The following is a 66742-nucleotide window of genomic DNA, read 5'->3' on the forward strand; positions in this document are numbered from 1 at the left end:
AGGACAGCCTCCAAAGCCACAGAGAAACCCTGTCTCGAAAAAACAAACAAACAAACAAACAAACAAAAAACCAGGGTCTTGGCTGTCCTGGAACTTGCTTTGTAGACTAGGCTGGCCTCAAACTCACAGAGATCCTAGTGCCTCTGCCTCCTGAGTGCTGGGATTAAAGTCATGCGCCACCACGTCTGGCATATGCCTGCCTCCTTGTATGTGCACCCTATGTGTTCCTGGTGCCCATGGAGGCCAGAAGAGGACTTTAGACGGGACTGAAGTTACAGGTGACTGTGAGCTGCCATGTGGATGTTAAAAACTGAACTTGGATCTTCTGCAAGAGGAGCAAGCACTCTTAACCACTGAAGCATTTTACCTAAAGGCAGACCCTTCCCCGCCCCACCACACAAACCATTCTGTCATACCATTGCCATTGCTATGGCAGAGAACTCATCTCTGTTCTCGGACAGTTGGGTTGTTTCAGGTTTTCTTTATTACAGTAAATAATACCACTATAAAGAGCTCAGTTTCTTCTTTTGCATTATTTCCTGGAGATAAATTCACTGACATATCACTAGGTGGAAGGTTACAGGATCAATGTGGCTCTAGCTATGCATTATCAACCCATCCTCTGAACAGACGGTACTGTGTCAGCTCATCTTGAAAGAGAGTGCTATCTTCTCTCACAGGCCCCTCGTGAGAGCTGTAAGGCAAGCCAGGGTGGAGTCCCCCTGCTGCATGGGTATGCCCTGGGGCTTTATCATGCTCCCTGAAGATGATGTGTGACACAAGTGTGTTTACTCCAGAATAAGATCTCACAGGGGATGGTGTGATCCCAGCTCCCACCAGAGGAGGATTCCTGGATTAAATTTGTCTTTTGTAAGTCAGAAGATCATCAGAAGTTACTCTTTTGTTGTTGTTGTTGTTGTTTTTCAAGAAACTGACATTTTCTTCTTGAACCAGATATCATCCCCCCACTCATATATCTGAAAGAAAGTGTGGCATCTAAAGGCTAGACTTTAATGCATGGTTTGCATTTCAAACTGGGTCCGGAGGGGTTGAGACAAACTCTACCAAATAAAGGAAGTCCTAGCAGAGCTAGATTTTCAGGATCTGTTAGGAAAGTATAAAAATGGAGGAAAGCAGATCCACAGCCAAGTACCAGGCTGAACTCTAGGAGTCCAGTCGAAGAGAGGGAGAAGAGATTATATAAATAAACAAGTGGAGTCAAGGTCATGATGGGGAAACCCACAGAAATAGCTGACCCGAGGTCGAGGTCGTAGAACCTCACAGACCCTAGACCCACAGCTGGGGAACCTGCATGGGACCTAACCAGGCCCTCTGCATGTGGGTGACAGTTGTGTAGCTTGGTCTGTTTGAGGGGCCCCAGGGCCGTGGGACCAGGATCTATCCCTGGTTCATGAGCTAACTTTTTGGAACCCATTCCCTATGTGGGATGCCTTGCTCAGCATTGATGCAGTGGGGAGGGGCTTGGTCCTGTCTCAACTTCGTTGACTCCCCATGGGAGGCCTTACCCTTTCTGAGGAGTGGAGGGAGGATGGGTTGGGGGAGAGGCGAGGGGAGAGGGAGGAGGAGAGGGAGAACTGTGGTTGTTATGTAAAATGAACAAAAAATTTAAATAAATTTTAAAAACATCAAAAATGGGGGAAGGCTCTTTTCAAATGTGTGGAAAGTTATTTGGAGATTGCATATTAATATCATACATGACAAACTTTCCATTTAAAGTTATGGAAAGGTTTAGATCTGAATCACACAGCACACAGTGGGACTCATATGACAGACATTATTATTGCCACAATGGCAACCATGTTTATCATATAGTCTAATGACTATATGGCATTGTGGGAAAGTCTGGACACTGAAAGTAAGCAGAACTGATTTGGCCATCTCCCCAGCTGAACAGGTGGCCTTGGACAAGATTTGATCCTGCCGCAGCTTCTATGAAAAAAAAAGTTACACTGCTCCCCGACAAAGTTTGCTTCACATATGAAATGACAGTGTGTACCAGGCATCCAGTCAGTGGTCATTTAATTCACAAATGAGTCGCCGAATGACCAACCAAGTCTTCCCCTACCCCAGAGCTTCTCAAACTTCAGTATGAATATCACCCTGGACTATGTCTCTAAACAGCAGATTTTCAGATCCCATCTCCAGAAATTCCAATTCTGTAGAACAAAAGAATGAAGCCTGGGAATCTACATATATAACTAAGTTCCAAAGTGTTTATGCTACTAGTGCATAGACCATACTTTGAGAAACACTATCTTGTAATCTCAGAGAATTAAAACAAAGAAAAAAGATTTCTATCACCAATAAGCTACAAAAATTTGATACTATGCAAGAGGCCCAAATAGTGAGTGATTTTATTTTCATGACACTGCAGGTGGTTCTTACCTAATGGAATTAGGATTGTCCTATGTAACATCTTTATCTTTTAGTCCTTGCGATGGATGACTGTGTCCTTAATCTGTCATAGCACTCTGCCCTTTTTTCTAGACTGCAGTATATCTCTCCCATTCAGCAAGCTGACAGACATTGCACTTAAACTGGTGTTACTGCACATTTGATTTGTGCCTCATTTCCCACAACTGGACTTTAAGTATCTTTTATTGTTTTATCCTCCACAAACAACATGGAAATCCTTTGCAGTGATAAGCATTTCAAATACATACTTTAATAAATGTAGATATATGGGGGCTGGAGAGATGACTCAGCCGTTAAGAGTGCATACTGCTCCAGGAGAGGACCCAAGTCTGGTTCCCAACACCCATGTTAGGCAGCTCACAACTGTCTGTAACTCCAGTTCCAGGGGACCTGACACCCTCACATAAATGCACATAAAATAAAATTAAATTAAAAATCAGAATAAATATAGATGTACATATTGAACTGTTGACCAATAATCATCGTCAAACCCTTTGTCACAAAAGTGGCTCAGACACAGTTGACTGGTTGAGGACTAGGCTTTGGAAAAGTTAAGTGTTTTAGCCCCACAAGCTGCTTCCTCCTATAGAGTAAGGAGAATTCTTACCTCCCAGGGCTGTTGGGAGGATTAAGTAAGAAACTATTCACAGCATTTATAGCAAAATGCCTAAAACTGTGGGTACATTTAAGTGACAGTTGCTGGCTCTGATTAATACACCTGAAAGGACGATGAACTCAAGCAGGCATCCTAACTGCAAAGAGCCAGCAGCAACCAGAGAGTGGGCTGACTTCACTCTAAGACAAAGATTTCCAGTGTGGATTTAAAAGTTCCCAGGATTGACTGGGACTGACAAGTAACAGCTCTCTCTCTCTCTCTCTCTCTCTCTCTCTCTCTCTCTCTCTCTCTCTCTCTCTCTCTGTGTGTGTGTGTGTGTGTGTGTGTGTGTGTGTGTGTTTGTGTGTGTGTGTGTGCACAAGTGCACTCAAGCATGCCTGCACCACACATGTGAAGGTCGGAGGATGATTTGCAGGAGTTGGTTCTCTCCTTCCACCATGTGAGTTCTGGGAATTGAACTCTGGTCGTTAGGCTTGGCACCAAGTGTCCTTACCCACTGAGCCATCTTGCTCATTCAGCTCGCTTCATTCAGGTTACCGGCATAAGCCATGAGACGGGCACAGGCATTGCACAGGCCCTGTTCACTGGACTCTTCACCTTGTTTTTTGGAACAGGGTCTCTCACTGAACCTGGAGCTCACTGATCTGTCAAGGCTGGCTGTCAAACAAGCTGCAGGTATCCTCTGGTCTTTGCCTCCTCAGCACATGCTATCAGATCTGGCTTTTTATGTGACAAGCACATGAACTGTCTCCTTAGCCCCTTTTTCTTTTGTTTTGAGGTCTAGAATTTTAAGCTTTAAGAAACTGGTTGTCTAGAAATGTGTGTGGATTCTCTATAGAGATGAGAGAGCCATTTTACCATCCTAGCTTTTTCACAGAGCTGTTCAGCCAATGTTTGTGCTTCACAGACCTTCTCTGGTCGTGTGATTATCATGACTTTTTTTTCCCATTACTGAGGAATATCCAGCTTTCAAAATAAAGACTATGAATCTCACCTGAAGCAAGACACATAGACTTTCAGCCTTCTGCTGAAACACTCCAGCTCTGAGAGTGAGACACACAATGGGATCTCCAGGCTATTGTGAGAGCAATGGGTTTGCCTTCTTTGGAATATACAGTCAGTTAACTATAAGAGGGTCTGTGCCCTGGAGAAAATTATATAATGTGCACACACACATATAGTTTATGTATACTTATAGGAATTTCAGCTAAAAGCAATAAACTGAAACAATTCTCAGTGTCTAAAAATAAACTGGCTAGTGATTGAACCATGAGAGATTTATTTGATAGGTTGTAAAGAAATTGTTCAAAATGGTTACAGTGACCTAGAGAATACAACTAAGCAATAACATGGAATAATGTGAGAAATGTAATAACATGTAAAAAGGCTCTGGGCACATTTTAAGAAAAACAGGAAAAAAAGGTAAAATTTAGTTTAAGCTCAGAGCTTTCAGCAATTGTGGAGTAATGTAGAACCTTCCCAGTGCTCCCGTCCTCTTAAAAAAGCCAGTAAGAACCGTAGGCTTAGGTGGTGGGATTGTGACATCACCAGCACTTCAGCCAATCTCTTCGATGGTTATTTGTATAGTTTACTCCTCCTAATGCAAAAGAAGTTGATTTCTTTGCATGACATCACTGAAGGGAAGTGTTAATCTACAACAGAAAAGGAAGAAGAAAACTACATTAACAAAGGAATATGTGCAATGACATTACTATCAAAATACAGTGATAAAAATTATAACTAGTCCTGAGTGTTCTACTCAGTATGCTAAATCTTAAAATAGCTTTCCAACAACTTGACAGTTCCTCATCCATTTGATGCTTAAATATTTTAAAATGGATGTCTAGGGAGGTGAAGACAAGAGGATCAGAAGTTCAAAGTATCTTTGGCTACAATAGTGAGTTAGAGACCAGCCTCAACTACCTGAGACTCTATCTACCAAAGGGGGAGAAAAACCTGAAGGTTTAAAACAGATTCCTAACTCCCAACAGAGTAAAAAATAATATTTAATAATTTTCTGGGACACTCTACAAGTCTCTCACTGTTAAGGAAAAGAGAAACCTCTTATTTCTCAGACCTGCTTTTATAGAGAGAAGGAAAACTCACCCACTCTAGACTTACCTGGGCATTTTCGCACTTTGTCCTCCACAGGAAAAAGCATCAGTTCACCAAACTGACCTGGGTGTTGACAAGGACACAGGATTCTGGAACACTCATATATATATTCAGGTTAGCAAATGTAGTGAGGGATGACTTTGTTTATTATTCTAATTGAGATTTCTATTCGAAGAACATGCTTAGTAGGTCAATCCTGCCCCTACAACCTAGGGGTGTGGGCCCATTACTTGCTTCATTGGGATTTACTGACATCAACCATGTGTTCAGCACAGGCATTTCATAAGAACTGTCCCCTTGGCTGGTCACAAAAGCAATGTGGGCAGACATGTCACAACCCTTTGATTCACAGTTGAGAAGAACTTGGGTTAAAGAGGTTCATTGATTTGGTTGTCCAAAACAGAACCAGAATTCTCCCATAAAATTTTTGACGTAAGACTAGCATTCTTCCCACTACATCATACTTATAATAATTAGATGTGTCAAAACAAAAGGGAAAATTCTATTCCTATATGCCAAATACAGACTCTTGCTTTGTGAGTCTGCAAATGTTTGTCATATCTTACATATAAACATATAGTTTGTGCTTGTATTTTCTCAAAGCGAGGGAGAACAATAGGATGATCGATTCAGTCCTTTAAGCAGAATTTCAATCAGCCAAAATACTTTTGAGTTGTATAAATCTCAAGTACTTATTTGTTTATTTGTTTACTCTGGCCAATGAAAATCTGCCACTGACTTCAAAACAGCCTTTGCCCATCATCCAGTCTCTCCAATGACGTCACTTCCAAATTTCCTTTGAAGTAGCAGAATTATTATGTAGTATGTTGTCTTGTGAAATTCAGAAATGGCTTGGACAGGTTTGAATTTTATGGAATCATCTAGAAACTGGATGACATCTGTGATAGAAGCCATGACCTTTAATCCTGTGTCAGGTGGTGTCTAAATGCTAGACAACACTCCAAAAGTTAGATAGCCATTATCCCAGTTTCCAAATAACTAGGAAAGTTAGACATGGTTTAGGGATGGAGGTGTAGTTTAGGGGAGAATTCAAGCTTGGTGGGTGTGAGTCTCTGGGTTTAATTTCCAATAGCACACCCCCAAAAGAAGGAAAACAAAGTGGATTTTATGAAAAACACCAAAGACTTTCCATTGATGAGTTTCACACCTTGGACATCATGTGTTAAGTACATGATAACATAATAATCAAACAAGCCAAATGCTTGTAGTCTTAACCTTTGGGAGGCTGAGCCAGGAGTTAGAGACTGATCACAAGTTAGAGGCTAGACTGAGCTGCCTCAAACAAATAAAACCAAACTTAAGGTGAACATTGATTTGGTAGTGAAATGAGATATAAGATGTTTTCAAATTTTAAGATGTTTTCTGTTTCCTGAAGGATCTTTTAAGTTTTTGTTATGTATTTATTTACTTTATTTTTGTATGTATGAGTGTTTTCCTGCACGTATGACTGTGTACCATGTCTGTACCTGGTGCCAGGTAGACTAGAAGAGGGTGGCCAGAGGGTGGATCCCTTGGGACTGGATTTACAGACCATTGTTAGCTGCTATGTGGGTGCTGGGAATCAAATCCAGGTTCTCTGTAGGAGCATCCAGCACTCTTAACTGCTGAGCCATCTCTCAGGCCTGAAGAACCGATTCTTCTTTTCTTCAACTTGGAGTCAGTTCATGAACATGGGTCAGGGGGCCCACTGTGTGCTCCACACTCTTGCCACCCCTTTCTCTGAGATGTGTATTTAAAACAGAGAAAGGGTTTGTGGGGCTTCTGCACTTCTCTCAGCTCAGGCAGAGAGCAGTATGTTCCTCTCCTTTGTACCAAGGGAACCTGCCCCCACCCGCTGCCTAGTCCTACCCACGATCTGCTCTGGCACTCTGCCATTCCTCACCATTGAAAATTCGAAAGGCTTATAGCTTTGCATTCCCAAATTGTGCCTGATACTGTGTAGTGGATATGGGGGGTGTTTTTGCATTCCCAGCCCATTCTAAATTCCAATTTTCTAAAAATGGAGCGGCTTAGTTTAGAAAGTGGCTCCCTGACTGTAGTAAATTCTTAACAACTAGGTCTCTTTTAGGATACACATCAAAATAAGGCATTGGAATGTGGGAAAGGCTTAACAGAGTCAGGAAACTCACAGACTAGTAGGACTGAAGTGAGGCCAGAATGGCCTAGTGAGTGTGAAAGAGATTGGTAAACTGTAAAATCCTGCAGGGAAAGCTCTGTGACTCACACAGGATCAGCCTTGCACAGCAGCCCGGGCCAGTGGTTCTCGGCTGTTAGCATGCCTCAGAATTACCCGGAGGGCTCGTGAGACATAGACCTCTGGGTCCATAACTTTAGGTTTAAAAATGCCCAGGAATTTGTATTTCCGTCTGGTCCTAAGTGATGCTGATGCTGCGAGGCCCCTGTTTAGGCTTTGAGAATTTCTGGCTGCTGAATAAGGGCAATCCATCACTGCCACAGTAGGCATACAGTTTGCAGGAAGAATAGTAATTATTAATACTAGTCTACTACTACTCTCCACTTCTTGGTAACACCAACATCCCCTGCTCTCATCTTCTATCAGTATAGGGCAAAAAATAGCATTCCTCTTCTAATCCGAAGTATGTATCATTAATACCTGCCAGCAGTGCCCATTCTTGTTTAAAAGCTGCTTTCAAGGGAGCAGGGGCCTCTTACAGGTTGTTGTGCTCTCGTTTCTGAATGTAAAGCCTAAGTTCTTATGAGATGTGTATTTAAAACAGAGAAAGGGACCATGTGGTAGAACACACCCTCTCCTTTGCATTTGTAGCTATGAATGCAGGCATAGGTTTGTGACTCAGACCACGTATCTTAGAAGGGACCAGCCTGTCCCTAACTGAAGGGACGGATATAACGTAAGGTGCAAAGTTAGGGGAGTAATGATAAACACCTTACTGTGCCCCCAACACAGAGAGTAGGAGGGGTGATTGCAAAGGCCTAGAGTGAGAGAGGTGGCTCCAGAGCCGGCCCTCCGCAGAGCTCCAACGCAGCCTCATGTCGCCCTCCAGACCCTCCTGGGGGACGCGCGGTGCAACCAAGCCTACAGCGGTGGCCGCGCGCCGCCGCGCAGCCCTCCGGCCTTCCCATTGGCGGGCGGCGCCATCTGCGCTCGCCTCGCCCTGGCGCCGGCGGGCGGAGGCCCGGGCGGGGTAGGCCGCGCTCGCGGCGGGCTGTGGCCGCAGCCTTGCGCTGCTGCTGCGCAGGAGGCGCGCGGCGGCAGGCCCATGCGGGGCGGCGGGCGGCGGGGCCGGGTGCCAGGGCGGCCCTACGGGACCCGCCCGGCCGGCTCCCGCGCTCCCTGCCTGGCCCAGCAGCCTGGCGTGCGGGCGGGGATGCGCCAAGTGGCCCGGCTTCCCGCCGCCCTGCGGGACCCTGAGGCAGAAAGTTTGGGGGTCGGGAGCGGCCCTCCTCCCCGCCAGTGACTGCCCAAGGACTCCTGCAGCCCGGCTTCGCCCGCCACCTGCCTCCGCTCCCCAGGTCGGAATGAACTATCCCAAGGCTCCCCCTCTTCGCCCCTCCCTCATCCTCCTTTAGAAAGATATTTTCTTAAATTCAAGAACTCGTGATCTGCCTACTCCTCTCGTCCATAATTTAAACCCCAGGTCTTTTGAGTGCAAGAGGGGGTGCGGTCTCCCCCAAGACAGCACGCTAGAAGGACAGATTCCCCTTGCCGACCCACTTACACCATGAAGAGGTGCAAATCGGACGAGCTGCAGCAACAGCAGGGCGAGGAGGATGGGGCTGGGATGGAAGATGTGGCTTGCCTTTTGCCGGGCGCGGACCTCCGGCCTGGGGAGGCCTCGGGTGCTAACTCCGCTGGCGGGCCAACTTCAGATGCTGGCGCTGCGGTGGCACCCAACCCGGGTCCCCGAAGCAAGCCTCCTGATTTAAAGGTGAGCGCAGACCGTCCCCAGGCAAGCCCAACCCGCCACGTAGCTTTCCCCACCCCACGCAGAAGTGTCTTTACCGGATAAAAGTGATGGGGACGCTCACAGAGGTCAGAAAGGATGAACGATGTTCCGCTAGGACCGGAGGGGGAAGTTAGGTACCATTTGTGCCTGTCTATCAGTTCCATTCCAGGCCTCTGTGTTCTTCATTATTCAGCAAACGGTTTAATGACTCACTCATCCGAGATTGTTTGAGGAACGCGTGTGAAATGCTATTTGCAGACAAAGGGCTGGCGAGATCTAAGATGCTAACTTAAAAAGTTCCCAGTACTCTTCCTTCTCTAGGAAGGCTGGGGAAGAAGGTTGCAGCATGGGATGCTAAATAGGTTAGCGCTACCTTCCTATGCCAATTAGCCCCTTCCGGGTGGGATTTTTGAGCACTTTCCTGAAGGAAGCTCAGTTTGTCCATCTATGAAAGGGGGGTGTAGATGTCTTGCCGTTAGGTGGAGCCAGAGGTTAATCTAGTGTTTGGAGATCCCTGTCTGCCTGCTGAACCAACCCCCAGGGTGGAGAACTGACAGGTGGCAGGGCAGAGCTTGGGCTGGTTGCGGCCTCGGTTCAAGTTGCACACATGCTGAGCCGGCAGCTAGAACCAGAATTGGAAAGGGCCGTTCACATGGAGCTGTTTATTTTCCAGCCCGAGGTCTTCTAGACAATTGGCGAGCTGTATTGAATATATCTCTGAGTCAATTACAGCAGCAGCCGGGATAAATAATGCGCCTTTGCTGGAGTTACCGCCAGGACTGCCTGCTCAGGCTCCTCAGGCCAGTTCACAAGTGGGCTGAGAGAGATGTCAGCCCCAGGAAGGGACTTAGATGCCTTGGGGATTGATGCCTTGGGAATTTTCTCCAGAGAGGGAGCAGGGTCTGGGATAGGGGAGCAGAAAGGACTCCCGTTAGGTTAAAGCCGGTGTCCCTATGACTGTGGGCACTGAGGAGCTCACCACAGTAAGCCAATGACATTCCTTCTTTGGCCTGAACAGCTCAGAGTCAGGAAGCCAGGTGAGTGCCTGTGCTCTTTTGTGTAGTGTGTGTGTGTGTGTGTGTGTGTGTGTGTGTGTGTGTGTGTGTGTGTGTGTTCATTTGTGTTCCTTGGGGGAAGAAAGCCCCCTCACTCCTTGTGTGGACTTTTAAAATTTTGTGGAAGTTTTGCAAATCTGACCTCTTGTTCACCAACCTTATGTCTAAAGATGGGCTCTGTTGGACACCTAGGCTCTCTTCCAAAAGCTTGTGATTTCAACAGACCCCAAGAAGTGTCATTCCCTCCCCCAAGTGACATGTTTTCTGTTTTAAGTGAGATGACAAGCACAAAGAAGTCCCTTTAATGCTGCAGAGAGGAATGGGGAGGGGACCCTTTGGCCTCACTCTGCTGGCTATGGAATGAAGGCTACAGTATCTCTTCGTAAAAAAAGGCTGAAAATTGTTGTTGTTTGTACCTTCCTGTATCATCTTAACATTGTTTTTTGTACCTTTCTGTATCATCTATTTTTTGTTGTTGTTGTTTTCACTCATTTTGGTCAGGAGCAGATAGAGCAACTGCTCTGACTTGAGTGCAACATATTAACTGCTGAATTGTCCTGAAGGAGAATTGAGCATTGAGGACCTCACCTCCACACATACCCTACCTTTCCGCAGCCCAGCGGTGTAGACCCAACCAAGGAGAACACAGTGACCGCAGCTCACGCTAGCACAGGGAGGCACGCAGAGCTCCTGCCTGTTTATCTCTGTCTGCTTCAACATAACTTGTTTACCACGCGACAGAGACTTCTCTATCACATGAGACATGAGAGCCACCACAGTTTAGCAGGTCACTTACCTTTTCTGAGGAAAGGGACAAGGGATATTGGAGTATGGTCAAACTTGTTTCCCATTGCTGGACAAGTTTTCCATGGCTGATAGCTTAGTGGAAAAATTTCATTGTTGTCTCTACAAGTGGATAGAAGTTGATGTATTCTAAATTAATAGTGGTACCAAAAGGGACATGTTTACTTTTTAATTTGCAATACCGTTTGCTTGTCCCTTACCAGTGTTTAGTTGATGCTGTTCGGCAGTTCTGGCTTGCTTTTGCTTTCATTTTGAACTTGGAGATAGGGACTTTCAGTCCCTTAGTCCCACTTCTATTTTTTGTGACAACTCCAGGGATTATGACTGATAGATTGCCATGGAGGAAATATCTCAAGCAAGGAGCAAAAGCATGTAAGGCTCTGTCTAAAGCACCTCTGTGGTACTAGAAGAAGAAGAAAATTCAGATTTTGCTAGAAACATCTGAATAATGCTCCACTGGTGATGGCCAGCAAAGCAGAGGCTTCTACTGTCCCTGGTCCTTTAAGGAACATTAAATTGTGTGTTGTACATCTCTCGGTTTATTTTGTGTGGGGGTGGGGATGGATATCATGAGATCATAGCTAGAGTCTTGAGCATGCTAACCTAGGATCTGTGATTATGGAGTGGGCCCCCCCCCCGGGAGAAAATAGCTACATAGTAGCAATTTTAAAACGGTAACTATAACAGAAAAGCAACCTGCAAATGGTCCTGGTCCCACAGGAGGCTTGTGTAAACACTTCTGAGGCTTGCCACAACTTCACATAAGCATGTATCCTCCAGGGGAGATCTCAGCAGACAGTATGTAAGGGGAGCAGGACAGTTTAGCATGGATTCCTGTCTAACCACCCAAGCTTACGTCTTCATTCATTTGTTCTCATGATCCCATCCTTTGCTGCTATCCGAGTCCCTGCTTGTTGAGGAGAGATGCTGGGGTGGCTTGCCACAGAGTCTGCTGGCTTACCAAAAGTGTAACAGAATTCTCCAGCAAGGAGACTGGCTGCAGTGAGAAGGGATGCCGGGAGGAGCTTAGGAGAAATATGCAGACAGAGACCCTGTTCAGAATACAGCATGTAGTTGGGGCCTGGGTGGACAGCTGTGCTCATTGTGTGTGTCTGCCCTGAGCACTGGAGAAGCCTGAGGTTGGGGGAAGCATTGCCCACCTCCCACCATTCCAACCCCACTGTTTAGCTCAGGGACACAGCCTTTCCTGAGAGGAAAAGCCTGGGGACGATGGCCAGGAAAGTTCCCAGAGGTGCTCTGTCTCCTTATACAAGCCAGATTTCCCCTGGGATTGCTGAGCAGTATCATGGTCATTCCCTGAAGAAAAGTGGGGAGTTCCACCATCCATTGCTCCCATCTGGTTGGAAGTGCTCTTGACTCAAAAGTCCTTTGGGATAGTTCAGAACATGTTCTTGTGTTCTCTGTTCCTACTGAGTGAGGGAGAGGAGAAGACGACAGGCCGCCAAGGGAAATTCACAGAGAAATCCTAGGTGGATCTTCTGTATGGGTGCTCGCAGGGGTTTCAGTACCCTGTGAATGGCTCATGGTCCTTCCTTGTTCATCAGTGCACTGGCAAGAGGGTATGTTTGTGCAGCCAACAGATACTGGACACTTTTAGAGGGAAAGGTATTATTATAAACAGTGAAATCCTGAGAGACATGTATAAAGTTTAACAAAAATTGACAGCTCATCTATTCACTACCTGAGTCAAAAAATATCATTAGAATTCCCAAGCCTCTGTGTCCATGTTCTTTTGTTTTATTTTACTTTTTTAAGAGCCAGGGGTTGGTTAAAATTTGTGCAATCGGTCTCTAAATGAAGGGGAAGACTAGCTACTTTTTGGGGTGTGGTATGAAGGCATGTGTGTATCCTGGGACTTTGGATGATATGGTGACTGTGGAGTATGGCTATCTGGGACCCTGCTGCATCCTGGAGTCCTACTGTCCTTTAGAAATGATGTTCTCAGGCTTGGAGATCCCTGCATTCTGTGGGACATGGACCCCTGAGGTAGACTTCATTGGGGAAGGTAGGCTTGAGGGAGACCTAACCCAAGAAATGGAAACTTATTTCTTCAGCAAGGCAATGCCTTCATTTTCAGGTGAGCCTCTAGGTCCCTCAGGATGAAACAAACATTTGCAAGAAAATCCCCAGGGCACCTAAGCTTTGTTGTGCTTGGAACACCATGCAGTGGAATCTGAAATATGGCTTAAGCAAGAAGGGTGCTTGAAGAGGAGATGGCTTTAGATCAGAATATTAAAGAAAGGACAGAAGTGTTAGTTAACAAACAAGAGAAGGAGTTCCCGCTAGGACAATAAGATGACAAGAACCAAGACCTCAATATAGTCTTTACCCATTCCCTTTCCCTGTCAGTGCCAGGGACCAGAGAGCTCTGAGAAAGCTGAAGTTGCTAGTTTTGACCCATCTATACCTTATGAGGACAGAGGGTCCTGAGGCCCAGAACTGCCCTCCAACCCCTCTAGCCTGCAGCAGTATCCAGAGCAGACCTATGTGTGGGCTCAGGAGGAACTGGAGCTGCTAGAAAAGCATGTGGCAAATGAAGCTCTCTGTTCTCCTGCCACATATTGGGTTCTAGATTCTCTCCCAGCTGCCCTAGTTGCAGTTCAGTTTACAAAATGTGCTTCTTTTTTGTGTATATCCAATTGTGGCTTAGCCACCAATCACATTTAAAAAAAAAAAAAGCCTTCTTGTATGAGGAGTTGAAACATTCAATAAGTTATGAATATGGAGGTGATATAAAATGATACTATGGATAGGGAGAGGCTTGATGGGTTCTCAGGATGTGGTGGGGTGGTCTTACTGCCAACCCAGAATCACCTGTGTTGACCTCTTCCATGAGACTTGGCATCTCTCATGGAAAACCCCATCAACTAGGATGGTGCACCTTTGGACTGAGGCCCTGGCTGAACAAGGATCCATAAAGAAGGGTCCACTTGTCTGCCAAATACAGGAGTCTCTCACCTCAATTAAGAAGTTAAAACAAAGCTGCTGGGGGTGGGGGAGCATATTTTGTATTTGACTTCTCAAACCAAACTACCAAAGGTTTCCTCATTCCAACCAAGTTAGCTAAGTGATATCCACTGCAGAAAGTGAAGCTGGTTTGCAAGGGCATGACTCCCCAGCAAACCCTCCCTGAGCCACTTGTGGGGACAGTAAGTTCATTCTCCTGCCAAGCCAACACATTCTTGGCAAATTACTAAGATGATAAATGGAGCCAGGGGTTCAAGCCATAGCAGGAGGGATCTGGGTTAGGCACAAGCAAAAACTGCTCAACTGAGCATTTTAAACTTTTGGAAAAGATTCAGCCCTTGGAAAGGTAGTTCTCTAAAGATTACATAACTTTTTACGATTGTTTTGTAGATTTGGGACAAATAAATATATTGCAATAGCCATGTTTGCATTGAGGTCTCTGCCAGGTAACAGGCGGGATAGCTGCTGCTTGGTCATTACTCATCTTGTCAAGGATTCTGCAAACTGGTGGGTGAAAAGTTGGAGAGCCCTTGGAGTGAGCACTAGAGACCAAGTGGCAAGACAGCACATAACTAATTGCAAAATGAGTGGTGCAGATAATGAGCCCTCATGGGTTCAGAGCAGAGGGAGGCCATGGATACTGGCTTCATAGAGTGGATTGATGGAAAGGGATGGCTACATGGGGGAAGAGAGAGGGGGACACATCTGCTGTGCTGAGGCACATGAAACCCCAGTGGATGAGGTGACCTTTCTCAGCTGACCTTCCTTAGTTTTAGCCAGACTGTTCTAAGTGAAAAATGCACAAGAATTCAAATGGGGGTTGTACTCAGATTCAATTGTTCCTGGGATAAGTGAGCTCTGCTTCCCCAACTGATCCAGGAAAAGAAGAATGAATCCAGAAACCTTCCATCACTGTGTTTCCAATAGAAACCCCAAACATTCTGGGAACCAGCAGCTGCTGCCTTCCATCACTCTGTGGTCAGTGGCAGGGAGCCTGGGGTGATAGACCTTCTCCTTTACCCTCTCTGCTGCCCACCTGTGCTGCTTCTCGGTGGCAGTGGAGATCACAATCCCCTCCAGAAAATCTGTAGTTTCTGTGGGTTTTCCCAGTGACTCGTTCTCTAGCGCTGGCCCTGTTTCCATAGAGACCCTATAAATAGAGGAAACGTTGGCGACCTAGGCTTATAAAGGCTCAGGGTGACCCAGGCACCCCCTGAGTCCTCACAGCCATATCTGTGATGGGGCAGAGAGAATTTCAGACCAGGTGGAGGAAGGCTAAACAGTTGCTACCTGGGGATCATTAGTTCCTGGTTAATGGTGCCTTCCCAAGACCCCTTCAGCGTTTCCAGGATTGATGAGAACGCAGGGACCTGTAGGTATTGGAAACTGCTTTAAGTCATGTTTTTTAGCCAAATGGTGCCATGGCCACTGCACCCTGCACCCTTTTCCTTTTGACTTCTTGAAGCTGTCTTTGCAGAATCTGGAGCAAATTCCCTTTGCTGGGCCACACCCAGGGAAGAGAACAGCTGAAGCCTGCTGTTCAGAAACCACAGGGTTCTCAGGAAAGAGCACCATGCTTCCTGAGAGCATGGTGCCACCCAGGGAGCTCTGGTCCTCCCTACTCTGGAAGACAGTTGCAGGGAAGGGACAGTACCACTCGCTCGATCACTGCCCTCCCCAGGTGCAGCGCCTCCTCCTGGAAGCTGCCTGTGGATAGAAAGAGCTTGCGTCCCACCCCTGACTCTTTGGCCTCACAACTCTCTCTTCCTGACACATGGTCTTGTCTGGCCATCACAGTGGCTTTGGCAGCTGGAGGAAAGCAAAAGTCAATGCGGAAGGACAAGTGGCATTTAGAAGCTGGAGCCTGTTAGTCAGAGCAGGTGGTGCTTTCTGCTGCGTTGGTGGCTAAGTTCCCTCGAGCTAGTCGCCATGGTTTTCCTCACTTCTGAAACTTGGGGCTGGGTATGTATATGCACTAAGGTTTTTTTTTTTTTTCCCCTCATCATGTTATGTCAAAACCCTTAACCGTCTTCCTGACACCCACAGGTAGGAGCAGCTGGCCTGCATGTCACCCTGCTTGCTATTCTTGCTTTTTACTCCCTCCACCTTCCTTTTTGTTCTTTCCCTTCATATCTACTGTGGACTTTAACAGAGTCCCAGGCATTGCTGGCAGAAAGATCCTTTACCTGCAGAGCACCTGGGGAGGGTAGAAATGAAGACCTGAAGATCTGTGGTTAGAGGCTTGCCCAAGTCCTGTGATGAGACCTGAGCATCTGCTCAGTGCAGTGAGGATACAGAGCCCCGGACAGTTCAGTGACCCTCCCCCAACCCTGAGATTTTTGCCTTAGGTATTGTCCCAGGAGACATACACCACCACAACTACTGTAGTCCCATGTCAGGTGTGGGCCAGTAAATTAGACTAGAAGTTGGAGGCTCATCTTTTAGGTTTTGATGAGATATCTATTATGTGCCTCAATTTTTTTTTTTTTATCAGCAAAATGGAATGTGGCTACTATGGTCTGTGAGATAGACCATTTTAGCTCCTGGAATAAGATTAGTGTCAGGTTAGACTGGCAGTGTAAGTTGAAAAGCACTTGGTATTGTTTTTAAAAGTAAATTAGACACGGATTGTTGGGGTCAAGACAATATGGCTAATGGGTGGTTGAGAGTCTCCAACCTACCCCCTGTGGCCCATAACCCATCAGTTCCCGAGGCTGTATACTCAGGACCTCAACTAAAGTCTTTTAGGGGAAACATTGTCTCCCTAAGTGGGTAGGAAAGGGGGCTTCTGTGTAGGAGAAGCAAGTTAGGAATGGGGTATGGAGGAAAGGCCTAGAATAGAATGTTAAGTTCAGAGGATGTAGTATACTTAACAAAAACAGTTTGGCAAAGACCAGGGCCAGGAGGCCCCTTCTGGGGTCCCTCATGGGAAGACTTGTGTCAGCTTGGGCCTGGCCATGTGAGGAAGAGGAAGAGGGTGGCTAACTCAGCTATAGTCAGGAGGCACCTGTACGCTACTATCCACTCTGCCTTGGACATCTTGGTTCTGACCCAGTATAGATTCAAGTGGGCTTGGGGTACTGCCTCTCTCATTCCTGCAGAGAGGGCAACTCTGGGAGCACCTATTATAGAAGACCTGTTTCTAGGGCTGCCCCAAATCTCAGTTCTTGAGAAGAATAATTTCCCTATCTGTGGGTGCAAGTGTGTTGCTTTTGTGGGTGTCTGAGGGAAACAATGAGATTATGCAGGAGAGAACATACCTCCAGAGCTCCAAACTCAAATATGGCTTGGGAAGTGGCAGGCATGGGGGGTCGACTGTAGGACTCCAGTGAGGATCCTTTTCGTTTTGTGCGAGTGCAGGTCTTGTAGTCACACGGAGTGTGGGTGCAGCTAGCATAGACATTGATGGTGAGCAGCACTGAGTGGGCAGCCACTCAACCACTGGAGGCTTGTGCTTTCCTGGTTTCTTCATGGCCTAACCTATGCTCTAGGAAGAAAACTAGTATGTTTAACTCTTTTGGACCGTTTAAATTGTTTTCTATTGATGGAGGTTGCTTTGTGAAGTTATAGGATGTTGGTACAGAGAAGACCCTGCTGTGGCCTCTGAGCCCCAGGTGACTTGTCTCTTTCCCTCTTAGAGGACAAAGCATAGTGTTTCCCTGGTCTTGAGTCCCACCCATCCTCTTACATCTCTAGAGCTTTACAGAGGACATGGCCCACACAGATAAGCCATCTTCTCATAAGGAAGCTGCCTGCCATTACATGACAGTTGCCCTGGCAGCCATCCTCCAGCCATTTATCCTGGGCAGTGCTGTGGGGAGCAAGTGGGGTCTCTCAGGGCTGCAGCAGGGCAGCACCAGGCCTCGGGGCTTCAGCTTGGTTCTAGTCTGAGCAGGATGAATCCCTTATCTGGACAGCTATTTCTGCTGTAGATACTCTAGGCTCAGAAAAGTAATGTTTGTTTCATTGTCAGCTATGGCAGAGCTTAACTGGATGCAACTGATGGAAGATAGAGGTAGAGTCACATAGACAGAGGTCGGTTTTGTAGACTGTTTTCTTGGATGTGCTGGTCCTCCATCATCAACTGTCAAGGCTGCTGCATCTCCAGATACTATTTTCACATTCCATATGGGAGAACTAGAAAGGACCAGTGCCTTTATCAAGAAAGCAAAGGTGTTTCAGAAACCATAGCTACAAGCAAATGTGCTGAAGCAGGAAGTTCTAGCAAAGTACATTAACACCTTGCAGTTTGGTTGGTGAGAAAGGGGGAGAGGTGCTGGACACACAATTCGCAGAGCCTGCTTCGATGGTATAGCCTGATTATATGGCCCTGCTTTTTCCAAGGAATGTCACAAAGACCTCCTTGGGAATGGATGTTTGTGGTCTCAATGCCCTGGTGCAGCTTGAAGGATGGTCTAATAGGAAAGAAGGGAGGTGATTGGCCTGGGGAGACCAATAGAGAAGGATACAGCCCCAGGAATGCCTTGGGTACTACTTGTATATTACTAAGCCCCAGGCTCCAGTCTGAGAACATCCTGTTTAGAAATCTGAACTTACTTTAGGAACCTTCGGGTAGATGACCCTGTAGGCATGGCAGGCCATCCATAGAGATCCTAGCATCCAGATATCTGTGCTGGCTGCTCCGGTTTCCTAAGAATAGACCCACCTTCAACCCTAACTGACAAGGCATCCAGGAGCTTTCCATTGACCAGGGCTTTTCATCTCTCCCCCCTTAAGAAAATCCAGCAGCTCTCAGAGGGCTCCATGTTTGGCCACGGCCTGAAGCACCTGTTTCACAGCCGACGCAGGTCACGGGAGAGGGAGCACCAAGCGTCTCAGGAGGCCCAACATCAGCAGCAACAGCAGGGCCTATCCGATCAGGACTCCCCAGATGAGAAGGAACGCTCCCCGGAGATGCACCGCGTCTCCTATGCTGTGTCCCTGCACGACCTGCCTGCCCGACCCACTGCTTTCAACCGGGTGTTACAGCAGATCCGTTCCAGGCCCTCCATCAAGCGGGGCGCCAGCCTGCACAGCAGTGGGGGGAGCAGTAGCCGCCGTGCCAAGAGCAGCTCCCTGGAGCCCCAGCGTGGCAGTCCTCACCTGCTTCGTAAGGCCCCCCAGGACAGCAGCCTGGCCGCCATCCTGCACCAGCACCAGGGCCGACCCCGCTCCTCCTCTACCACCGACACAGCCTTGCTCCTGGCTGATGGCAGCAATGCGTACCTCCTGGCTGAGGAGGCCGAGGGCATCGGGGACAAGGTAAGTCCCGGCAGAAGGAGGGCGGGGCGAGAACCTCTGAGGCCACACTGATGCTTTGCTTGGCACTGCTAAACCTTGCTACAACCGCATTACCTGTCCTGGCTGAGAAGTCAGGATATGACCAATCCAAACATAAGGGGTTAATTTTTTGTTTGTTTAGGGGATTGTTTTTCAAAAATGGTCGTTTGCTCAGATTGTTTGATAGTAATTTTGGTTAATTTCCCTTAAACATGCTTTGAAGAGGCAGGGACTGGTTATCCCTCTTATTAGCAGCATTAACTGGCTGTTTAATCTCTTTGCTCCTCTGAATCACCAATTGAAAATGGCAGGGGAGGGGGGGCGGTGAGAGGAATGAGTTAGCAAAGGCAACTTCCTGGACTGGAACCTGGCACAGTAGCTTTACTGTGATCTTTACCAACCAGAGAAGAAGGGGAGGAACCCATGAAGTGTTATCTGGTACTTCATGAATGTATCCAACTCATTTGTTTATTCATTTAACAAATACTTGGTGAGGGGATGTTACAAGAGCGAACAGACTAGTGTCGCTGTTCTCCTGCTGCCCAGTGTTCTAGAAACACTAGAGAATGAATGGAAAGGCTCTGATGAACACTTTGGGAGCTTGGAAACAGAGTAGGCAGGATGGCAAGGAGTTGGCCAAGTCTTTCTGGAAGAAACTGTTGAACTAACTCAAAGGAAGGAGGGAAGCTTGGTATACAGCAGAGCAAGGGAGCTGGTGGCAGGTGCTTCTGCTTTTGGAGACTCCGGGAAGCAGAGGCCGGACTACAGACGGTCATGCTGCATCCAGTCTGGGAGTCCAGTGAAGCTAAGGGAGGCAGAGTGCAGAGTGCATTAGGACAGCAGGCAGTAGATTAAGAAGGGGTGGGGGAGAGAAAAGGAGCCAAGGAAACTGTCTTTGATGTTATTGCAGCAGCTGCAGCCACAGGATGTAGAGGAGAGGAATTCAGAAAGTACGGGGGTGGGGGTGGGGTCAGAAGCAGTGACACTAGACCGGGAAGAGGCTATGGAAAGGAAGGAAGACAAGAACCTCTGGCTTAGCTTACTGGTGCTCTGTTTGGTTGAGTCAGGGGTCAGGTAAAGGGACTGTCCTGCTGAAGGTTCATTGGGAGCTGCCCACGTAGAGAGGACCCACTGGCTGGCGGGTGAAAACAGCATTGAGGTTGAAGTCACTGGTGCCGGTGAGATAGATCCTCAAGGGGGCATTTAGAGTGAGGAGAAGGCTAAAGCCAGATCCCACTGGCATAGAAGGGACCCGCTTTTGCCACATTGGTTTCTTCCTTCCTTGCCGCCTTTCTTTGCCTCAGTGGCGTCTCTCTGCAGGTTTGCTCCCACACACACCTGGGTGCCCTTCTGAGGCTCTGTGGCTGTGATTCGTTTCCCCTCTCTTGGTCTCTCTCCATCAGTGGAAGAAAAGTTAGAGCTGAAGGATTGATGGGAGGCAAGTTGAAAGGTCAAAGATGGCAGAGGGTTTGGGATTAGAGGACTAGTGTGACATCTCAGCTTGCAGAAAAGGAGGTGAGGAAAGCTGATGAGGTGGAGAAAAGGAAGCGGGGGCTGAGGGAGTTAAAGAGCCAGTGCCCTGAGAGAGCATGAGGAGGAGGTAGAGACAGAGATGCCTTTGGGTTTAAGAATTGGGAACTTGGTCGGATGTGATTGTACATACCTATATTCCCAGCACTATGGAGCTAACACAGGAGGGTCATAAGTTCAAGATCAATCTGAGTTACATAGTGAGACTCTCAATAAAACAAGGACTAAGGATATTCAGTGATAGAGTGTGTTAGCATGTTCAAGGCCCTAGGTTTGATCCTTCAAAGAAGAAAAAGGCCAGGCAGTAGTGGCATGCACCTTTGATCCCAACACTTGGGAGACAGAGACAGGAAGATCTTTGTGAATTTGAGGCCAGCCTGGCCTACAGAGCAAGTTCTAGGACAGCCATAGAGAAGCTACATAGAGAAGCCCTGTCTTGAAAAAAAAACAAAAGAAGGAGAAGAGGAGAAGAAGGAGAGAGATAGGGAGAGGAGAAGGAGGAGAAAGAGGAGGGAGGAGGAGGAGAAGGAGGAGAGGAGGAAGAGAGGACGGGGGGAGGAGGAGAAGGTGGGTGATGAGGAGGAGGAGGAGGAGGAGGAAGATTTGGTATCTTGGGAAATGGCTCAGACAAGGAAGGAATAGAGAAATTTCATTTTGATGTGTCAAGATCTGAGCGCTTAGGTAGTCCTCTTGGTAGAGGGAGCTAGACACATGGGCTTTGCTTGGGGACTGATGGCGGAGATCAGAGAGAGATAAAGGCAGCCTGATGAGTGGAGAGCAGAGGAAGGAAAATTGTTACAGCAGGGACCTCAAAGCTGAAGGCAGGCCTGACCATGAGAGCTTGAGAAAGTGGGTGACCCTCCTTCTAGAGCATGGGAGCTATGGGATAAAGGGACGCTGTAGGAAGAGGAGCTGCCGTGACAGCCTGCTGATGGACAAGTCCCTCCTATGGAGAATGGATGACAAAAGATGGGCACAGTGGAAAGGAGGGAGCGTTGGAGAAATGGTGGGTGACAGTGGAGTCCTGTTTGGGAGTAAGAGAGCTAGTGGGTTCTCTAGCATCAGGGTTCCAAGGACACTCTGCTGTAAAGGTGTTTCTACTATAGATTGTCACCAGCACAGATTCAACTTCCTACACAAGGTCCAGGGCTTTCTAACATTGACTGTGATTTCTGTGCATCTTGACTTTTGGAAGTATTTGGAAGGTAATGCACTCGGCCATACTACCCACCAGGCACTGGCTCAGATTGTGGCTGGATGCTCTTTCAGTGTAGACATCTTTTTGTAAACTCATTAAAATGGTCCACTATGCTCGGCAAGCCAGATTATAAGAGCTCAAGTTTGGGAGTAAAAAAATATACCCAAAGACTTGTTAAAACCACAGAGCTCAGACCTACTGTAGCAGGGTTGTGATAGATCCTGGGTTTTCTAACCTTAAGCCCGGTGCTCTTCCCACCATGCCAGGCTGCCCAGCATGAGTAACCGGCACGGGTAATCAATCAGTAATGAGACTCAGTCACCAACTCATCTGACCCAAGGATTTGCTTTGGCAGAATTATCACACCCAGGGGTGACTTTGAAACAGTTTCTGACCATGAGCTGCTGAGCCATTTCATATTTCTACATGTAATACTCGTACATTTCTTCACAAAGAAGGATTTTCCACAGATGGTTCTGGACCACCTGTCCATAGCCTCAGCTGGCAGCCATAAGTCAGCAGGTGCCCCTTCCCTTCCTGAGCACTTTCACTTACACCCCCCTGCTTTCCCCTTTATTTGACGACATTTATTGAGCATCTACTAAGTGCCAGCTGCTATTCTAGGAATTAAGGGATAATTCAGTGAATGAAAGAAAAGTTCCTACAGCAACACACCACCCATCCTAGTGGGAGGAGATAACCACCAAATGACTGTGCAGTGTATTTGGTAGTGAGAGTGCTGAGAAGCGAAACAGAAGTAGAACATGAAGGCAGAGAATGTGGGTGGGCATACTGTTTGGACAGGCTGGTCAGAAAAGCCTCTCTGACAATGTGACGGGTGAATATGGAGTGGAGACAGCAAAGTAGAGAACACAGAATCAAATCAGGGGCAGGCTGGGCTGGGGGCTGGGGAGGCACAGGGAACCCTGCAGACTGCATTGGGGCCAGGATGCCAGGAAAAGGACGTTTTGTTTTTTTCCTTAAGTGTTAGAGAGGGATAGTAGAGAATGATACAAGATTACTCTGTGAGGACTGACAGGGTTGAGCCAGGAGTCTGGTAGAGCTCTGATGCATACTCCAGAGGAGCTGATGGTTGGAGGGGGTTGGTTGTGGAGAGGATGCTGGCTGAACTCTCCATTTGCTTCAGGTGTTAAGGCCAAGGGTTTCTGATGGGTTGGATATGGGGCATGACAGAACAGAAGTCAAAGATGGCTCATGGTTTGGGGCCTGGATGCAGGACAAAAGACACTCCTGTGAGCTGAACAAAAAAGCAAGGAAGATGGCAAACTGAACAGCTATTCCTTTGGTGGGGGGCGGGTAGAGCTAGGTTTTGGCTGTGTTAAGTCTGAGGAGGCTATTAAACACCCCTGTAGAAATGCCAAATAAGCAGTAGAATGTACAAGTCTGGAGTCCTGGGGAGAGATCCAACCTGGAGGCATAAATTTGGGAGGCGTCAGCATATATGATAGCATTTAAAATGATGGGACTGCATTTGCAAGCCTGGCTTCTGTTGGGAGAAGTGTGCGGTAAGAGGGGGCACTGGATGCACTTGGCTGAAAGGGTGTAGCCTCTTGAACCTGAGAGCTGGTGGGACCCAGCAGCTGCAACCAGGTTGTTCAGGCCTTAATGAGAAAGCTCTGTATGTACGGTAACAGCCGGGCCCACCTCTCATGGGTGAGTCAGTGAGTATGTTTAAAATTGTATTTAGAAATATCCTGTCACATGAGGGGCTTGAGCTTGGATTGGGAGGGTGATCCTTGAGACCTCCAGTTAACTATGTTGTCCTTAGCTGCCTGGGAAGATGGGGAATAGGTGGGCAGTAGGCACTTTCAGAAACTGGTTATGATTGCTGCTTATGAATACAGGGACCTAGGATACTTTAGGCAGGTATGCCAGCTGGACAGCTTTCTGGGGGCTTTTATTTATCTTGACCCTGTGTTTGGATGATGTGTGGGAGGAGGGAGTTCCTTCTTGATGTGTATGGAAGGCCAAACCCAGAATCTTGGGAGACCTCACGGGGGAAATGGTTGGTTGTTATTAGTTGCCATGTAGGTGCTGGGAATTGAACCAGGGGCAAATTGAACCAGGGAAGAGCAGTCAGTGCTCTTAACTGTTGAGCTATTTCCCCATCCTTCTCTTCCCTCCCTTTTCTTCTTCTTCTTCTTCTTCTTCTTCTTCTTCTTCTTCTTCTTCTTCTTCTTCTTCTTCTTCTTCTTCTAAGATTTAACTTTGCTTAATTAATTAATTTTAGGGAGGGTCTCACTGTGTAGCCTTGGCTGGTCTAGAAATCACTATGTAGACCAGATTAACCTTGATCTCTTAGAGATCCACCTGCTTCTGCCTCCCAGGTCCTGGAATTAAAGGTATGTGCCACCATGCCTGGCTTCTTATTTGGAACTTTCAGCATTGTTACTGTTTACCGGGTCCACCTTCATAGCAAACAGTGCAGTTGGCAGAGCAGATGTTATTATTGCCACTTCATAAGTAAAGACTGAGTCCTCCAGGAAGAGAGGGACTGCTTGCTCAGGGCATCCAGCTAGGTCCTGGGAAAGAGGCACCATTTCTTCCTAAGGTATAGACTTTCTGGACTTGCAGCTGTCCCTCTAGAGTTAGGTGTGGCCCTGGGAGTCTTGAGGGGGAGAGAAGTGCCTCACTGTCCTTGGAAGAGGAATCTTCAGCCACCTTAAAGCTTGAGGCCCCATCATCTGACTCTGCAGACCCAGAGGCCATTGGCTAGTATGAGAAGCGTGTGGTTCCAATCTCTTGGTCTGGGTATGAATAGGACGTATTCTTCTCTCTAGTAAACACAGCCCACATGCTCCCTTGCAGGCTCCCTGGTGATTACTAGCATCTATTTTTAATTCATAAGCCTCCCCCACTCCCCATACCCCTCACCATTGTTTGCAACTCACCAGCTGGCTCTTAGACCAGGGCACCCTGGTAGGACTTGAGTTACCAAAACATCCCGGAGACAGCTAGGGTTCCTGATGGGCACTGCCGAGGCTCACACAGCACCCACTCAGAGAAAGCAGGGGAGCTAGGGCCCCTACTTGAAAGAGCATGGAGTGGCAGAGACAGATGGGGGCTCACAGAATAGCAATTTAGTCCTGATAATGGGAGCTGAACTATCATTTGTCCCTCCAAATCCAACTATCTAAGCTCTGCCTTTAGTTATTTCCCTATTAAAAACAAACAATATTCCTCCTTAGCCCCACCCTTCTGCTTTCCATTATGTGTGTGACACTGAGAAAGGTCACCACGCTCAGTCTTACATATGTCAAGTAGGGGAAAATCATTTGTCAGTGTACTGGGGCATCACAAGTGAACAGACAATGAGGGTAGCATTAACTTCTGGGAACAGGCCCTGGGGCATGGAGAGGGAGCCACTAGCCCGGTTAGGCCACTTGGCTTCTCTGAAAGTAGAGGAGACATGTTCCCTACCCCCTCCCTCTCTCTCTCTCTTTCATTTCCTTTTTTCCCTTTTCAAAGGTAGCTCCTGAAAAATGTGGGGTTGAGGTTTCCCATCCATTTGTTTCTTCTCTTCATGTCTTGTTGGACATCCCTCAGAACCTCGTCTCTCCTTAGCTATCTCCATACTCCCTGCTCAGCTTTGCGAATCCCGGACCAGTGTAAGGCCTACCTGCTAAAGGCTGGCTAGAGGAGAATGACACTGGAGCCAGATGTGGGGCTGGGTTCTGACCTTGGCCTGGTCCTACCTTCCCTCCTGTCCTGTTTGATTGAGGAGCCATGAAGGCCAGGGTCTGTGCAGCCTTGAGAGAGAATCCTATGGCCAGTGAACTCTTCCCTGCTGCCCCTGGAGTAGTTTGGGGTCAGGGGTAGGTTCTTCATAGTCACAAGGTGGTGAGGGGGGACAGATCCTGTCCTGCCTGGACAGTTCACTCTAACTTGATGGTGTTATCTCTAGTGCCAGACGGTGAAGGTGGAAAGAGGTGGGGTGCAGCTCATCTCCCATCTCAGGGCAGATTGAGGACATCCTATGCACTTTTTACCAGATTTATCCAACAGCAAAATTTCCCTACCCCATGTAAATAAGTCCCTGTTTACTTCCAGGATGGTGACGGAGGGGGGCCCACCCTTAACCCCACCTCTTGCCAAGAAGACCGAAGTTTTGGCTGACACCCAGGGGCCCTGGTTTATTTACGTCTAGCAGTCTGCTGGCTCAGTGGTGGGCGGGGCTGCTTGCTGAGAGATGTTTCCAAACATGTCCCCTAGGCACGAGGGGCCCAGAGACTACTCACCTATGAGGCCATTGCTGTCCTAGGCCTGGCTACACAGGGGCTGTAGTGAGTCTGCTCTAGGATCACACCAGTTGTTCAGCTTATTCACACAAGTACAGACACTTCCCATATAGTGCTGCCACCATCCAAGTGGCACAGCCACTCACATGGTCACCTAGGTTTCTGAGGACAGCTGTGGCCTCTGTGCCCTCCTCACGCCCGTCCTTTCTCCTCTTTCCCCCTTTTCTTCTCTGTATGGAAAGTCCCCTCGCCCATAGGAAGAGCCAGAGGTCCTCCTTGGAGGACCCTTTCCCAGACTGTGTAGTGCTTCCAGGCGCTCACGGGGACAAGGCCAGCGGCTCTGCTTTGCTTTGAACCATTGCTTCCCTGCTCAGTAACCCTTGAGCACCTCCTGCTTCTGAACAACTTGCTGTGCCTGGATAGCCAAGATGTACTTTAGTGCTCCGGCAAAGCCCTTCACCCTGTTAGGGTTCGGTTTAGACACGAGAGGGACCCAAGAATGAAGACTGCAGAGGTCTTAAACAGCACCAGCTCCTTTTTTTTCTGAACACTCCCAGCCTTCCTTTGCCTTTTCCCTACCCCCACTGACGCTCTCTCTGGGTGGAAATACTTTGCCCTCCTGATTAGCTCTGGATTCTGGAGTATACAATTGCCTGGGATACTGTGTGGGTTAGACAACTCCGCTGTTACCTAACCCCCTTGTTGCTAGGCTCAGGCCAGAGCCTTATGGGAGATGAGCTCTTTGTCTACAGCCCATGGGGATGATGTGATGCCAGTCTAGACACAGGGAGGACACACAGCCAAGGCTCCACTCTCTACCTCTCTCAGCCTTGACTCCTTCAGCCATGCTATGCACTGCCCAAGAAGGCGTGCTCAGGGTTTGGGTGTCAGCCCCCAGCCAGGGCTGGTAACAGTCAGCAGGAAGTAGAGCTCTATCAGCAGGCTCCAGACTATGTGGAGCCAGCACTGGGATGTGGGCATGGGCCATGGGCATTGGCACGCATCTCCCGGCTGCCTAGCACACTCTTCCCTGCATTTGCCACATCCGAGGGATGAGAAACGTGAACCTGGTCCCTCAGTGCCAGGTGAGGCAATGGAAATACAGTACCGTTAACCTGATCCCTGCATCTGCGTCTTGTTCTAGATGCAGTTTGTACTTTCTGTCTTTAGTTCCTGCAGGGCAGAGCGCTCTGGAATAAAAACAGAGGTGCAGAATACATGCCATTGCAGCCATTTGAGGATTCTCAGAGAATCAGGGGCTCTTCTGAGTAATGCCTTCTCCCACCTCTCCATTTCCTCCAGGGACAGGTGCCAGGGTGTCACAAACAGATTGTCAGGAAGATTTTAGTGACCCTTGCTCCTCAAATATTCTGGAGGTCCTCTCTGGCCTCCCCCCCCCCAAGTCTAGTATCCAATGTATATACCTTCCCTCTTCCTTAGAGCTCGCCTGATACCCCTACCCTCATCCCAGAGCTGGCTTGCTATCCGTAGCTAGTGAATAATTTAGCATGTTCAGCAAAAGCTAAATCAGATCCATAGTGATACTGTGATCAAGAGGCCCCCTTGGGGCAGCTGGAAAGGCGAACCCTGCCCTGGAAAGACAAGTGGCCTGTAATATTAACTTCATTATATAAGGTTTCATCGCCTCCTGAGAAGGCAACTTCAAACCCAAATGTTACCCAGGCCCTGTTCCTGTCCACTTACTTCTTGAAGACTCAGTGGCCTTGCGTGCATGCTTCTGGGACATGCTGGTGCCAACAGTCAGTCAAACAGCATGCTATGGTTTGCAGAGTGCTTTGTGCATATTTCTTGTTTAATCATATCAGCTCCTGTGGTAAGTTCAGAGCCCTTGAGTCAGTGGGAGCCTACAGGAATTGTGTTTCAATCCCCTGCTTTAGAAAAAAAATGTTCTCAATTATTTGTGGCAAATGGGGTCGGGGAGAGGGTACTTTGTGTCCTAAAAATTTGCAGAAAGGAGATGCCATTTCCTCTGGGTCATTTACTTCAAGACCTGTTCCCAGCAAGCCCTCCTCTGGGGATTGGAGTAAAATAAAGGAGTGAATTTGTTTTGCCTAACCATGAGCCAGATATATGACTGTTTCCACTGACTAGGTTACCATGGCCAGAAACAACAACCCCCCCACACCAGAGCATCTGAGACATTAGAACATCCAAGGCCCCCAGGTGGAGGAGATGCCTCCTTCCTCCGTGAAAGCAGCTGAAAGGTCTCATGGTGTATACACACCAATGCTATACTGTGGCACTGCCCTGGATACACCTCTGTTTGCTTCTCCAGCTCCTGGGGCTGTATCTCTCAGAATACTCCTAGGTTACATGCCTGCCTTGATTGCTGTGGTGCACAGTGAACAATACCAACCATTCTCTTGTCTTCCCAGGGGAAAGCAGTTCCCGATGGTGACCTGGTTAGGTCTGAAAGTAAGTGTGGAGCAATGACCTCCCTGACCCCTGTTTTCAGGGGAGGCACGGTGAACATCAGGGAAGCTGCCAGCCTCCCAAGAAGGAGCCCTCACTGGGGCTTTGCTCACTACACAAACAGATTGTGCAGCCCAGGATTTTTTTTTAAGACCTTACTTTGTCTTCCTAGATACTAAATTTAGCTACTCCTCAGCATTGTTCTCAGGCTTCCCACTCTGGAGAATGTGTGGACTCTGCTGAGTTTTCTATTTTATTTGTGTTTTGTGGTACTAGGGAATCAAACCCAGGGCTTCATGCATGCTAAGCAAGTGCCACTGAGCTATACCCAGCCCTATTTTTATTATATTTGTAAGAGGAAAAAGTAGTAAATAGTATGGTTTTTTGGGGGGAGTAAGAAGAATGATAATATGAATAAGGCAAAGGAAAATAGAGTTTAAAGAAATAAGGGCTTGATATCAAAATTAAGTGAAGAGGAAGTATGACATTTTGGAAAAGCCAAATGAGGAAGAAGCCAGTGTCGAAGAGAGCTGAGCCCTGACAAGCATGGAGAGGATTGTGGGTCCAGGACTGGGCTTCTTCTAGCTTTCCTCCCAAGGACAATGTGAGCCCATCTATTGCTCCCAGCCTTAGCTCTGTATGGAGAAGGTGAAGCCACACACCCTCAGCTGTAGCTCAGCTGCCTGGGCCTGTAGACCAGTGGTGACCGCCTACCATGGTGTTGCCTCTTCCTCAGCCAGATCATAGAGGAAGTAACCAAGGGAGATGGCCAAGACCCTACTAGGAAGTACACGCAGGGGCATTCACCCAGCAGCACATTTCCTTGAAAAAGGAAAGTTGCTTGGTGGCTTGTGTCCCTCCAGGGGTATCACTTGAATGCTTGTGGCAGCTCTTCTGTGTCTTCCTGCCATTCTCTCAACTTCCCTTCAGATGATAGCTACTTTTCTGTCCCTGGCTAAGCCTTTGCTGTACAGTCTAGAACACAGTGATGTGTGCATAGAGGTACACATTCACATGTGAGGGGGCCTCAGTTCTAAGAGCCTATTCCAGTAAGGCCTACGGTATGTCAGGCTCTGTGGACACCACTGCATAGCTTCTGAGGCTCAGCTTATACTCTCTCTCTCTCCATGCCCCATTTGGCTCTTTGGCCTCATCCTTCAGGCTCCTCTCTGGGTACACCTGACTCCTTTGTGGCTGGGAAGAAGTATGGCTAGTACCTGTCCAGGCTACACAGCTTGTGGGTAGCAGGGTAAGGATCTCTACCAGCCATTCCACTCCCAAGCACTCTGCCAGGCTACTGGTGGGTTTATCCAGCATCCCTGGAGCCCATTCTGTACATATCTTCCTAGGAGCCAGACATATTCACCTTCAACTCCTGCCCGTTCACATTCCTCCCACTGTGCCTGTGGATATTGTCACCCAAACAACTATGGAGCAACTATGGAACCAAGCTTGAAACAGAGGTCTCAAGTGTTCCCTGCAGCTCATCTTGGTAGATTTGGGGTCTCTGCTCATGGATAAGGACAAGGACAACATCACAGAGGAAAGGGCTCTCTGCCTGCTAGCTTGCCAGGAAGACACTGCCCTGATCTCTATTTGTACCTTTTCTCTTAGTGACTTCTGGTTCATCCCTTGACCCCTTCCCTCCCTCTTCCTGTCTGTTATTGTGATGAGATGCTTCCAGGAGGGGAGCTGCAATGTCCCATTAGGGGGCAGTTTTCCCTATGGTCATCTTAATACAACGTGGCCTTAGGAAGAGACTCTGCTTTTCTTAGCTTTCTGGATGAGGAAGTCTGGGAAGAAAGCTCTGCCATTCAAAGACAGCTCCACAGAAGAAAAAAAAAAAAAAAAGAGGGGGAGTGCAACCCTAGTCTTAGCCTGCTCCCAACTTCTAGTCTCCTATGGCCACTGCCATCGCCCTTTCTTCCTCCTTTTTTTTTTTTTTTTTTTTTTTTTTGGTTGTTGTTGTTTATATGAAAAAGGTTATGGGCCAGTGAGATGGTTCAGTGGGTAAAGTAAAGGTACCTGTTGCCAAGCTTGATAACCTGAGTTATGGAAGGAGAGAATCAATGCCAGCAGGATATGCTCTGCCCTCCACATGTGTGCTGTGGCTTGTGTATCCACATGCATACGTACCCTGCCCATAGAAATAAACAAATAAAATGTAATTTTAAAAAGGAAAAGGGAAAGGGAAGTTTAGAAAGAGACAGATAAGGGAGTGCTTTGGAGGGTTTTCCCAGGCAATGATGGGATGCTGTGTGTGTGTGTGGGGGGGGGGTTGTACACATCTACCCACATGAGTCTAGATTCACTGGCACTTTTGTCATCACTCATATACTGTCCTGGTCATTTTCCATCGTCTGAGCCTTCCCAGTGGACAGATGAGGGATCCCTGCTGATTATGAAGACTGAAAGTGTAAACTCAATTCTCTCCAATTGACAGCATGGTGAGAAATATCAAGCAGTTACAGACTTTGTGTTGTACATTAAAGTGGTGAGTTTAAAGTGGTTTTAGCCGGGTGTTGGTGGCGCCCGCCTTTAATCCCAGCACTCGGGAGGCAGAGGCAGGCAGATCGCTGTAAGTTTGAGGCCAGCCTGGTCTCCAGAGTGAGTGCCAGGATAGGCACCAAAGCTACACAGAGAAACCCTGTCTCAAAAAACCAAAAATAAAATAAAATAAAATAAAGTGGTTTTACCAGTAAAATATATGCATATGTGTATACAACAGTTTTGCAAGGAGGGTTATATGGGAGGGTTTGGAGAGAGGAAAAGGAAGGGGAAATTTTATAATTATATCATAAACTCTAAAGAAATACATTCTTTTAAATCTTAGCTTGGGGGTTGGAGAGGTGGCTCAGAGGTGGCTGCACTTTGCTCTTCTGATGGACCTGAGCTTGGTTCCCAGCACCCACATCAGGTGGCTCTCAACCGCCTGTAACTCCACCTTCAGGGAATCCACTGCCCCTGGCCTCCACAGGCACCAGATTTCACATGCATACACACACATATCCATAATTTAGATTTTTTTTTTAATTTAAAACTCTTAACTTGGTAAAGCCCAAAAGGAGGAGACAGGGAAGGGCTGTCTTTTGGGTAAGAACCTCAAGCCATACTTGTTGCTGCCCACAATGTAGCCACTTCAGAGGACTTCCATTATAGCTCGGTGAGATGGTCAGCTGCCGTCCTACACGGTCATTGTCAAGGGAGACCAGCCTCATGCCGGCTACAGGAAGGGGCCCAGATAACTAGAAGGGTTACTCCTTTCCTTCCTATAGTTTGATAGGGACAACAAGACTTTATATCAATAACCATTATGCAAAAGAAACAATTCTTGACAAAGTATAAATAAGGAGATCATTTATAGAAAGCAAGAGCTGCTTGGAGTTTTCCCTGACCCTATAGATCAGAGATGCCCCCAGTAATGGAGACCCGTGTAATATGCCTTGCCAGCCTCCTCACAAACCCCTAAGTCATCAGCTGACACATGTTTGTATGATTCCCAAGACCCTTGGGTGGGGGATTCCTGGTCTCGGTGATTTTGGCTGCAAACCTTGGCACTGGCTCCTAGAGATAGCATTGGGCCCTTCTTATCTCTTGGAACCTTCTTGAACTTGGGACTGTCCCATCAGCATGATCCACATTGGCCCTCAGTATTTAAGCCCTGTGTGCTTCTCGGGGCTCACACGAGTGCCTGCCGAGTCTCTGGATGGGTACTCTGCCTTGGGAGCTGCTGGTAGAGAGACAGGTGGATCCTGGACTGGCTTCTCCATCTCCTTCCTCTCCACTCGCTGTCCTCGACCCTGGCCCTCTGGCCCCCTCTGCTGACCAACACTACTTCCTGCTGGGACTGCACAGATGAAGTCCAAGGAAAAAGAGAGTGCTGTGAGTTTGTCATCCTTTGTTGTATTTTGGGGGACAGCAAGTGGACTAGGAAGCTGGGAGGTAGCCACAGTGGTGTCCAGAGCAGAGTGGATTCCTGGGACACAGTCTCAGGACAGAGGATTTCCCTTATTGAGGCTGGCTGTCTTCTCCGGGCCATTACTGGGGAGTCTGGGTTGGAAGGGACCAGGCTTTAAGCCACTGAACAGGAAGAGATGGGGAGAACTCTGAGTGTGACCCCATCTGGGAGACTTAACTTCCATTATGAGCTGAAGTCAGGACTGGTGCTGCTGAGCGGCTGTGAGAGGGTCTCTGATCACCTGATACATTTTTAGACACGGAGATGGGAGGAACTGATCAGTGCCTGTCTGGTGGGTGAACAGTTACTTGTCCTATATTTTCCTGTGGCTTTCCACCCCCTGCAAGCAGCTAAGTCAGTCTCACCAGGACATCCTCCTACACACTGGGCAGGGGAGAGGTCCCTAATCACCACAGGATCCTCCTGCTGGATAGACCTCCATATACCCTGCCAGATGGGAAAGAGCAGCCACGAGCCCTGGGGGAGGAGGAAATCTAGAGCAATCCGCCCCTAATCCCTGGCTGGGCCTCACTCAGACTGGAGATGGCGGCTTCAGAGCCTTGGAGTTCTGGAACACCTGCTCTCAGACCCCGATTTCCAACAGCCAGCCCAATGCTGCCCAAGGACTGTGAGTCTGGGAGCCTGGCACTGTCCTCAGACAGCTGGGGCCTTAAAGCTCCTAGCACCTCTTCACCAGCACGGCTTTGGGAAACAGTATCCACGCAGGTGAGGCTGTGGATCAGGGGAAGGAAAGACTTCCACCTGGGAGATGGAGTGGGGTTGTAGAATGAAGAAGAGCTGTCTCCAGAGCTTGTCAGGCAGCAAGCTCCCTCTCTTGGCTCCCCCAGAACCAACCTCTGACCTGCCCAGTTATAGGGAACTCTAGCTACAGAGGAACTGGCATGCAATTAAATGCCAGGGGTGCTTCTAGTTGTGGCTGCTCTGTATTCAGAAGTCATGGCAGGGAGAAGGAAATGGGGAGGTTCTGGGAGCATTGACCCTCATGGACAAAGAGAGCTCAGGACCATAGTGTTTGGCTACTGGAGAATCATAGGATGGAAAATGAAAAGGAATTGGAAGTGAAAGACCTGGTCTGGCCCCTTCACAGGGTCTCAACCAACAGCCTATGCTCCTCAGAGAAGGAAGGAGAACACTGGGCATTTATGTGGACAAAAGAGCTTTGTTCTCAGGAGTGTCAGGACTGAAAGGAGGATGGAGTTAAGACTTCAGCCAAGGAGTCACCCTAACAGAAAGGGGCACAAACCCTCCACCAGCACAGGAGAGTAGTCCCTTAAGGGCAGGGGGCGCTTGGTAGCTGCAGAAGGCACTGTGGTGAAAGGCAACTACGTACACTGCTGCCTTGAGATGGATGGGTGCTGCATGAAGAAAGGGTGTGTTCCCTCACCTATGTGTAGGCTGCACCCAGCACTCCCCATGTAGAAGTGAGAAATGGGCACACTTTGCCCATGTGTGTCTAGAGCCTTGCTATGGGGATGTTTCCACCTCACACTGCCCATACACAAATGTTCTTTGTGTGCCCTATTGAGTGTCTGACCTCCTAACCTGTGGAGACAGGTCTCTTATAGGCTCGCTGGGTATTTCCCCCACACTTCTCACTTGCCCACCTGGGAGTGCTTGGGTCAGTATGATGACCGATCCAAAACTGGATTAAACATTTCCACGTGCCTCATATGTTCCCACTGAGAAGAGAGAGCCACCAGCCAAATAAGGTGATACCCGCTGTGTTGGAAGAGGAACAGCCTGACTTCAGGGCCTGGGGCTGGGTGGGGTAGTCTTCCCCTCCGCTCTGGCTGTAATGTCAGGTGCCCTCTCTTAGTTTGCCATAAGGCCAAAATGTCTCTTTGAGGCTGGAGGATTTTAGCTAGTCAGGGACTTTCCTCTGCATCTCGGGCTGGATTTTCCCTCTGGGACTTAATATTAAAAATGAAATCAGTGTTCCCCATCCCAAGAGAGTTTAGAGAATCAGTGTCTGCCCAGGACAGCAGTGAGCTGGTCCAAACATCTCTGCTGATTCACTGCTGAGTCACTAGTCCTGACAGCCTTGCCCCATCCCCAACCTGCACACCCACTGGGCTCTGACACAGTGGAAGTCTAGACACCTGTTTGGCCAGGCACATAGGCAGATCAGAGCAAACACTGGGCCTAAAGGGAAGAATAGAAGATTCAAAGATCTGTTTGTTTCTTTTGTTTTCATCCTCCTCTCCCTCCTTCCCTTCTCTTCCCCCGCCTCTCCGTCCTCCTAAAAGTAGCTCTGCTGTTGTCTTTCCAACTAGACATGTCAGCCCACTGTGGGTACCCTGGGATGCCTGCCCCAAGGTGGGAGAAGGTCATGGGAACACAAATAGGAAGCATGAACTCCTCACACACAGTCATTATTTCCATGACCCCAGTGCATACATTGCTAAAGATAGAAAATGAGGAATCGCAAAGCAACTACCTTTCTCTCCCTCTCTAAAGCATTACTTAAGCTAGCATTTTCTATCCTGAGAGCGTCTACCATTTGCCTGCCAACTTCCAGGATTCCCAACCGCTGGACCGCCATGCAGCAGGGAGGGCAAGTGTCCCATGGCCAGGTTAACACAGGACTGAGACCCAGGAGGAGGTGAGAACCGCAGAGGGTGATGGGAGCCAAGGCTGGGGAAGCCCTGACCCAGCCGCTCCTGTAATTTGGCAGTCTGCCTAATCCAGTTTCAATTTGTGTTGCTGAAAGTGGGAAGGGAGATAGGACTGTGGCACTGCCAAAGCTAAGTAGACAGGGTGCCCAGCTATTCATGGACCTCGGGGAGATCTCACTGATGCCAAGACAGAAACAGGAAAAACTGGCCCCAGAGACTCTAGCTCTGCCTTACCCAGAACCTTCACCAGTGTGTTTTAAACTTCTGTCTATAGCTGCAGCCCTGGCTAATAGGATCTCTGAGTAGGACCCTGTCATGAACTCCTCAGTTGCCTAGCATGTGCAGGATTCCCTCCCATCCTTGCCAGATCTTTCCTTAAAGCCTGCTCAGCCTATTCATGGGGATTCATCCCTAGTCAGGTATCTATAGAGTCACTGGTTTTTCTCAGGGGAGTGGGGTAACCATGCCGTGGTGCTTCTGCACCAGATGTGGTACTGGCAGCTGATGTGTGAGCTGAGTGAGGAGGCTCTGCACCGTTTTGGAGAGAGGAGCAAGCAAGTAGTCTTTGCAGCCAAGCTTTGCTCCAAGCTGGGGGCCTGGAGTTTCCACCTACTGATGGCAGGCACTGAGTCACTATGCTGTGCCTCCCTCAGCTCCTTACCCAGGAGGCAGCTGCTCTGGCAGGGATTCTTCTCTGCCGAGGCAGTGAGAAGGTCCAGATGCCCCCTTGCAGACCACTCTGATGTGGTTGGATCCTGCCCTTCCATGTTCATGCTGCACAACTGTTACCTCCTCCTAGTTCCGAATCATCTTTACAATCCTCAGGAAGACCCAATAACCCATTAGGCTCTTAGTCTCCATCCCTTCCCTCCCCCAGTGCCCAGAAACTGCTAATCTGTAGATTTAGCCCTCTGTTCCAATCTCACATAGTGGAACCATTCAGCATGTTTGCCTAGTAGCCTCTACTTAGCAAACTGGCTTTTAGATTCATCTGTGTTCTGGCATTATCAGAATTTCATTCCTTGTCATGACCAAACAGTCTTCCATTATATGGAGTGTCTCATTTTGCTAACCCATTCATTGGTTTGAATGGCCATCTCTGAGTTGTGCCTTTGGCTATTGTGAAGTGTGCCACTGTGAACTTGTACCAGTGTATATTTGAATATCGTTTTCAATTCCTTTGGGTATTGTCATAGTTAGGTTCAGCTGTGAATTTGACACAGCCCACAGTCCCATGGGAAGAGGGAACTTCAACTGAGGAATTGCCTAGGTCAGATTAGCCTGTGGTCATGACTTTGAGGTCTTTTCTTCCTTCTTTCCTTCCTTCCTTCCTTCCTTCCTTCCTTCCTTCCTTCCTTCCTTTCTTCCTTCCCTTTTATCTCCCTCCCTTCCTCCCTTCCTTCTTTTTTGAGACAGGATTTCTCTGTATTCCTGGAGCTTGCTCTTTAGTCTGGGCTGGCCTTGAACTCATAAATCCACCTGCCTCTGCCTTCCAAGTGCTAGGATGAAAGGTGTGTGCCTCCACTGCCCAGTTGAGGTATTTTCTTAATTGTTAATTGATGTAGGACCACCCAGCCCACTGTGGGCGGTGCTATCCCTAGGCAGGTGGGCCTGGGCTATATAAGAAAGGTAGCTGAGCAAGCCAAAGGCTCCTACATTTTGCAAGCAGCATTCCCCTATTAGTTTCTGCTTCAACTCCCTAACTTGACTTCCTTCTAGGACGGACTGTAACTTGTAAGATGAAATAAATACTTTCCTCTCCAAGTTGCTTTTGGTCATGGTGTTTATCACACCAACAGAAAGCAAACTAGAGCAGGTATACACCTCAGAGTTGAACTGGACAATTATGGGGTAATTCTGTATTTAACTGTGAGGGACCACCATACTGCTCCCTTCCATTGGCTGCACCATTTCACCTTCTTACCAGCAAAACACGAGGATTCCAGTTTCTACACATGCTTACTACACTCATTTGCTTTATTAAAAATGCTGTAGTTGAGCAGATGAAAGGGCTCGGCAGTTTAAGGCACTTGAGGCCAAGCCTAACAAGCTGAGTTCTAACCCCGGGTCCCACATGGGAGAGAACTGACTCCCAAAAGTTGTCCTCTGACCTCCACACATGTGCCCCTCCAAAATAAACAAATGTGACTTCAAAGACAAGAGATTTAACTTTCAGTGATGTAGCCTTCCTACTGAATGTGCAGTGTCTTAATGTGTATTTATTTATTTTTAGAAGCATAAATGACTGTACATATTGTATCTATAGCCATAAATGCAATTGATTGTTGTATTTCCACAGTATAGTGAGTTTTTATTGAGAATTTCATATATGAATATAATATTTTTCCACCCCCTCATTCCCTTCCCTAGATCCCCCACCACTTTTCCCTCCAACTTCATGTACTCCCCTTTTTAAAGACTCACTGAGTACTTTGTGGGTGTGGGACCATCTTACTGGGGCATGGGACGACTCTCAGGGGCCCCATCCCTGAAGAAAACTGACTCTCCCTCACCCAGTGGCCTTCACTTGCCGATAGCTTTTCGGTTAGGCATGGTATATCACAAGCCCCTTCCTCATCCATGCTGGGAATTTGGCTGGCTTCATCCCAACTGCACAAGCCTTGTGCATGCAGCCTCAGCCACTGTGAACTCGTGTGCACAATGGCCGTCATGTTCAGCAAATAACATTCCACTGCAGACGTCCACTGCCTCTGGCACTTACATTCTGCCCCCTTTCCCAGCATTCTCTCTGATTCTTTGGGGATGGGGGAGTGATATAGCCCTCCCACTTAGAGCTGTGTAGAGCTAAGCTTTCCCATAGCCTCCTGTGGACCAGTTGTGGGTCTCTGGACACTGCAAAAAGAAGCTTCTCTGATGAGGGATCAAAGATGGGCTAATTCTGAGTCAGGACTTGTCCTCATCCTGGGTCCACAGTTTCCACTGCAGCTGCTGGGAAATCTGTATTTATTTTTAAGGAACTGCCATATGCCCCTTACTTTGTATCTCATTTTTTCCTCTGAGAATCCCTTGAAGGAAGTAAAATTACCCCCTTCTTCCAGGTGAGAAAGCAAGTCTCAGATAATGGCACACACAAGGGCACACAGCTGATATCTGACCAAGCCAGGGTTCCAAACTGCTGTCAGGGCCCATTCCATTGCCCCTCACAGGCTAGTATTTTGTCACTATGTTTAATAGATTTATTTTATTTTGTGTGTGTTTACCTACATGTGTGTATGTATACATATATACCTGCTGCACCCAGAGGTCAGAAGGGAACACAGGATCGATCCCCCTAGAACTGGAGTTACAGATGGCTGTGAACCATCATGTCAGTGCTGGGAACCAAACCCAAGTGCCTTGTAAGAGCAACAAGTGTCTTAACCACAGAGGTATCTCTCCAGCCTCACTCCCCTTCTTAGGTGCTAGGGTTTGAGCCCAAGGTCTTGTATAAGCCGGGTGAGCAGTGAGCCACTGAGCTGCATCCCAGCCCCCATTCGTCTTTGGCAAATATCTGTGTGCTTTCTCACCACTGGAAGAACTTGCGTCTTTTCTTTTTAACATTCCTTTCCTTGTTAAAATATAATCCTTCTTTGTGCCCCCGTGGCTGTCTGCCAGATCCTTGGATCTCTTTATCCCCTGCCCTGTCTTCCCTTCAGTCTTAAAGGGGTCTTGGTGGTGGCTGATCCCTGTAATCCCTGAACTATGGAGGCCAGACTACACAGTGAATTTCCAAGCCAACCTAGGCTACAGAGTGAAACCCTGTCTCAAAACACTACTAACACAAAGGGACTTGGAGAAAGCAGGCCATGAAGAGCTTCTTAGATAACTCCTTAAGGAGAATGGGTGTGGCTACTATAAGACTAAGACACAGCAGCAGGTGGCAGGCATTGGGGCTGGAGCTCAAGCTTAAGTCTAGACTTGAGAGTTAAGAAGAGGGGCCATCAAGGGAACCCCTATACCCCACTGTCAGCCCTGGGCATGCATGCTTCCCTTTCTTAGTCAAGGCGATCACACAGCCAGCTTCAGTACTGTTTTTCTCAGTATAACCAGATATCTCAGCCTCTCCGGGACAGGGGAGGTATAGAGTTCCCTTCGGGAATGTGATCTGTACTCAATACCCTGAAGGTAGAGGTGGAGGCCACTTCCGGTTGGTGTTCAGGGTGGTCTTTATCCTCCAGACTTTGGAGAAGAAGAAAAAAAAAAAACTTTCTGCAGGGTCTATCACGTGTGTGATGAAAGCAAGTCTGAGTGAGTATAGTCTGCACCAGAGTGCAGCTGCCCATCTCCTTCTGAGGAGTGTCTGCAGCTCCTGGCCAGCTCTGCCTGTGCCCCCAAATCCCTTCCAACGCCCCTGGTGGTGTGGGAGCCGCACAGTCTCAGGAGGAGGCTGATATGGGGATGCTTCCCTGAGGTCCTGCTCTCACCCCATCATTACTCTGTCACCCAGCTGTCTAGGGAGTTAACTAGGGAGTCCACTCAGATGGGAATGGCTGCTAGGGTCTTTTGGTCTTGGGAACAAAATCACAAGACACACATTCTCTCATACACACCTCCACCTATGCTGGAGAAGGGCCAAGGAAAGCACCTGTGGAGATCCCTAGGACGGGAAGTCATCTTGGTGAGGAGAGCAGGTGATATCCTGGTAGTGAGTGTTCCTGGGTGGAGAGGGGTATTCTCTGTGGCTACTCTTCGTACTCCTCTGGGATCGATACCTTTTTATAAACGCTCAGGCAAGATAGGGCTGGGTAGAACTTCTGTGTGTATACACCCTTCCTCAGTGCATATACTAATTCTTTTATGTGTGTGTGTGCGCACACACACACTCACACACACACACACACACACACACACACACACACACACACACAGTGTGGGCAGTGGTCAGAGGACAACTCAAGGGAGCTGGTTCTCTCCTTCCCAGTCTTGGCAGCAAGTGCCTTTAACCAATGCTCAGCCTTTTCACCTGTCTCCATGACTCCCTTCTCCTTGCTTACACAGGGTGTAAGACCCCTGAGTCTCACTACGGGAAATGCCAGCTTGATTGCTTGAGGGCGAAGCCAGGTGTCAGTGGGGAAATCCTGCTTCTTGAAAGAGTGACAGAAATCCTGAGGCCACTCTGCAAGGACTTCCCAGCTCTCCAAAGGGGAAGGTTAGGCCCTGGGGCTAGGTGCCAAGTAGGATTCAAACCCTGCACTTTTCACTCACTAGTGCAGTCCTGGGCCAGCCCTTGATTTCCTCTTCTGTAGAATGGGACCTGCAGTTGTTGTTGGCTGGCTCTTGGATTGTTCCCAGGATTGAGTGGATGAAAGTATAAATCCTGGAGAGCCACAGCTGGCACAGAGCATCAAGTGGGAGCAGTGCACGTTGCTACCTCATTCTGCTGTGGAGGACATTAGAATGGAAATTCGGGAGGGGAAAATAAAAGAGCTTAGGAGCCCAAAGGGAAATGCACCACTTCTCTGGCAGCCTATTGAGGCGAGTCCACAGAGAATAAGGGTCTGTGACTGGAGATGTGTCAGCATGTGCCAGGCAGTTTTTACCCACCTGTCAGCGACAGTTCTCCAGGCAGGATGCGCAGGTTGGGGTCTGGGCTAGAGGACAGAGAAATGTGTGTATGCACAGGGTGGAGGGGTAGAGGGGTGGGGGTGGGACAGACAGCACAAGTCTCTGCTACCTTCAGGTCTCAAGAATGTCTAGCTTCACCGGATGGTGAGGGCACTTGTCTTTAATCCCAGCACTCCAGAGGCAGAAGCAGGCAGACCAGCCTGGTTTACAGAGTGAGTTCTAGGACATGCAGGGATGCCCAGAGAAACCCTGACTCAAAGAAAGAGAGAGAGAGAGAGAGAGAGAGAGAGAGAGAGAGAGAGAGAGAGAGGAAGGAAGGAAGGAAGGAAGGAAGAAAGAAAGAAAGAAAGAAAGAAAGAAAGAAAGAAAGATCTAGCCTCATTCCTAGGCACTGCACTGTATAGCATCCACTTTGACTTTTCTGTGTAAAGCAAACAGATGCTACATGGTGGGGGAAACAACTGCAGTTCCTGAGAGGCACCAGCAGGCAGGCAGGCAGTGTGCTGTCTCCCCTAAGTAAGGCAGCTTTCCCAGCATTCCACATCCATTCCCATCTGTCCTGCCCACTGGCACCATTCACAAAGAGTGAATGGCAGCATACAGACTGCCAAAGACATTACCATCAATGTCCATTGCCTGCATAGACTTTGCCCCAGGAGGAGATGAAGGAGATTGGACATCTGTGCTAAGGCCAAGTTCTTTGACAGTAAAGGCCACATATTATATAGAGAACTTACTTTGTATGGTGCCACCGATATTGAGTAAATATGCTTTGACAGTCTCTTACATTTAGCCCAGCTTGATTGTAGTCATCACTCCTTACGAGAAAAATCTGCCTAGATTCAGATCTGGCAGTTATTGTGTGCATGTAAGACACCATCCATGTAACCCTCCCATGAAACTTGAGAGTAGGTATGATTACACCCACTGTACAGGCAAAGACACAGAGGCTCAGGAAAGCAGAGGGACCACTACAGGAGTGACAGGTGAGAGGGGGAGGGGATTAAGTCCATCACAGCTTGGATCTTAAGGGTCCAAGTCTGGGGCTGGAGAGATGGCTCAGAGGTTAAGAGCACTGACTGCTCTTCCAGAGGTCCTGAGTTCAATTCCCAGCAACCACATGGTGGCTCACACCATCTATAATGAGATCTGGTGCCCTCTTCTGGCGTGCAGATATACATGGAAGCAGAATGTTGTATACATAATAAATAAATAAATGAATTCTTTAATCCCTTCTACTTCACCTCACCCCTGCCCCACAGTGATCTGATCCAGCTTGCTTCTGTTGTATGGTGATAAGGTACAGGACTCAGCTGCTGCCAGTGGCCTGGGGTTAGTGGACTCCAGGCCTGCCCACACATCTATCTCAAATTCAGTATCTTCTCTGCCCTTTCCTTCTGATCCCCCACCTCACCCCTGCTGAATCCTTTCTCAGACCTCTCCCCTGTCTCTCTGAGTTTGTGCCACAGTGATGCACTCAGGAAGCCTGCCTGCCTGCCTGCCTGCCTGCCTGTCTGCCTGGTGGGGAGAGGAGAGCCTCTTGCCTTCCTTGCTTCACATTCTCTCCCTTCCCAACTCTTCCAGACTCCCGGCCTCTTTTGGCCTCTGAGACTTTAGGCTTCAAGGACCTGCCCAGCATGGTGGGTAGGTGGGTGTATTCTCTTCCTGCAGTTCTGGGAGAGTGGGAGAGATTGAGTGTTCCCAACATCATAAATCAGAGGAAGCTGCTGATACCCTCAGAAGACAGGAAGGTAACAGGGAGGGAATCAACAGGGCCAGTGACCCTGTATTAGTGAAAACAGGCTACAAGAGAGGCTGGACAGGGGCTGGAGAGATGGCTCACAGAGTTTAAGAGCACTGACTGCTCTTCCAGAGGACCAGAGTTCAATTCCCAGCAACCACATGGTGGCTCACAACTCTCTGTAATGGGGTCTTGTGCCCTCTTCTGATGTGCAAGCATGCATGCAGATAACTGTACACATAATAAATAAATAAAATCTTTAAGAGAGAGAGAGAGAGAGAGAGAGAGAGGCTGGATGGAAGGCTTTCACAACCTCGAAGGAGAGAGTCGCTCAAGGCAGGAGCCTAGTTAGGAGATTGAATCCAGAGAGACTTCTGAGCTCATCTCTGGTCTCAGGGCCAGAGGCTGTCTTTTCATAGCGGTGTGTCCCCAAGTTACTCGCTAGAACACCCTGTTCCAAAGGCAAAGTAGCTCTGCCTAGACTTCATTTCAGAGAAAAGGCTCTTTACAAGGGTCATGCTGGCATGCAGCTGTGGGGGCCTTACTGTAGAAGCTTAGGCTCTTCTCCTGAAGTTCTCCTTCATCCCACATCTATTGTCCAGGTCGCCTTAGGGTGTCCTGGGCTGCACCGACAACCCTGCTGAGCCCCCCTCCCATGTCTCATGATGTATCCGTGCTTGCTTCCTCCCCAGGGTGATAAGGGAGATCTCATGGCCCTGAGCCTCCCCTCTGGCCCTGGCCATGGTGACACTGATGGCCCCATCAGCCTGGACGTGCCAGATGGAGCGCCGGATCCCCAGCGGACTAAAGCTGCCATTGACCACCTGCACCAGAAGATCCTGAAAATCACAGAGCAGATCAAGATCGAGCAGGAGGCTCGGGACGACAACGTGGCAGAGTACCTGAAGCTGGCCAACAACGCGGACAAGCAGCAGGTGTCCCGCATCAAGCAGGTGTTTGAGAAGAAGAATCAGAAGTCAGCCCAGACCATCGCCCAGCTGCACAAGAAGCTGGACCACTACCGCCGGCGCCTGAAGGAGATAGAGCAGAATGGGCCCTCGCGGCAGCCCAAGGATGTGCTGCGTGATATGCAGCAAGGGCTGAAGGATGTGGGCGCCAACATGCGTGCCGGCATCAGTGGCTTCGGGGGTGGCGTGGTGGAGGGTGTCAAGGGCAGTCTCTCTGGCCTCTCGCAAGCAACCCACACTGCGGTGGTGTCCAAGCCCCGGGAGTTCGCCAGCCTCATTCGCAACAAGTTCGGCAGTGCCGACAACATCGCCCACCTGAAGGACCCTATGGAAGATGGGCCCCCTGAAGAGGCAGCCCGGGCGCTGAGTGGCAGCGCCACATTAGTGTCCAGCCCCAAGTATGGTAGTGACGATGAATGCTCCAGTGCCAGTGCCAGCTCGGCTGGGGCAGGCAGTAACTCTGGGGCTGGGCCAGGAGGTGCACTGGGGAGCCCTAGATCCAACACTCTTTATGGTGCCCCTGGAAATCTGGACACTCTGCTGGAGGAGCTGCGGGACATAAAGGAGGGCCAATCACACCTGGAGGACTCCATGGAGGACTTGAAGACCCAGCTGCAGAGGGACTACACCTACATGACCCAGTGCCTGCAAGAAGAGCGCTACAGGTGGGTACCTCGTGGCTTCACAGCTATGGGTGGGCCCAGTGGGAAGTACCGAAGCTGCTCCAAGCTTTGGAGGACACGGGAGAAGCATCCAGAAGGGTCCTGCCATGTCAGGAGGAGCCCTTGAGGAGCTTTCTCCAGACTGGAAGGGGGGGGGGGGTCACCAGACCTCGGGAAGGAAGTTTCTGCACGTCTTAGGATACTTTAGGTCAGTGGTTCTCAGCCTTCCTAATGCTGCAACCCCTGACCCCCACAACCATAACATTATTCCCATTGCTGCTTCATAACTGTATTTTTTCTACTGTTATGAATTGTAGTGTAAATAACTGATATACAGGGTATCTGATATGTGACACCTGTGAAAGGGTCATTCAACCCACAGGTTGAGAACCGCTGCTTTACGGTCTTATGTTCTTAATTCACAAAGGGAAGACTAAGACCAGCACCATGTGTGTTGTTCTGGAGACTCTGGTTCAAAAGCACTTTGGAGGCAGCGACCTGAGTTCAAATCCCAGATTTTCCTTATAGCACCTTAAACCAAGAAGCTGGCACTCTACACCCGGTTCCCTGTCTGTGAAGAAGGGTAACCCTGGCCATGACTTTAGGGAGTGGTTATAAAGAGCAAATGAGTTGACGAGGTGGGATGGTGCACATGCCCTTAATCCCAGCCCTCGGGAGGCAGAGGCAGCAGAACACCCTGTGAGTAGAGGCCAGCCTGGTCTATACAGTGCATTAAAATGCAGCCAGGGCTACATTTTAATACCATTAAAAAAAAAAAGATTGAGCAAGTCAATTGAGCAACCTGCAAATGCAAAGTGGAGATAGATGTATAGTATGCACACCTGGGATGCCTAGGCGACCCCTGAGGTCAAGAATGGACCGGAGTTTTGTTTACCCCCTGCCTCCCTCCCTCTCTGGGATTCAGGGGACCTTTTCAAAGCAGGGATCACATCCTTTTTACCCCAGGGTTCCTCTACCCAGGGAGCATCTTAGGCCAGGGTTTAGAGCCAGGTTGAAGTCACTCAATCCTTAACGCCCCTGTCATGAGCCATGAGATCCCAGACAGGTTCCGTAGTCTCTGCCTTATTCTCCCCACCTATCCATACTGTCTGGTGAGGCTGTGTGCGGATCCTATGAGGCAGCGCCCGTCCATGTTTAGCACAGGGCTGGCACAGAGGAGAGTGACGCTGTCACTGGGTTAAAATGAGAGCAGGTCTGAACACGTGGGTGGGCTGCATGGCACGGCCGAGTGGTTTGTAAGAAGTGCTGTCGGTCACCTCCTCTTTTCCTACCAGGTATGAGAGGCTGGAGGAGCAGCTGAATGACCTGACTGAGCTCCACCAGAATGAGATGACCAACCTCAAGCAGGAGCTAGCCAGCATGGAGGAAAAGGTGGCCTACCAGTCCTACGAGAGGGCCCGAGATATCCAGGTATGGCCCAGGGCCTGGTGTGTGGATAGAGCCATAGGCACAGGCTGCAGCTGACACTATTGGGGTGGACATATCACATAGGGCAGGTAGGGACAGGATTCAGAGAAGGCAGTGCCAGGGTAGAGATAAGAGAAAGGTAAGTCCTTGGCCAAGTGCACACACTATGCAAAGGCAAACCAGCAGGCAAGGGCCACTTACTTATGGTTGCCACCTCTTTGGTGGCATATTTACAAATGAATAATTGTTATTTCCGGGCATTCACCTGCCTCAATATGGAGCTGGGATCTACAAGCAAGACTTCCCATTTCCTTACATCCTCCTCAGACAGTCGTCAGTCAAGAGTTCTGTCCCCAGTTGCAGCTGATCAACCTGTACCCTTCTTGGCCTTGAAGAAGGTCCATATGTTACTACCTCCTTGGTACAGTGACATATCGGCCTATTCTTTGCTGTAGCAAGATGTGTGAGGTTGAATAATTTGCAAAGAGAAAAGATCCACCAAGCTCTCACCTCTAGAGACCCAAGAGGATGTCATCCTCTCCTTGGAGGTGGTAAGGATCTCATTGCTATAGTTCCCAAAGGCAGGAACTGTGTAGGGGAGTCACATAGTGAGACAGAGAGATTTGGGAACCAGACTTTCTCTCACAGCATCTAATTCTTTACATTAGACACATGCACGCGTGCACGCGTGCATGCGCGCGCGCACACACACACACACACACACACACACACTTACTTTAAAGGTTCTGCTACCCATAACATTGCCATGCTAGAAACCAAGCTTCCAGCTCATGAAACCTTGGCAATCATACCTAAGCCCTATTGGAATGAGAACCGGTAGATTGGGCTCAGTCTAGGATCTCACCTGCACTGAGCTCCCATGTACCACCCCCTATCCCCTGCAGGAGGCTGTGGAGTCCTGCCTGACCCGTGTCACCAAGCTGGAGCTTCAGCAGCAGCAGCAGCAGGTGGTGCAGCTAGAAGGTGTGGAAAATGCCAATGCGCGGGCTCTGCTGGGCAAGTTCATCAACGTGATCCTGGCCCTCATGGCCGTGCTGCTGGTGTTCGTGTCCACCATTGCCAACTTCATCACGCCCCTCATGAAGACACGCCTCCGTATCACCAGCACCGCCCTCCTGCTCCTCATCCTCTTCCTCCTCTGGAAGCACTGGGACTCGCTCACCTACCTCCTGGAGCATGTGCTGCTGCCCAGCTGAGCAGCTGCCATCCCACCCTATGCTCTCCGGATTCCACGGCCACACATCTCCAGGAGGGCCTTGGACTCCTGAGTCCCTGGGATTTCGTCATGTGTCCTGTTTGGCCTCTTGCCCAAACTGCCCATTGGGCAGCTCCTGCCCCTTCTCTGCTACTGTTTAACACCATCTCTGGGTTCGGCCTGAAGGTTGCTGCAGGGGGCATCCAGGCTGGAGGGAGTGGAGACACTCATGACCAAATGGAACAGGGGAAGACACCAGGGCTGCATTGTTTGAGTTATTTATAGTCACGTGGGACTTTTCTGGGCTGACTGGAGGATGTCGTAGGTCATGAAGACCACTAAGATAGAAAGCCAGTCTCAATTTCCCTAAGGAAGAGCCCATCCTGGGGTGGCCACAGTTTCCTCCCATGGAGATGGTCTGGATATAGCCAGTGGGAGGCTGTGCTCACATGAGAGTACAGGAAGGGGCGGGTCCCCAGCCTTGGGGCCAGACAGCAGGCTCGATGCAGCCATTGGTAGCTCAGCCTACCCTTCCCCTGCTCCTCTCCCCACTGAGATGATTTGTGATTGATTTCTGGAGGCTGGGTGAGGCACGGCTTTGGATTCGTGTTTTCTCTGCTCATTTTTCTGCCTATCACTGGGTGTGCTGCTTTCTGAAAAATAGGCCCCAAGGGCCCTGAGCCTCTAGACCACACCCTTAGGCCTCTGGGATCAAGTTGAGTTCTATTTATTTATTTACTTACTTATTTATTTGTTCCTATCTTTCCCTCGCTTCTGCCCAGCTGGGCTCCAGGGAGAGGACCTGCCCATCCTCCCTCTGAAGCCAGGGCTCATCACATCACACTCCAGACCATGTATCCTCTGGTGTTTCTGGCTGGAAAAAGGGGTATGTGGCCACCCAGCCCGCTCTCCCAAGCAGCCACACCAGATGGGCGGGAGGATCATGGCCCTTTTCTATCTATTTATTTTATACGTGTGTCTTTGTGGGGAAGAGGGTGTTTGCTGATTTATGTCTTTAAGGCTCTGGAGTGCTGTGTACAGTTTGCACAGCCCAGCCTCCCCATGGGCCCTTCCAAGCACAGTGGGGATTTCTCAGAATAGGAGAGAGGAATCCATGAAGCAGGAGATGCAGTGCCTGCCGGCTGTGGTGGACCTTCCTGAGAAATAAATATTCTCTACGTTTTCAAACCATTCTGTCTGGTGTTGGCTGATTCAGCTGTCTCTGTGAAAAATCACAGGATCTCTTCCCCACAGTCTAGCATTCTGGGTAGCACAGGCGGGCCTCATCTGTTGGCCTGAGTTGTCTTCTTTCAGGAGACAGCATCCAATGAGGCATATCCACTCTCCAGCCTTGTTCTGAGCAACTTAAGTGATGTGAGACTACCATCCCATCCAGCCCCAGTTTTGCTGGAGCACTTCCCAGGAGCAACGTGGAGATGCTCCCATAGCGGTTATGGCCAGTTGTGGCCACAAGAGGTCAGCAGAGTCTGCACTCCAAAACCTCTCAAAGTGCAGTTCCAAACCAGTATCCTTTGGGATTAGCTTGGCTTTGTCATTGTGGTATGGCTGGGGTCAGGGAATACCTACTTTCTAGGAGCTGTGGTGTGATCCTCTCCATGAAGGCCCAGGACTTGGTATCTGCCCCATGGTTGGAGCACCCAGCCCTCAAAGCTCCAAAGCTCTTCCCAGAAGGAACTTAGTGGGTACTTTACAATAGGCCCTTTGAAGAAGGAGGCAAATAGGACCAACTGTGATTAAAAAGAACAAAAACAAACCAACCAAAAAAAGAGCCAAGAGCCTTGGGTCTCAGCCCATAAGTAGTGCGCTGCAACCAACTCCCACCTTCTCTGGGACTCAGTTTCCACATCAATAAAATAGGATGGCTGTGGCCACTATTCATGTCAAGGAGCCCTGGTATTCTGTGGTCCTGTCAGCCCCACAAACCAAAATTACAGCTGTGTCTGTGGCCTCAGGCTCTAGGGGACCCAAAGCCTGGAGAGGACACAAGGAGGTTGGCATTGACAGTCTGACTTTGCCCTCTGTGTTATGTAGGAGTTTTGCCAGACGGCCTCCCAACTATTCCATTCCTGGACCTTGCACTCCCCTTTCTCTTCCAGCCACGTGTGTGTGTGTACCTCTCTTGGGGGCCACAGGTGGCTCATAGCCCACATTCCTGGGCCACAGGTAGGGGGTGGCTGCCCCTGGCTCCAGACATTTCCTACATTCCTCCCAAGGTCAGATGCCTTCTCAGAATTGGCTCTAAATGTCACTGCCAGCTGCAGCCCACACTGAAAGGGAGGAGGAAGGCAGGCCATTCTTGGCCAGTTCTGAGGCTGCAAAGTAAACAGCCCGAGGGAGGTGGCAGGCCCCCAGCTACATCTTCTTTGTGGAAGACAGCATTGGCTTGTTTTCCTCCTCAGGAAGACAATGGTGCATCTAGCAAAACCCTGCCTTCCCGGAGCTGGGGGTGTCCTTGTTTGTGTCCGTTTGTGTTCCCTCTTTAGAAAAGGAGGGTGAGTTGCCCCCACCTCCTGCTCTCCCCTGAGGTCCAGAGAGTGAGACATTGAGTCAGGGTTCCCACTTGAAGTCTGCTTTATTCAGACTACAAGACCTAAAGGAAGGGCCGTCCCATTGCACCTGTCCCCATACCACCCTCAGGGTGCTGCAGGTCAGACTGGTGGACTCCCACTGCCTGGGTCCATTAGGGTGGGAGCAGATGAGAGAGAAGACTCGGTGCCTCCTGACTCCTTGGCAGGCAGCTGACCCAGAGCAAGAGTGCCACAAAGCAAACCTGAAAGGCAGTAGACCACACAGAGCTAGTGTAGGGTACAGCTGATTTGTCTGTGCAGTGAAATAAGGAAGCAAACACTGCAGCCACAGCAGAGAGGAAGGAGAGCTATAGCCAGATCTTTAGAACCACAGATCTGGGCTCAAACCCAGCATGGCCACTCGCCTTAGACCTGTTCCAGCTGCCCTCACCCCAGCTCCCCATCAATAAGCATGGAGTCTCCAGCTGGGCAACCCCTTTAATCCCAGCATTTGGGAGGCAGAGGCTGGAGGATCTCTGTGAGTTTGAGGCCAGCCTGGTCTACAAAGCGAGTTCCGAGACTGCTAGAGCTGTTACAGAGAGAAGCTCTGTCTCAAAAAACCAAAAGAAAACAAAAAGAATAGAGTCTCTGACGCACAGGTCTGGCAACAGGAGGCATGCATGACATTGCATGTCTAAACTTAATGACACGGTACCTGGAACTTAGTGAAATAATCCAAAGAGTGACTACTGCACTTCAGAACTGCCTGGAGAAGCTGAAGAGGGCTCTGTAGCAACACGGCAGAGGAGAGTGTCGAAGGCAATGCCTCTGGCCTGAAGACCCAGGAGAGGCCCTGGTCCTTTTCCTCCACTAAGAGCCTGTTTATTTGTCCAAGTCTCTTTCTCTCTCTGTCTCATCAGCAAAGCAGGCTCAGTCCCAAGGGCTCAGCTCAGCACAGTAGAGGATGAGAGGAGGCCCTGCCTATCCTGAGCCACCGTCAAAGCCTTACAAATGTATCAGTGTGGGGCCCTCCCTCCTCTAACAGGTGGGGTGTCTAGGAAAGAGGGTGAGAGTTGATGTCAAGATGCCTGGGTATGAGCTAAAACGGTCAGGCCGTACGCCCGCGTTTCCCCACTTTAAGTGTGGAGTCGCTGCCTACAGTGCCTACCTAGTAGGACTTGGCAAGACACAAAGATGCCAAGAGTACCCCAGTGCCCCCAAATGACCCCTAGGGAACTATTTCCAGGAGGCTTCCCAGCCGTTTGGGACTCCGCCAGGGACTCCGATCTGCCACCAGGGCTGAGCAGGACTTAAGATGTGGCCAGAGGGGAGGGAGAGGGAGAAGGGACTTGAAACAAGCTTGTTCCCTAACTAGAACTAATAAATAAATTAAAAAAAAAATAAAGCAAAGATTGTGGGCCAAAAAAAAAAAAGATGTGGCCAGAGCAAAGTGACTCGAAGGCTTATAGCCAACCTGCAGATGAACATAGGAGGAGGCAGTAGGCTCCACCAAGGCCTGCTGAGATGGTGTCAAGGAAGGAGAGGAGGCTGGGGCTTGCCACAGCATATCCAGACGTGTTGGTAAGTCCTGAGTCACCGAGCAGCAGCCAGAAGGGCAGTCTGGGTGGGGACAGCAACACTGCCTCTTAGACACAGAGCCTCCAGGAGAGGGCTCCCACGCTGACACAGCTCCTGGGTGAAGTCTAGATGAAGCTCCTGGACCCAGCACTGCTGAACAGGCCACCTCTGTCATATCTCTGTCTCCAGGAAGGGCTCATCAAGTTGACTCCAAAAGTACCCCAAGGCCATTCCCCAGTCTGCCTTTGGGGGACCAGACTCTGCACCTTGCTGGGCTCTGCACCTGAAGCTTCTTGGTTGCCTCTTTCCTTGTCCTTGCAGGAATTTCAGCTCACTGGATTGAAGCCAAAAGTCAGGAAGAGCCATGGCGAGATGTAGACCTGGCTGGGCTACAGGAGGGCTAAGTCCTCTATCATCTCCTGAGCTGAGAAGACACTCGCTTGTGTCTGGAAAGGTCTTGAGCTGTCATCCCAGAGGTGGTCCTCTGATGTTTTAGCCCCAGGCACCCAAGTCTAGGTGGAGACAGGTAGAGAAAGTTTAACTTCCCTTGGAATGGGTCACTAATTGAATTCATCCCAGAAACAAGCCACCAGCACAGACCAACTGCAACCAGCCAACTTCGACCCATCTCCCCTCACCTTCTCAGTCTTCAGGAACACAGCTGAAGAGGAAGGGACTAAGAGGAGTTCTGATCAGTGGTTAAGAACAGTGGCTGCTCTTTCAGAGAACACAGGTTCAATTCCCAGTACCCACGTGGCAGCCCAGAGCTGTCTGTAATTCCAGTTTTGGGGGATCTGATGCACTCTTCTAGCCTTCACACATGCAGATACACATAAACACACAAAACAAAATCACATACATGTGCACAAGATCGCCTGCCATCAAACACACATCCCAGTGTTCGCCAGTGTCGACACACACATCACTTCTCTGGGATTCTGAGTTCCCATCTCGATTGGGGAACTCTAGAGGGAGAGACTGACACAGCTACCAAGTTACCAGGCCCTGGAGGCTCAGACAAGATAAACCAAGATGCTATGTGAAGCCTACTCAAGGAGGAATCCCACCGTAGAGAGAGGAGGGAGTTCCATGATCAGGATCCTGTTCATTTGGGATGCTAGGGGAGGCCTGGGACCATCAGGCAGAGCCTCACTGCTGGAATGCCCAGGCTGGGAGGAGTTCAAGGGGCTGGATTTGACTTCACAGGTTCCTTTTTCCTCACATCGTCTTCATCATTTGTTGTCACAAGGACAGCAGTTCTGACTGGGATGAGGGGCTACGTCAAAGTAGTTTTAATTTGCATCTTCCTGACGATAAGAAATGTTGAGTGCTTTTAAAAATGGTTATTGGCCTCTTGTGTTTCTTCTTTTGGAAACTGTCCATTCATTAGCCTGTTTGTTGAGTGGCAATTTAACTTCCTTGGTATTTAATTTCTGCAGTTCTTTGTCCATTATAAATGTTAATCCCTGTCTGAAATGTAGTTGATTAAGACTGTCTCCCTTTCTGTGGGATGCCTGTTTGCTATGCTGATAGTTTTTAAATAATAATAATTTTAAAACACTTTTTTAAAAAGATTTAGTTTTATTTTATGTGTATGAGTGTTTTGCCTGTACAAGTGTGTACGTGTGCCACCCATGTGTAGTGCCTGAGGAGGCCAGAAGAGGGCATTAGAGCTCCCAGAACTGCAGTTACAGGTGGTTGTGAGCCACCATGAGAATGCCGGGAACTGAATCTGGCTCCTATGTAAGAGCAGCAAGTGCTCTCAACACCCAAGCCATTTCTCCAGCTCTAAAACAAAACAAACATACTTGAAGAGGCAGGAAGTGAAGACAGACTTGTGACAAGTTTCACTAACTTACTGTTTCTTCCCAAGCCTGGGTCCTTTAACCACTAAGCCACTAGACCTCCTATGCCAGAGGTCAAAGCTAAGTCTCCAAAGGAACCATTTGTCCCTCTGTTCATCAAAGCAGTGCAAGCATCTGAGTGAGAAATGGCAGACACAGAGGTGATCAAGTCAGACTGAGAAACCCAAACCCACCATAAAGACAGAGATGGGAAGGCCAAGAGCACCTGCCTTACCGACTGCCAAAACAGGACTGCTGTCAGAGCAAGAGTGCAGAATGGTAGCTGGAGTCTCACCCCTCCATGAATACTTCCCTGCACATCCAGCCCAAACCGTCCACCTGGAAGGAAAGTCCCTTTGGCCACCGCACTTGTCTCCTTTATCCAGGTGCCTAAATACACTTGACTGCATCCACTGTCCCCACAAGTAGGTGAAGGACTATGGAGAGTGTATAGTGCTTCTGGACCGTCACCTGGCAGCATCCCCACCATGGTACACACATAGAGACATCACTGTCTCCATAGGCTTAGAAAAGGACGCAAGGTGGGTGCAAGCAGGGGAGGGCAGAAGAGCAGATAGTCTGAGGGAAGCTTGTCCTCCAACCCAGCTTCATTACCTCCGTCTCTTGGTCCTTCTCAAGGCCAGGCTATCTAAACTGAAATTAGTCAAAATTAAATGAATCAAGTGTACCCTAGTGGCATGTCAGGTTCTTAGCAGCCATCCTGGCTCGTGGCGCTCCATCATAGCAGAACATCCCATTTAGACAGACCCTTTGCACAGCTAATCTCACTTCAAAACAATTCCTGAGGGCTGGAGGGATGGCTCGGTGATTAAGGTCACTGACTGCTCTTCCCTAGGATCTTGGTTTGGTTCCCAAAACCCCCAAGGTGGCTCACAACTGTCCTAACTCCAGTTCCAGAGGATTTGACACCCTCTTCTGGAATTCTCAAGCACCAGGCATGCATTTGGTACACAGATATACATGTAAACAAAACACCCAGATTCATATGTATCTATTTTTAAATTATTTATATTACTCATATTTAATATATAAATAATATATAATTTTCTTTTAAAATATTAATAAACAATAATTAGTAAAGCATAAATATGTGTGTATAATTATATTATATATTTTATCATTTATATATTTAAAATAATTTTTAAAAATAACTTTAGAACCCAGATTAGCCTTGAATTTGTGATTCTCCTTCCTCTTTCTCCAAAGTATTGGAAACACAGGCATGCTCTTCGAAGTAGGATGAAGGGAGTTGTCTTAACAAGGTCAGTTTGTAGAGATATTTCCCAGCCTCAAGCCTGTTTCTTGTAACAAGAATGTTTCTTCTCTCCCATATAAGGAGAAAAGGTGACCTCAGAGGTCCTTCCTTATCTATAGGCTTTCAAGTACCATTTGTTTTACAAAATCCTCTGACAAAGTGACATATTTGCAGCCAGCTGGTTCTGTTGCTCCTTGATTAAATGAGATAATATGCCTTGGTTTAGGAGATGGTTATGACTGTCATTTTATGGATGGGAAAAACTGAGGCTCAGAGAGGTGTAGGCACATCTCCAGCTCCTGCTGGCAAGGGCTTCGAGGGCTGGTGTTCTAACTCTCATCTGCCTTGGCTCCCAAGCCAAATTGCTGCCTGCTTGGGGTGACTGTCCCCACCCTCTACATCTGTATCTACCCCAAACAAAGAGAGGCAAGAGAGGTCACCCTAGAAGAGCTGTAAGGTGTTCTGAAACTATCCCCTAAGAGGAAGACTGCCCGAGTTTGGCAACACACTCCTGCTATGTTGTCCCTTTCCATTTGCTGACTGACCTGGTCACTCCTGTCACATGTCATCTAAGAACTCAGTTTCCCCAGACGTCTAACAACTTTGTGCTTCTGTGACCCCCTACTTCAGGAGACATACAGGGCACAGGATCAGGCTAACTGGGGCAGGGTGGAGAATAAATTGGCCTTCAACCCAGAGTTACTTCTACTGTCCCCAGACTTCCCTGAGAAGCTGGGAGAGGGTGTGGTGTGGACAGGCCTGCTGGGTGAGAGTAGATTTGGAAGCAGGCTCACTCTATCGCGAGTGCTGGGGAAAGGTGTGAGGGAGGGTGGGCCTCCGAGGATCAGCTGCGATCACACAGGAAGCAGGCCTGCAGCTCCAGCAGTGGTACCAGTCAGGGCAGGGCAGCCTCTCCCCAGGCCAATTGCATGGGCTGCCTTAGCTTTTAGTCAAGTGTTAGTAGGCAGCTTGGCTTTGGATGGCCCCTACCCCTATTCCCTGATAAAGTAACTCACCAGCCCTGTGTTCTGGGTGGTTGGCAAGGAGCGCAAGGAGACCAAACCCCAGTTGTCCCCAGGACTGGGAGTATGGGGTGGATAAACTGTGCTCACAAGCCCAGCTGGCCAGCTTCCCTCCCCTGAGGAAGAAGGGGCAGACAGTGGCCTGATGACTCACCCAGGAGCCATCCTCTCATCACTCCCAGGACTGGCCCAGCCCAGTCCAAATCCTCTACTACAGGCTAATGACCATCTTCTCATGCGTGGGAAGGAGGGGTCTCAGCTTCCTTCCCCAAGCCCTGCTCTGGTCTGCCTGCTCCATGATAGATCTTTGTGGAGAGGAGCTGTCAGAGAGAGCAGCACCTTTTCCTGAGGCAGACAGCCCCCAGGGGACAAGAGTCACTCTTCTGCTTTGGAAGGCTTCACCTGCTCTCCCCCAGTCCCAGGGCAGTGGCACTATCATTTTGTCATCTGCTTCTTGGAGAGTTTGAATCCTGCCTGCAATTATTCACTTCTACAAAGATTAAGTACGTGAAGCTGTGACAAATCCCACTCTCCTCCACACAAGCCAGGGCTTAGTTCCTTTTGCTCAGTTATCTTTGAGGCAGCAGCTCTTCAAGAATTTAATGTCCATTCCCAAGGCCCACTAGGTTCTCTGCACCCAGCAAGACTTTTGACAGACTGGAGTGTAGTTCAGAGTGTTCTATGGACAGGGCATTGGACTTCTCCCCAGGGGCTCATACACTTAAAAAACAATAGCCTTTTAACATCTAGGCCAGTTACCTCTGGAAATATCCCTGCCTCTCTATTCTTACACTTAGTGTCAAGAAGGGAACCCATTGCTCCTGTGGAAGCCAGGCCAGCAGGAAGGTGACATCAGAAGTTCACCTCAAAGGCTTGGCCATCTTGCCACCTAAACACAGGAGAAAACAGTCCCTCTTGAAGACGTCACCAGCCTGCAGGGAATAGGTGTCCCTTGGTACAAGCCTGAAACTCAGTGTTCAGTCCTGAAATCCCTTGAGGGTCTGTGGAAACTGCATCCACATGCTCCTAGACAGGCATCTATCTATTCCACAATTCTCTGTGACACCAGCATCCCTAAGGAAGATCCAGGGGCCACAGGTAGGCTATCTGAAAGCTGTTAGAACAAGAATCTAGACCACCTTCCTGTTCAGATGGGTCCTCATACCAGTGCAGGGTTCGTGCCTGCTGTCTGGGTTCATGTTCTTACCTGGGACAGATCCTGGAGCACTGATTGTCAACAAACAAAGCACTAGGGCCAAGGCCCAGAAAAGGCCAGTGACTTTCCCAGGGGGTCACACAGCCAGTCTGAACAGCTACATAGCTTTTCTGACTTCTTTAGGGCCTCCAAAAGACCTGAGTATCCCAGTCTCTCAGAGAAAAGAGGTGGGCTTCTGGCCATGGCCTGTCCAAAGGATGCAGGCAGATTCGATACTTGGCAGGAGCATACACCCTGAGGACAGCATGTGGCCTAGGGTGGAGGGAGCAGGGTGTGGAGCCCATCTGTGGGTGTGTGTGTTACACATAAGCTCAGACTTGCCAATTTTAAAGTTTCTAAGGAATTCCTGCTCCTTAAAACCTCTCCACTTGCTTTGGGTCACTGACCCTCTTCCTCGGTGAAGCTTCTCCCAGAGTGAGTCCAATGTCGTCCTTATAGATTCCCTCCCCCAAGTCCCATGTTTAGAACCTATTGGGCGTTGTCTGTTTCTCTGTGGACTCACATGACGGTCCAAGCTGCAGACTGGAGCCCTGAACCCCATTCACTAGTTCCCCAGCCTTCCTTGGCAAGAGGTCCACACGTCAGAAACCATGAGCTCTCCTTTGCCTCCAACTGTTCTGTGGCGTCACGACATCCCACCATCTCAAACCTTTGTGGCCAGAGGGAGTCCAGCACTCCTGTTACCTTGTAGGGGTCTTGAACGGGTTTGTTTTCTTTAAAGAATTAATAAGCAGGGGAAATCGTGAGTGTAAAAGGTCAGGGAAAACAGCAGACAGAGCCAACCAGTAAAGAAGGCTTTTATTAGGGGTGAGGACACACACACACACACACACACACACACACACACAGAGAGAGAGAGAGAGAGAGAGAGAGAGAGAGAGAGAGAGAGAGAGACTTGGAAGCTGAAACTGGGTCTCCTTGAGGGCTGGGAGGTTTTAAGGGCCTTTGAGGGATCTTCCTCCCCTAAAGAGATCAGTTTCAACAGACAGGGAAGCTGATAGGTCATGAGTGTGGGGAAGGGACATCCTGGTCTCTGATCAAGAGGAAGAGGAAGAAGCCAAAGTTTGCCAACTTTATCATCTTTACTTTTGGCCCTTGTCTCTGTCTGTCTGCCTATCAGGGGTCTATCTAACTCCTAGTGCCTACCCCTACCTCTGTTCCCAGTGGGGTCAGGCCAAAGCTGGCTCCTAGGAATCACCCAAGGAGCCTGGTGTGGTGGGAAACACATGTAATCCCAGTTCAGGAGAATCCAGAGTTCCAGGCCAGCCTGGCCAGCTCCCAGCAGCTTCCCCACGTAGTATAGGTAGGAGAGAAGATAAGCTACAAAACTAAGCCTTTAATGCCAGCATTCGGGAAGCAGAGGCAGGTCAATCTCTGAGTTCAAGGCTAGCCTGCACTAACAGAGTAAGTTCCAGGATAGCCAGCGCTACAGAAAAAGAAACCCTGTCTCAAAAAACAGCAACAAGATATGAAAGCTGTCATTTTTAAGTCATTCCCAAGCCAGCAAATTTCACTTTACTCCAGAGGATAAGCAAGCTGTCTGGGTCGGGGCAGGGCTGGGAGCTGGAGAGGTGCTTTGTGAGCAGGTGGTGACCATCCTTTTTGACTTGGTGTGAGGCTGGGCTAGGCTGGCAGCACATCATTCTGGAGGCAGAGGTGAGAGGAGGGTGGCAAGTTCAAATCCAGCCTGGGTTGGGGCTGTTCCTTGGCTGTTGGAACGCTTACCTAGAGGAACAAAGCCCTGGATTTGGTCCCCAGCACTGTATAAACCTGGTATGACTAGTGAATGCCTATAATCCCACCTAGCTCTTGGGAGGGGGAGCTGGGAGAGTCAGGAGTTCAAAGTCATTCTCAGCTACAGAAAAAGATCAAGGCCAGCCGATCTTAAAAAAAAAAAAAAAAGGAAAGAAAGAGAAGAAAAACATCATCAACAAGTCTTCCCTCTTGTAAATTATGAATTCACAGTGCTGGAGAGATGGTTCAGAACAGAGCACTGGCAGTTCTTCTAAAGGTCCTGAGTTCAATTCCCAGTAACCACATGGTGGCTGGCAACCATCTGTAATGGGATCTGATGGCCATTTCTGATATACAATAACATAAAGTTGTACATGCAGATAGAACACTCACATATATAAAATAAATAAATGAAATCTTTAAAAAATGCTACAAATTCCCAAGGACTTTACACATCTATTCTCCCCTGGACTTCCAGGCTCTGTAGAGCAGTGACCATATTCTGTTTAGTTCTAGACTCCCAGGGCTCAGCACCACACCCAATATGCACTAAATGAGGAAGAAAACAAGACATGCCTGACAACCTTACCGGCAGTCTGGTTTCTAGGGCATGACTGTCCTCTTGCCAGACTGAGTGCCCCAGAGCTCTCTCTGGTGACCCAAGGAGACCCACCTCATGCCCTCCTCCAGGTATTCTCTGAACTGCTCCTGAGACCATCTCTCTTCCCAGATCATTTCAAGTCCCAATAGGTATCTGAAGGTTTTCTTCCAGGGCCTGAACTCCCTGCCCCAGAGCCTTACCCAACCCTCCAGATTCACCCCAGTGCTCCACACCCTCAACCCTTCCCTCCTGCTGCAGCCAAAGTAAAGGGTGGGGGGAGCCAGATGATCTCAGGACCTCCCTGGGGACTTCAGAACTCCCCTGTCCCCACCCAGTGTCACTTCCTCATTTTGGCAGCAACACCACTGATAATCTGTTTCACTTTCTTTCCACGGTTTCCTGTGTTTTATGTGAATCCTGCTGAGCCCAGCTACGGAAGACGCTTCTCTTGGTTGTAAAGATAGTCCTAAATGTCTAAAGGCCACTGGCCAGGTCCTGGCATAATCACTTTTTTTTTCTTTTTTTTTCTTTTCTTTTCTTTTTTTTTTTTTTAAGAGACAGGGTTTCTCTGTGTCAGCCTGGTTATCCTGAAACTGATTCTGTAGACCAGGTTGGCCTGGGCCTCACAGAGATCCGCCTGCCTCTGCCTCTCGAGTGCTGGGATTAAAGGCATGTGCCACCAACGCCTGGCTTGGCATACTCATCTTTTTAAAGCTGTCCAGAACAGGAGATTCTCTTCCTCTCTGGGTCAGAAGCCCAACGTCTGATCCAAGATCTTCCTATTATGTAACCTCAATCTTCATGCTTTTAGGATTTTCAGATTTAGAAAGCAAAAATACAGAACAATCACTCAGATTTGAGTTATAGGAAGACACTGAGTAAAAATTCTAGTTAAACATCTCCCCTTCTACATCAGAACAGAAGTTACTTGGGCTTAAAAGTGTGGCTTTGCGGGAGAACATATCCTTAGCACGCACTCGGCCCTCGGTTAGACTGCCCAGTAACCATCAAAAAACGTTTAGGGTCTGGGGAGACAGCTCAGCCAGTAAGAGTTCTCAGGCATGGTGGTCTGAGTGTGCCTGTGAGGTCCTACAACACCAGAACTGGGGGGGTGAAGGGGCAGGAGGATCACTGGGGCTTGCTGGCTGCCGGCCTAGTCCCAGTGAGAACCCCGTTTTAAGGGAATAGGAAAGAGAACAATAGACAAGGCACCAATGTCCTCCTCTGGTCTCCACATGGACACACACACACACACACAAAATAAAAATAAAAATAAAAAAACCCAACAACAATAACAACAACAACAACAACAACAAACCCTACGATTTATTAATGAGAGGAGTAGCAGCATTGTTTTTATTCTCTTTTCTTGGTCATTTCCAACTTCAAGTGTGTGTGTGTGTGTGTGTGTGTGTGTGTGTGTGTGTGTGTGTGTTTGGCTGTGTGTATGTCTCTGTAACATGTGAGTGCCTGATGCCCTTGGAAGCCAGAAGAGGGTGTCTGATTGCCTGGAATTGGAGTTACAGACCATTGGAGCTACTATGTGGGTGCTGGGAACTGAATCTAGGTCTTCTGCAAGAGCAACAAATGTTTTTTGTTTTTCGTTTTTTTTGCAACAAGTGTTCTTAATGGCTGAGCGATCCCTCCAGCCCCATATTCTGCATAGTTACGTGAATGGTCTCTTTCTTTTTATAAACAGGCTCTCAATCTATAGGCCTCAAGTTGGCCTCAAACTTGTGATCTTCCAGCCTATGCCTCCCAAATTCTGGGATTACAAGCATGCACCATCATGTCAGGCTCTATTTTACTATTATTATTATTACTATTATTATTAAAGACAGGGTCTCATGTAATCCAGGCTGCTCTTGAACTTGTTTTGTAACAAGGCTGACCTTGAACTTCCTATCCTCCTTCCTCTCCCTCCCAAGTGCTGGGATTACTGGTGTGTTCCCTGAGAAATGTGTTCTGAGTGGTTTTTTTCTTTGCTTGTTTCTTGAGATGGAACCCAGGGCCTTGTGTCTACCAGGCAAGTACTCCTCAAGGTCAGCGCCTCTTCCACTGCTTTTTTAAGCTCACACTTCAGGGTATTGAGTATATATCTATATTGTTGTGCAGAGTTCATTGTATCTCCTGAATCTGAACTGACTGGAATATCATGTATGATGAAGCTTCTGGAAAACTCCACTGCATATTCACAAGGGAATGAGAATGAAAAAGGTAAGTGAACTCTTTCTTTCCTTCCTGCCTTTCTTGCTTTTCCTCTCTCTCTCTCTCTCTCTCTCTCTCTCTCTCTCTCTTTCTGTCTTTGGTTTGTTTATTTGTGGTGCTAAGGGTTGAACCCAGGATCCTACACAAAGCTAGGTAAAATATTCTACCACTGACCTATATGTATGTCTAGACTTGAAAACAATGGTTTTCATTATGTCATAAGTAAAGGAGCTCCGACTGTGTGCACACTCTGAAGTGATTCCCTGACTGACACTTGGAAAGCATTAGTGACACAATGCCAGTGGCCAGTGACTTCCTTAGCAGTTGATATTTTTTGTTCCTTAAATTAATCTGGAAAGGGGATGCCATGATCCCACAAATACACAACTAAATGTGGGTACAAAAAGGTTCTTAATTCTGAGGTAGCTGGTGAGGATGTGGGGAGGCTGAGGCTGGATCTTGCCTAGAGCTTCAGTGGGGAGGGAGAGACTGCTCAAAGGGCCTGGTCCTGGGACACAGGTGGCAGGGTAGCTTGATTTGATTTCGCTGAGGAGGAGAGGGGTCTACTGTGGTTGACCTATTATCTGACAAGTGTCTTCATGTGTGGCTCCCTTTAATTCTTACAGCAGCAGGACAGATTTGAAGGGACTATGGAAATGATTCTAAGGTGTTGTGGCACGCTTTGTGGAAGATCTAAGAGACATCAGATGTTAGGTCTTCTAGGCAGCAGAAACAAAAGCGAACAGCCACAATAGCCAGGGCCAATAGAGCTCCCTGCTTTGCTGCCCATTAGGGATGTCTGGCAAGGAAGGAATCAGCCTACTCTACCTACCCCTAACTGACATGCCTCTGCTTACAACCTTCATGGGCATGTCCTACAATGCCAGGAGCCAAGGGAAAGCAAGGTGACACTAGTTGTGAGGAAGGGTACAAGACTATCAGGTTTCACCTGTCACCTACTAGGCTGTAGGGCCTAGCTAGCATCCAAATAGGACAGCTCATTCCTCAGCCGACCTACCCAATACTACATCCACACAGTGGCCCCTTATAAGCAACAGGTTTGAACACCTCCCCACATGCTCTGCCTTTGACCACCACCCTTCGCACACCCCACCTCTGTATCGTTAATAATCATCCTGTAGGTGTTGTTTATAGCTTGGGCTCTATTCTATATAAATTCATGGAGGGAGGGGACCATTTCTGTATTTTCTATGGCATCAATAACAATAGTCTGGTCTCAGTTACCTAGTGATGGATTCATTAGGTAACAAGTTGTCACTTGTTTCGCTGTCAGATTCTCTTTTATAGGGGCTGGGCTGGCTTCACTTCACACTCACTCACTGAGTACCCGTTCTCACTCCTTAGACTGGCTGCTGTGATGTCTTATTTACAAAGCCTTCTCACATGCTGTCTCCTCTTATCCTTGCAACACCACGATGGGTGTGAGGGGACTATGAAAGTGATTCTGAGTCATTGTGACATGCTTTGTGGAAGAAAGGAGGTGCTAACAAAGAAGCTGTCATGGTGGCATTTAACAGTATGAGGCTAACCTTAGTGCTGTGCTAATGATTTGAGTGACCCACTGGGACTGGCACTACCCACCCACGGCTAGCTCTTCTTAGCCAGCTTCCTGCTGTCCAGGTGAGACCTACTGAATTTGGGTTTCCTCTGAATGAATGCCCCAGCAGGAGATGTGCTTATCAGTAACTTCCAGTATCTAGTTGGTTTGGTTTCCCAGTTCCCATCCACTCATGACCTGGAGTTTTGTGTAGGCCTGAGCCTGTCTCCAAGGCCTATTGGCAAGTAGGTTGTTGATCAGCAAAGTTTCAAGGTGAGCTCCAGATATGATGCAAAGCCAGCTCCTCCTAAGTACCACCTTGCATCTTCCATAGGATTGGGCCAGGGTGGGAGGTGGAGCAAGCTGGGAATCCCTTTGCAAGGAGGGGCTCCTGGCAGTCGCTGGGCTACTTCCCAGTGTGAGGCTGCACCAAGCAGCACAGTGATGAGCAATGGCCGCCAGAAGTCCCAACCTGACTCCAGCTCCGGAGCTTTGAAGGATGACTGCCCCTTCCTAAGACTGGAGTTTATGTGGTCAGCTTTGCTACAGGAGCTGAGCACCCACACATAGCCCAGAGTCCAGGACAGTACAGTCAAGACAGAGAGGAGGCCGGAGGAGGGGTGGGGACTCTGCTGTCTGGATCCTGACCTCCACAGACATATACAATTGAACACATCCCTCGGGAAATGGGGGCTTAGCCTTTGGAGCTGGGAAAACCCTGACTGGCTGGGCATGTGTTTACAAGGGAAGCTGAGTCAGACCTGGCTATCTTCTGAAATGTCCAGCTATTTCTAGAATCTAATACCATCACGTCAAAGCCAGCGGCCTCTTTCCTCTTCCCAGGAAATCCCTGGCAGAGAGAGAGCAGAAGGCCAGCCCCTTTTTGAATACTAAACCCAAAGAGTTGATGTCCATTTATGGACTAGAAGCCCCCTCCCCCGTTAAGATGACTCATTCTCCCAGTTTGTCCTAAATGCCTCAGACAGGATGGGGAGAATTTTGAGGTGGGAATAGCCCAGGGAGGGAGCAGAACGCTGGAGAAGGAAGATTAAGGAGGTGTTCAGATCCAAAAGGAGATAGAGAAAGTTTGTGTCTCCAGCTACCTGCACTGTGGTTCCAGTTCCTCCCGAGGCTATCAACTGAGCACTTGTCAAACTTGTCAGTGGGGCCAGAGTTCGTGCCCCTTTTCCATCCTTTTCTGGGCAGCAGACTATGAGCAGCCTACCCAGGGGCCTGAACCAGAGAATTCTGAGTACAGAGGTGACCAAAGACGACCGGAAATTATTCAGCCCCAGCCTCTGTACAGTAACACCTGGCCCCACTGTAGGGACCCAGTCAGGCAGAGCCAGGGCGACATTCCTAAAGTTCTTAGGGAGACCATGAAAACCTTTGCTATTGTGGGGCTTTCAGGCCTGAGTGTGAGGATGCCCTCCCATCCATGAGAGAGAGAGCCTACCAAGGTTTAATGAGAGAATGCGGATGCTGACTGTGTCTCCAGGTCTGCACTGCCAGCCTCCCCAGAATCACAACAGGCAAGCTTGGGAGGCAGTTCATCTTTGGAAAGATCTGCCTACTTTCTTACCTCCTGTACCTAGCAGTCCACACACCCCGCCCCACTCCGCCCCAGCCCAAGATCATCTCCCTCCTGCAATCCTTCCCTGCCCAAGCTAATGGACAGTCTGCCCTTATTCTTAGCTTCTCTCTTTCACATCCTGAATGTCTTCTGTCAGGAAATCTTGTCGGTTTCCCCTTCAGAATATGCCCCCGACAGCTTCCCATTTCTGTGCTGCTGCAACTCCAGTCCAAGCCCCACTATCTCCTCTCAAAACTGGTCTCCTGCTAGGTCCCCATCAAGCCTGCCACTGCTGGCCTCAGCAAGAAGCTAGGCTCTGTTTATCTGTTTTTATTGGGGGGGGTGTGTCTGCACCCACGTGCGTGTGAGTGGATGTACTTGGCCATAGCTCACAAGTGGAGGTCAGAGGACAAGATGAGAGAGTCATTTCTCTCCTTTCTACCTTGTGGACCCTGGGGATCCTACTCAAGCAGTCTGGATCAGTGGCAAACGCCTTTACTTGCTAAGTCATCTTGACTGCCAGAAAGACTCCAGGAAAAAGAAAAAAAAAAGTCTGTTAGGTCACTTTAGTCTTTTGCTCAGCATCTCCCAAAGACGCTCTGTTTCCCCCAGAATAAAAGCCACAGCCTCAGAACGGCCCACAAGGTGCCCTAGCTTTCCCTCCTGTGGCTTCTCTTGACTCTTCTTCCTGCTAGTCTTCCATTCGCTTTGCTCCAGCCTTGATATCTATTCTGAAATGTAGTTCCATCAGGGCACAGATTGTTGTCAGTTTTGTTCACTAATGTATCCCTAATGCTGGGCGTGGTGGAGGATTGCTCTGTATACCACCAGGCTAACCTGGGCTACAGAATGAGACCCTGCCTCAGGAAACAAACAAACAAGCAAACAAACAAAAAACCAAAACACAAACGTACTAGAAGAACTTTAGTAAATTAAAAGGGAGGGGGAGTTTTTGTTGAGGTCCCAGAGATGGAACCTAGGGTCTAGCCTGTGCCAGGCAAGCATTGTATAACTGATGTATATATAGCTCCAGTTCCAATAACCACTTGCTAATCAATTGAGTGACTGAATGAATGGGACAGACACACTATATAAGAGATTAGCCAGCCAAAATCTTGCACTAGGAGGCCCAGCAGAGGCTTTGGTCTTGCCTTTGCTCCCAATCTTGGTCTGTACCTCCATCCTTGTTTCCAGAAAGTCAGCCTGCCATCTACTATGTGGTTCCCAGCCCTTCCCCTCTGTTAAAAGAAATACTCATGCGACTTAGCCAAATCTTTGTCCTGGATCCATCTTGTCCCTCATAGAACAAGATTGCTGATAGAGTTCGGATTTTCACTCCCGGAGCTGAAATCTGTATGTGTTCTTCTGGGGGAGCAGGGTCTGCTGCTTCCCACACATCCAGCTCAACTGTTCCCCTCTGACTCCCCTCCCACCCTTTGAGAAGGCCCAAGGCAGCTAGTTGGATAGGGCAGAGGGAGACGGAAGGGTCATCTGGGTCTTGAGCCAGGGAGCCAGGCCAATGTCTCATGGGAGTTTCCCTCCCACAGCCCTGGCCCACGAGGGGGTGTCCACTCAGGAACATCAAGATCCTGCCTGTGCTTCAGGAAAGGCCAGGGACAGGGAGCATTCAGAAGGCCTTTGTGATCTCCTAGAGCTGCCTCCCCCATCTTTGTCTAGGTTGTTCACATTCCGGAAGCACTGATGTGGCACTAAATATTCCTGCAGCTCCAGCCTTGTCCCCTGGGGCCCTGGCGTCATCGCTGAGCCTGCTTTTTGGAATGCTTTTGGTATGAAGTGTCCTGGCAGGTGAAGGGAAGGTCTGTGTAGAGGGAATCCACAGCCCAAGTCTAGATTTTTTGGGGGCCTCCCCACATCCACCCCCTCATCCTATCCATGACCTAGCTCCCAGGGAATTAAACAGACCATAGGAAACCCAAGCTCCCACCACCACCCCAGAAGCCCATCAGGCCCAGCTCCTACCGAGACAGTAAGGTGCTGTGTCCCCTCTGGCCCTCATCCCACACCTAGATTTCCTAATAGGTACAACCTTCTCCATGGTCTCCCCCTTTCCTTTTGCCCCCCCACCCCCACCCCACATCTTCCCCATTTCCTTCTTGGGTCTTGTGGAGACCAAGGGAGGGCACTTCGAGGAGAGGAAATTTCTTCAGATCTTGTGCCTGGCCAAAAGCATAGCATGTAACGGATGCTCCCTGGTGTGCACAGCTCGGTTCATTCCTATTCATCCAGCCACTCTAGCTCCCTGTCCTCCCAAGGTGTGACTTTTCACAGATCTGAGTCTGAAGTTTGGGTTCCCACAATCTGAGTCTGAAGTTTGGGCTCCCACAATGCACGTTAATGTATCAAATGTCTGTTTCTTCTCAAAACGACAATAAATAATACCAGATCGGCAAGGATGTAACAGAGCTATTGAGAGCACAGAACCGGACTCTATGTGTGAAGAACCTAAGGCAGGACAGGAGGGTGCTACAAGCCTGATGCTGGTACTGGCACGGGAGGATAAGGAGTCATGCTGAGACCTTATCATGGATAAACAAGAATTGGGGCTAGCAGCTCAGTGATACGATGTTTGTCTAACATAGCTCCAAGTTTGATCCCAAACATCAAAACCAAATAAATAAAATAAAGATAAGCGGTAGCCTCTACTGCCTCCCAGGGTACACTTCTTTCTTTCATCTAAACTTCTCATCAGTGTTTAATCCTCTTGTGTACCCATGTACTGCCTGCCCACAGCCTGACTACAAGTTGTCT

The 66742-nt window shown here is 48.8% G+C and overlaps 1 protein-coding gene and 1 long non-coding RNA gene across 4 annotated transcripts; one reads left to right on the forward strand and one right to left on the reverse strand.

The window, feature by feature from the left end:
- Positions 1–4308: 4308 nt before the first annotated feature.
- LOC103162439 lies at positions 4309–9588 on the reverse strand. Of its 3 annotated transcripts, none has more exons than XR_003485736.2 (3): positions 9171–9588; positions 5174–5256; positions 4309–4704 (listed from the first exon to the last, which is right to left on the reverse strand). It is a non-coding gene; the product is annotated as an uncharacterized LOC103162439 (long non-coding RNA). The 3 variants fall into 3 exon arrangements; XR_004770168.1 differs by having other exon boundaries at positions 5174–5230; positions 9171–9586; XR_004770167.1 differs by lacking the exon at positions 9171–9588 and having other exon boundaries at positions 5174–8332.
- Positions 8430–48026, forward strand: Tmcc2 (transmembrane and coiled-coil domain family 2). Its single transcript, XM_027417637.2, has 5 exons — positions 8430–9096; positions 18699–19223; positions 43254–44194; positions 45487–45622; positions 46525–48026. The coding sequence occupies exons 1-5, from the start codon at positions 8890–8892 to the stop codon at positions 46834–46836; spliced, it is 2121 nt and encodes a 706-aa protein (XP_027273438.1). The 5' UTR covers positions 8430–8889; the 3' UTR covers positions 46837–48026.
- The last annotated feature ends 18716 nt before the right edge of the window (positions 48027–66742 follow it).

Source organism: Cricetulus griseus, chromosome 5 (assembly GCF_003668045.3).
Source record: "Cricetulus griseus strain 17A/GY chromosome 5, alternate assembly CriGri-PICRH-1.0, whole genome shotgun sequence".
Classification (NCBI taxonomy): domain Eukaryota; kingdom Metazoa; phylum Chordata; class Mammalia; order Rodentia; family Cricetidae; genus Cricetulus; species Cricetulus griseus.

Coding starts and splice junctions, on each gene's coding strand:
- Tmcc2 (XM_027417637.2), top strand. CDS start 8,890: ATGAAGAGGTGCAAATCGGACGAGCTGCAGCAACAGCAGGGCGAGGAG. Junction 19,224..43,253: donor CCGAGGGCATCGGGGACAAG/GTAAGTCCCGGC, acceptor CTTCCTCCCCAG/GGTGATAAGGGAGATCTCAT. Junction 45,623..46,524: donor AGAGGGCCCGAGATATCCAG/GTATGGCCCAGG, acceptor TATCCCCTGCAG/GAGGCTGTGGAGTCCTGCCT.